Here is a 72,089-nt window from a genome sequence, read left to right as displayed (position 1 = left end):
AAAAGTAAGACTCTTAGTAGTGAATAAATAGCACCAAAATAAAGCTCTGTCTCAAAAATTCATATACAATTCATTTGGGCACAGTGTTGCTTGTCATTCAAAGTGTGACAGTACTAAAATCTGAAAATAGCTTGGACAGGAAGGGGGTGAAACAATCTGGTCTTGAAGTGGTTAACCACAAAATAACATTGAATACTGTATTCTGATGGATATATGCCCTGTGGTATTTGATAGCTAGTGAGACCGTTCCTCTTATCAATGGAGTTAAGCCTACTGCGGAAATTAAAGTTAAACTTTGCTTTTAATGTAGACTATGATATATTTTCAAGGTTTTGACCTATGGAAAGAGCCTTTAGGAGAGGACAGCACAAGCAGGTTTGGCTCACCCCTTACCTACAATTATCTAAATTTGATGTCAGAGGAAGTCTGGTCAAGCAGTAAGCTGTCAGAAAGGATGGGTTGACCAGCAGTAAGGAGAGTCATACCTCAGATGATTGGGTGCCAGGAAAGCCGTTTCCTATGTGCATAGAAAAAAATGTGCTTATCCTGTAAGTTCATTTTATTGTATTATTAATAAAGTGTTATAAACATTTTACACTGTATGTGGTTTATATGTCATTTATTATATTAGTGTAACTATGGAGTGAAGGCAGTCAAGCTGGAATACCAATTGTATCTCCTGTTTATGCAGTTACAAGCATGCCTGACCTAATTGATGTCTATTAGTATAGGTCTAGCCAGGAAGGTGAGTATTTTACCAAGGGGACCATCACTGAGCAGATAATGAGTGTTGTAAGTGTAAGAGCACAGTACACCATGGAATAAGTGGAGGTATTGTGGAAGAATAGATTTGCACAGAGAGATTATATTGTTGGATTTATATTATTTCTTTAAGTATAAGTACATGTGTATCACTAGTTAGTGGTTTTTTTCATTAGTTATATTTTTGTATTATGTTTGAGTCTGTTCAGAAATTGTTAGATTTATTTTAGGTGGAATGCTACCCTTTTTATATAATGAGTGCAAGTAGGTTAATGTGGGATTGTGTGGCATCTGCTAAAAGAAGCTCATTGTTAGAGCCTGGGATTGAACCTGGGCCTTCTGCAGTGAGAGGCAATGTTTCTTCTCACTGAGCCACCTGGAATGCTGGACAGCTCCCTTGACAATTCTTTGGATGATCCTGCCTTGGCCCTGTTTGTCTTGAACCTTGAACTCCTTGCTCCTCCCATGAACTTCCTATAAAAGCCATGTCCATACACTTCCTTCTTGCCAGATTATTGTGCCTTCCCAGCCAATATCCCGCTCATCGTTCCTGCTGCTGTCTACATCTTCGTTACCAACCTTTGGCTTGCTACTGACTAAGATTCTGCCTCATCCTATCTACTACCATTTGTGACCGACCCTTGGCTTGTGACTGACTCCGCTTCTGTTTGATCCCTAATCTGTTTGATCCGCTTTTGGTTTCCAGCTTGTTCATTCCCTGATGGGGTGATCCTGAGATCTGTGACCTGGTATTAGCACGCAGACAAATCCATCTCCACCTTTAGGAGCTCTGAAGAAAACCAATTCATACTTAGACCCCGCACCTTGTGAGCCTCCATCATTCCCAGGGTGATCCGCTGGTCTACCAACCCTGCTGGTTTCAGGTAAGCCTTACACTGCTGTAGCAACTGGTCTCTGAACCTGATCCAGACCATGACACTGATAGAGGGCAATAGAAGGGTTAACCAACTGTGGCTTCTTGTTCTCTATGGTACTTTATAGACCTTAATATAATACCTAATCCAAATCCCTGTACGCAGTACAATGACTATCGGAATAGAGACGCGTTTCTGCTTTACAGCCTTTTAAAATATGGGCATTTCTGAAAAACTGGGAACAATCCTGTTACTCCGATTCAATTACATCACAGAAAATGTATTTTTCTCTTTATATTTGCAATCACATCATTTACCTTAAATATGTGAAAAATGCTCTAGCTGGAAATTGCTTTGCATGTTTCGTTAAATGTGGAAATGAGAGTTCATGGCTCAGTAGTTATTACTTTTCTCGGAGTAGTTGAAAAATGATAGTAATAACACACTCTACATTTTCTCTAGTAGCAGACTTCTTTAAAAATAATTTTAAATAAATTTGAGCATGCACCCATCATTAGATACATAAAATGCTGTATATTAAATTGAGGTTGCATTATCACCAGTCTTTAGGCTTCTGTTCCCTGTGACATAAATATCTACTGCAGCACCTGGTTCAGTGATTGCACAGAGAATATGAGAATTCAGACCCTTAAGTATTGTTAAGCTTGTACAGGAACATGCTTTCTGAAAATGCCAAGAATTAAAAGTTTGCCTTTTATGAAAGAGGCTTTCATTGCTGGCCACATTATCAGAAAATACTTTTGAGGTACAGATCCAGATGCATGCAGCAAATAATATTCCTAGAAAAAGTCAAAACTTTCAAGAAAGCCAGGGAGCTACATTTTTTAGAAAGAAAGGCCTGTAATGGCATGACAGATGACAATCTATCCTAGATAAAGGTCTGTTATGGATTTTAAGGGGGCCTCCATGTCATTTTGTTTTTTATCTTTCATTTCTTCAGGGCATGTGGCCAAGCTTGGTTCTGGAATAGAGGCATGTGCTTGTTGCCCTTCCCCTTTCCTGGCCACTCAGGCTGCATGCCTGGATAAGAGTTTAGTATGGTACAGTATTTTGTGGGGAATTCGATGTAACTAACAAAAATACCCCACCAAAATCCATACCAGGTCCTTATCCTTGATGAGGGACTGGTTCTGGTATGGATTTTTTTTTTTTTATTTACAAACTTTTTATTCATGGTATTCATGAGGCAATACATCAGCAAGTAAAAACTTTTTCCAAACAGATAGCAACCATCCGTAAAAATAGTATAAAACAATATCCAATGAAGCATCTCACAATGTCGTACAGGTAATACATCCATCAAAATATGCATAGATGATTGGAATATGAATGGATATCTATCTGACATACAAAGGCAGACATAAACTTGAAATCGAATAACTAAATGCTCAAAAGAATGAACATTTTGAATCCCAGATGTCCAATTTTTCAGAGAAACCGTAAAGAATCATGTATAGTATGAAAAAATGTTTCATTAATTTAATAGAATCGATGCAACCAGAATTTGGATAAATTGATGTAAGAAGATTTTCAGTTAAGGGCATCGACCACAAAGTGGCAATGCAGAAGGTGTGTATCAATTTCTCAGCATAATAAGAAACATTAGAGATTGGAGAAAACAAAAGACTATTACCTTCTGTTAACTATATGGGTTGCCCCACAATAGTCGATGAAATATGAGTATTTTTTTCACAAATAGGTGTTACCTTATCACAAAGCCAAAAATTATGTATCAAGAAATCAGGACAATTACATTGTCTAAAGCAAGAAGCTGCTACTGATAGAAGCATTATTTGTAAACGAGTTGGAGTATAATACAATTATGTTACTTCTTTAATAGGGGTTTCTCTAATTATGAAAAATGTTGCGCATTTATGAAGATTTTCAAGCAACAAGTCCCAATTCTGGGGTGAAAATTGCATGTTACAATCGGACTCCCATTTCGCCCAGTGGGGTAAGGCCAAGGCATGGGAGACAGACAATATATGGTGATAAATGATAAAAATTTTAAATGGACCACGCATTGGTATTATACATATAATGTAATTCAAAGAATAACCATACCAATAATATACAACATAAATTGCCGTTAGTAAAGTCCCAAATGGCGAAACCAGTGCACGTGCTTGTGCATCAAATTAACTGAAGTACTTATTTTCCTCAATCAATTCAAAGTGCTCCACTGTGCTCAACAAAGGTGCCACACATGGACTAAAACTCACCCTTAGCCAATGACCATCTGTTTCTGGAGTGGTCTATAACGCTTGTGGGGAATTCCCCAATGAAGTAGTTCTCTCCAGATCACTGCAAGTTTAGGAAAGGCATATCACAAAAAAGCAAAAAAAAAGGGAATATCCCATAGTGTAAAACCATAAGGTGGTTATTGAAGAATAAATGTAAAAAGATATCACTCACAAGTATAGTGCCTGTGCTCTATGCGTGTTTTGGACAGCCCCAGCCTAAAGCCTAACTGTGTGACACTCTACATGAGGATCCATGTGTTTGGGGCAAGTGGGATGTTCCACCATTAGGTGTCCAGGCAGCATCTGGCTGGTGGCTGCCTATGTCAATGAGTTTCGCCTACGTGACCAAGAGCTTCATCACGATACTACATGTAGAGCACCAAGCTGTTAGCTTGTCATCCTAAAGCCCCAGCATATCCTGTGAAGGACTGTATACCAGTGTGCATAGCCCAGCAGGAGCTTTACAAGCCTGTTCCCATCAAACCACAATATTTCCTGTGGAGGACTGGACACGATCGAGCACAGCCTGGCAGGAGCACAGATCAACACTTTGAAGTGGTGAGAGCCTTTGAGCATATTACATGCGACTGTTGTCGCCACTTGTGCCACCGTTCCAATTTACTGCTTGATTCCACTGCTTATGGCTCCACCACCGTGTGAGTGGCTTGCTTCATTCATATCCTGCAATAGTTCTTGAGTTATGCTCCGAGCACTCACTGGGGCTGTCCACAGCACGCAGTCTCATACTGATTTACGTTACAAGGGCTGCATATGGACACTCAGTGGTGGATTTACCTTATTGTTTGCACCCCCCTTTTACTAAGTCTATACCATAGGTTTGCTTAGCCTGCCCTGTCTACTTAGCTATTTACTGTGGACTAATCCTATCCCACACAGGCTGGGGCACCAATTCCTATATGATCCGCTGCAACAGATTCTACACATGCAACTTATGTTGTACATGACAACGCAGCATTAAAGGATATTTCCCCATTCTAGGACTTTGGTGTACTTGCTTTATGATACATCTGTCAACCCATTAGGGTCTGGCCATCATTCTCTGGAAGGGGTTATCTCTATAACTCCTAGAGTGGCAGCAGATAGGTCAATCCGATCAGTCCGCTATATGATAATCAGTCCACACTGACTGCCTGCTCCTGAGACTGGTGGCCTGTTATGCTACATGTACCACAAAATCCAGTGTATGAATGACAGCGCGCGAGAGTAGGTGAGTGGAGTGAGTGTAACTTAAGGTGATAATGTTATCTAGCCTTATTTTAATGGGGATTGGAGGATTATTGGTCATTTTACACTAATTTTGATCTTAATAAAGCTGTATGGTTTGGTTATACCACGGTCGGCTCTCCTTTAAAGTCCCTTTTAAGGATGGCCCTCTTGGTCCCTTATATGTTTTTTATCTTCTATTTGGAGCGAGGCCTGACTAAGTTGGTGAGATAAGAGTGAAAATAACTATGGCAAACCTATCCACTAACAGTCTGCTGAATATTTTTAGGTCATTATTAAGGACAAAAATCAGTCTAAAATATTTTCCTGTTAAGGAAGAATTTGTTAAGGAGAATAGTTTACACCATTTTTCTTTATTGCGAGCAGCAGCAAGGCCTATCAATCAGCCTTGTATAACTGGCTTTTGGGCCACCTATAGGGTACTAGTAAGAGTGTCTGGGGTTGAGTTGGTTGGGAAATATTTTGTTATAAAATGAGCGATTTTCTTGGCAAGTGGATGGATCTGACAGCAAAGAATCATTAAGGCACCAAGAATATGGAGTATCTCCCAGGCCTATCATACGAAAAGCACAGGACATAATTCCAATGGTCCAACCAAGCATAGGATATAATATCTGCTCTAGTGAAATTGGCCAAACTGACACGGGCACAACAGATGTAATCAAACCAAGCAAAAGAATTGTGGAGATGAGAAAAAAGTGTAATCCCTGGCTCCCATATTTTCCAGGAATCTTAATTAAAATAAATGTAAACGTCCTTGCAATGATTTGGGGAAAGATTTTGGAAGAAGGGGTGCACTTGCTCCTATTCAGAGAGAAGGTTGTGAGACCAAGTTAAAGTCTCCACCAATACTAAGATGGGGGGTCTGTTAGTGATCAAGAATATCAAAACTAAATTGAAAAAGGTAGAAGGAGCAGAGTTTGAAGCATACACAGAAGTAATGGTACGTTCTACTTATAAGCCCTTGTGTAAATGTTGAATATCAAATACCACAGAACTGTGTAAAAGATTGCCATTTCCATCTGTTTAGCAGTATATGGGGTATAGTAAGATTGAGAAAAGGGTAGCTGGAAGAAGACAAATGTGTTTCCTGGATAATTTATTATATTGTAGGAAGGATTTCCTCATTTTATAGGGGGAGTTTAAACCTTGAACATTATGTGATATAACTTTAAGCACCAGGTAAGCCAAGTATGGACTTTAAGAGAGATTCCATGCAAAAAAGCAAAAAAACAAAAAGGCGTCCTTCCCCAAATGCATACCATATACTTATCCCAGTATGTAGCCTGGCTAGTTAGGAATGGGAGAGGCAGTAAGTATGCTCTCCCTCCTCAAACATACCAGACTTAATTCTCTCAACTAGTGGAGGGTACTTTGCCTGAAAGGGCCTCCTAAAAATGCACCCTGTCCTCCTATTGATGTGTACAAGGACCTCAAACCCCATATCCCTGGCCCAATGGATGTGGGGGTATGAGGGGAGAAACTTATGGTGGTTCTCACATTTCTGACCTCCTTTACTCGTTCACTAAAAAAATGTACACGGTAAATGAACATGCACACTATAAAGTTCTTAACTTAAAAGAAAAATGCCCCACAGTTTAAATCCATCATTAGTCACATCATCCAGAGATGTAAATCCAACTTCATTCATGATGAATGCCATCAAAAACATGGTGACTATCCTGCTTGTAATGGAGTCTAGTTGCAACTGACAGCTCCTGGACTAGAATGCTACCTAATGTCATTGACCAAATATGGTTCCGACCAAATTTAACCAAACATGGTCCTGGCCATATCTGGTCAATGACATCACTTTAGATATCCATTGGCTTGTTCACTATGTGAGAGTAGCCAGCAGACAGATTGGGAAGCCATTCCTTTAGTGGTGGTAGCGATAAAACCACTAAATGAATAATTGTGGCTGCAGTAGAAGCCAAAGGTTTTGTTGAGGGCAAGCAGTCTATCTGACCATTCTGCAAACCTGAAACACCTAGAGTATAGGTGGAACCCTTACAAAGGTACCTCTTACCTTTGTGTCCCAAAATGATCTCAAATGCAGGTTACATTTACTTAACAGTTCATTGGATTTGCTAATCTACACAAGCAATCTTATAAACACCTTATTAAAATAGATCTAAAACCAATCTCTAAAATTTCATAAAACCTTTAAAGACTATCCCCACTTTTAGACCATGATACACACATATTTAAGGGGTAACATAAAACATGGTTGCAAGCAAACCCCTCCCCACCCCTAAACTGCCACATAATTTATTCACAGAAATCTGTGAACAAATGAACTACAAGTCCCATCCACCACAGTAACAGATTAACTGGCGGTTATTAATGGATTACAAGTGAAGTGATTACTGCACTCATCATCCATTGACCTTTTCTCCAGCTCAGTAACTGAGGGACAAAAAGGACATGGAGAAATAATTTGCAGGAACCTATACATTGCACCCACGATACACTGATCACAGTTGCAATGCTTTGCAGGTTTATCTGCAAATTAATAAATTACGTTTTTTGCTGCAAATATGGTTGTATTTAATATTTTTTTTGCAAAAGGTGGATTCAGGCCTTACCTTGTTAAAGCTGAACTCCTAGTATCTCTACAAAAATGAATCTCTAAAAATTCACCATGCAGTGAGGGGTGGGGCCCATTGCACAGTGAATTTTTAGAAATATTTATAGCGTTTTTTGTTACCCTCTGTGCATAGTTTATAGTAGAGCAAACCTTTATATTCCTGTGTTAGAACGTTTCTGTTTGTATTCTAACATGAGGCTTGACGCTATTACATGACCTCTGCCTGTAGTGTAAGAACTGAATTTCCTGTAAATAAATTGGATATCCCACAACCCTTGGGTCTTTCAGTTTAGTGTTCTGTAGGTGAAAGCTGTATGGCAGATCTGAAACAAAAGATATGAAAGATACTCAAGCCAGCAGATAAATGGGAAGAGATCTGTTTTCAACATTTGTAATGAAAAATGGCAGGGCATGGATTGGACACTGCTTGACTTGGAGTTGCCTTTCCCTTTAGTTAACAGCAAGCTAAGTGAATGAATGTACAGTATGGGGGAATCAGCCATGATGCTGTCATAAGCATGTGAGTCCATCATTATGAGAAAAGACAAACAAACTATACAGGGAATATAAATACACTAATACCAAGTTTAAACAGCAAAAACATTTGAATGTGTACAATGCCTTTAACAAAATGTTAAGAACTGTGTGTGTGTATATATATATATATATATTCTTTAAAATTTCATTTAACTAGTACATGAAAGCCACACTATGAAGGTAAGAAGGTCTTTGTTCACACATTTACTTCAATGGGAGGGAAAACTGTCTTCTGGTTCAGCTCCTGCATTGTCACCCTCCCACATGCCGTCTTGGTTTAGACTACAAGCAGCTATGGAAACACATAATACACCAACATGATCCATAAATCCTGGAAGGTGATTGGTCTCTATGCTGAGCTGAAGCAGATTTTTCATGCTCCAATTTTAGTAAATCCTCCCCTTTATCTCTACTAATGTATCTACGATCCGAATTATGTCATCACTTTGCGCCAATCACAAGGAGTGTATAATCATGAGCCCCGTCTACCAACCCCTGCTTTCACAGACTTTTAAAGGTCTGGCAGCAAGGGGTTAATATCCTTATCTTCTGGAAACCCCTATTAGAAAGCTAATAACTACTGCAACCCATATTAATTCAACAACCAGAACTGTCATACTGAAGTATACACTACACAAACTAAATCTTTAATAGCCGATTTAAAGAAAAATACTGCATATTTTTTTAGTGATGCATATGACACAGAACACTCTTATTTACATTACCAAAAGTAGGTATAGTTGTCAACTTAAAGCAGTGATTGTTATAAGGACAGAGGACACATTCTATTCTAAATATATTCATTATTCATTACAGGTACTTATATAGCGCCATCAATTTACACAGCACTTTACATATATATTGTATATTCACATCAGTCCCTAATCCTCAAGGGGTGTACAATCTAAGGTCCCTATCTCACATTCATACATACAAATACTAGGGCCAGTTTAGACAGGATCCAATTAACCTACCAGCATGTCTTTAGAGTGTGGGAAGAAACCCACACAGACACAGGGAGAACAGGCAAAGTCCAGACAGGTGGTGCTGTGGTTGAGAATCAAACCAACGACCCGCGTACTGCCAGGTGTAAGTGCTAAATATTTAGCCACTGTGCTGCCCCTGCGATTTTTGCATTTCCAGGTAGGGGCGTACATGCATGCCAGCAAACCAGTGCTGTCATTGGCTGCCGAAGATGTCAGTTACCGATTCATGATCAGGACTCAGTGGTCGGCAGAGCAGCTGACAGGGGAGAGATCTGAGTGTAAACAACACAGGTCTCTATTGTCAGCAGGGATGTGCTGCACGTCCCCTAGTAAAACACAACAGAGTACACATTCATTTCCCTGCCTAACACACAGTTAACCCCTTGATCACCCCAGATGTTAATTAGTGTCACTGGAGATGTCAGTGACAGTTAGTCAGCTCTCAACCAGTGTCAGTGTCAGAATGCCCACTGCAGTCCCACTATAAGTCACTGATCACGGTCATTACTAGTATATAAAAAAAATCCAGTATATATACTGCCATTTGTAAACTCTTTCATGCAAACCAATTAATATACACTTATTGAGATTTACCAAAGACACGTAGCAGAATATATTTTGGCCTAAATTTATGAAGACCTTTTTCTCTTTATATTTTTTATTGGATATGTTTTATAGCAAAGTAAAAAAAATATACATTTTTTTTTAAGACTTTTGGTCTTTTTTAATTTATAACACAAAAAAATAAAACTCAGTGATGATCAAATACTACCAAAAGAAAGGTCTATTTGTGTGAAACAAATTATATAAAATTAATTTATGTACAGTGTTGCCTGACTGCACAATTGTCAATTAAATTCGCAAAGCGCAGTGTAGCAAAAAATGGGCTGGTCATGAAGGGGGGGTAAATCTTTTGAAGGGCAAGTGATTAAACCCTGCAGTGTTTTGCATAAATAAAATTAATCACCTGTGCCTATACAGGTTTTTAAAAAAAAAAAAATTCCACATATGTATATTTTTTGATCCAACTTGGACCGTTGTAACTATGCATTTACCATACCTATGGGACTCCTCTAGGAGCTGGAATTGCTGCAGTAGATTCCTCTATTACAGTGATCTTCACCAGCTTCTAGGTTACGTAAGTGAATGCAAAGCATTCTCTGATTAGACAAGAGGTGATGTCACACTCTTCACCTCTCTCAATAAAAGAATGCTTTGCATTCATTGCGAAAATTCTCTGAATGGTGCTCCTGAAGAGTGGGCGACTTCCTGTGCTCCCAATGCAGCAGAGCAGTCACTCAGCATGGGGCACAGATGCAAATGGAGATCACTGTTTCTACTACTGTGATTTCCAGATTCTAGAGAGATCCCACAGGTATGGTAAGCACAGCATAGAATGGTTCAAGCTATGTAAAAATATCTACAGTGTACCCAGAAAGTATTCACAGCACTTAACTTTTGCCACATTTTGTTATGTTACAGCCTTATTGAAAAATGGATGAAATTATTTTTTCCCTCAACATTCTACAAACAATACCTCTCAATGACAACGTGAAAGAAGTTCGTTTTGAAATCTTTGCAATTTATTAAAAATACAAAACAGAAAAAAAACACATGTACCTAAGTATTCACAACCTTTGCCATGACACTCAAAATTGAGCTAGAATGTTGAGGAAAAAATGAATTTAATCCATTTTGGAATAAGACTGTAACATAAAAAAATGTGGCAAAAGTTAAGTGCTGTGAATACTTTCTGGATACACTGTTTACCTGGAATTTATCTTTAAGTAAAGTATTCTGTTTTAAATCTGTGTAACTTTTCATTTTACTTGGAGAAATTATATGTGGCAGTTGCAATAAGAAGTTTTAATTTGCACTAATTGGCACTTTACTTATGATTCTTCAGAATAGCCAAGATTTAAAGTGTGACTCTTGTCCAAACCATTCCAGTATTGGATACAGAATGAAGGGTATAACTTCTGTCTGTTTTTTTTCTTCTCTGAGGTATTAATGGGGATGTTTCCCCTCATTTTCTGTCTTCAAGGGAGGTACAGACAGCAACAAAAAGTTGGTGGGAGTTTTACCCTTAGGAAAATAAAAAAAGTGTTTTAATGAATGTGTCCTTGTTAGAGATTTCCCCTCATTGTCATGGTAATAACACTGTCAAGGTGAGAGTATCACTAACAAGTGGTGTCCTGGATATCAGTAAAAACCTAGCTTATTCTGTAATCTTTTTGCACTTTGTTCGAAATTAAAAACTGGGGGGGGGGGGTCATACTCTTAAAATGTTCTATTCTAAAAATGTTACTATTTTAGAAAAATAATAAACTTTGCATTGTTATTTACATTTTAAGTGTATTTTCTTTCACATAACTTTGCATTTTCTGAGGGGGGGGGGATTTTTATGTTGTTGTAAAGTAAGACAACTAGATAAATGAATAAATGTTTTGTATTTATTATTTATGCACATATTTATCCATAAAATGTATATAGTGATGTGTACAATATAAAGAGACTGAAAATATTTGCTTGGAAAGTGTATAGTAAGTCAGTTTGTAGTATTCTTTCTGCCTGGTGTGTTTTGCATCATAATTTTCATACTTCTAGCTTGCTATTGATTTCTATGTATTCTTCAAAATGAAGCTACCATACAAAAATTATTTATTATTGCATGTGTATGTTTATTGAATAATACACATACATGGCTAGAATGTGTTTGTTTAGTGGAAGCGAGCGAAAATGAATGGTTATACAAACCTACATATTTATTTCCTTTTATTTTGCATACAAACATTTTAAGCAGCTTGCTTGCTTCTATAAGCCATTTATTGCTTCAGACACTTCCACCTGCTTTCTTGTAGCGTTACTTTCTGTAGGGTTTGTAATTAATCAATAAGCTACTGTAATAGCTCCATTGAAGAATCAACAAGATACCACTAAAGGGAGGAAAAAGTAGCAGATACAAACATTAATTAGGAAAAGGCCACCTAGTTGAGTCTATTCCAAAGGTATTAATATTCTTTTATCAATGGCTTATTTCTATTGCCTACAAGTATGCATTCCTTGCCTTTTTACTAGTGCATTAATAGAGCACAGATGGAGATCATTAAATGAATAAAATATCATTTGTTGTGATCTCTGAATACTGATGCATCTAACTTCATGGCTCCCACTGACATTAATTATATTAGGAAAACAATATCTACTTTTCCTGTGGTTCACCTCACAGGAATTTGAAATTTGCTCATGAATAGCTATGGAAATTCCAAATAGATTTTTTTCAGAATCTCCCTCAATTAAAGTTGCAAAAAATCTGAATATATATGCAATAAAAGCTGAGCATGTACTCATTATTAACACTATAATAATCTCTGTGGGCCAGCAACTTATTTTTTGTATTTTTGATTGCTTAGAATGTATTATGAGTTATTAAAGTGTTTTGTTTAATATATGTATTTTCAATTTATCAAGAACAGTTTAAACGTATGATTTAAACTAAAGGCTGTTTTAATCAGAACTTTAAAAAATGGATACAACTGAGATAAAAATGATCAAAAAATTGTAATTATGCTTGAATATCTACATACATTGATTCTAAATCAAAGTTACACTATTTTTACAGCATGAGATATAACCAGGTAGATTAGATGGCTTAAATAGCAGTCATTATTTTCTTAATATATACTGGAAAGAAAATACACTTGATTAGACTATCTGCATAATGAATAAAATCATTAAACACACTTCTAAAATGGGCATCACAATCTATTAATATGTGTCAAGTTAGTTATAAATAGCTATGGTAACATATTAAATTTCCCTGATGAAATCACGTGACTGTGACGTAACCCATAGGGTGTGAACAGAAGTGACTTATGTGAAAGTGAGATCCGGCCTTTATAGTGTTTTATGGCGTTTTAAAAGTTATTTTAAATGTAAGTGTATTACTTTTAATAAAAGCGGATTTTATGTTCATACTTCACTATTGGAGGCCTTTCTCTTTCCACCTATTTGGGTGTGATTTACAGAGCCTTATTCACACAAATGGGCCTTAAAGGGACCTTGGCCCACATGCCAGTGAAACACTGGGGACATAGGAGAAGGACCCCTCGTGGGTAACAGGTGCTGGAAGAGTCTTTTGGAGGAGGATTGTGAGGATGTATCATTGGCAGGAACATACACATATCTGTTGAGGTGAGAGTTCTATGAGCACACAGTGTTGGAGGTGGCACTTTATCCATTTCACTACAATTTATATTAAAGCACCACTTGAGATGGAGTTAAGACCAATAACGCATATTATCTCTGTGGGAGAGATGGGAACTATGTAATTTTATTTTGCTATTTTATTTTAACACAGTTTGTATATATACCACCATATCACTCTACCAGAACTATGGTTATCACTGGCAGCACAATATTTTAATATATTGAGTAACATATTAAATTCTGCTGCATAGGCTCAAGGATATTGGTGAGGTAAAAATTAAACTTTACATCTTTCACCTTAGGCTTTATATGGCACTCTCTTCATGCTAAACTCTAGACATTCTGCACCCAATCACCCCTTGATAATAAGTATAATAATAGAAGCAGGTGCCAGATGTTAGTGCTAAGTCAATTTGGTTTGGATCTAGTTCGAACAGGGTTCAGTGAACTTCAAAGAAGTTCATATGCCAAATGGCACTGAACTCAATGGGGAAGAAATCTGTCTAATTAAAAATGACAATTTTTTTGGGCTAATAGGCAGTTAATTTTCAAGAAAATAACATGGGATGAACACTGCTCTGGGAAATGTGTACCAATACAAAAACAATGTTTTTAAATTCCATGCGGCTGAGAGCAGGACTTTTTTTTTAAGCACTGGAATTCACAAAGGAAAAAAAGAGTTTTAAATTGCCAACATATTTCTTGCCTTGTACTCAAATCCCAAAGGTCACTCATAATACATAGCAGACCCCTAAAGGGTCCGTGTGTCTTTTTGTTTTTTGTTTTTTTTTTCAGGAAGCCAGCAGGCTTTATTTGCCGGTATTTTAAACTCTTTTTTTTTTTCTTTGTAACTATCACATTTGCTGTAGCGCATCCTACAGCAAACCCTTTGTGTCTTATATGGCTTTTAAGAATGTACCTCACACAAGAGGAAGAGGTAGGGATTGCGGTATGACCATGTGGTGACATTTAGATAATGATGTAAAAAAGCTTAATTCCCCACCTATTTGCTTACATGACTGGGGATTCTCAGGTGAGCCAGGTGATGTCAGTTGATAGTAAGGATGTGGCAGGTGCAAGCATCCACTTCTTCCTTAGCAACGATTGACACTGAGCTCATCTCTTTTTGATGTGTGCCCCACTGGTGGCTGCTGCTTCTTTCCTGAAAAGTGTTTTTCCATGCAGTCCCTGATGGTGACATGACCGCTGAAGTTCTGATGATGAAACTGACAGTTGGGGATCACAGCAGATCACCAGTTGTGCAGCTCCTCCATTTAGAAAACTGCTTGTATTCTTTTCAAAGAACACAAGATGTTCCATGATTAGACAAGGGCACATCATAACATTCACCCTTGTACAAACATGAAATTCCCCTATATTCTTTGAAAAGAATACAAGGTTATATTTTTGAATGGAGAAGCTGCATAATGAGCAATCTGCTGTGAGCACTGAGCCCCAACCAAAACTCTTGGTTTCACCAGAATTGCAGTGGTGATATCACTGTCAGAGACTGCATGTAAGCAGCATTTTTAAGGAAAGAATAATCAGCTGCCAGTGAGGCACACATCGTTAGAGGTACCTTACTGCTATCTAGCTAATGCGACAAAGTTTTTGCCTACAGTTCAGCTTTAATGGTTAGATGGGTGGAATTTGTTTAGGGTTGTAAAGACTGTTCAAAATAGGTATAACAAACACCAAATACACTATGCACCCCTCTCTTGGGAGGGGTTGTAAAAAATAGCTTCCCCCAACAGGGCATTGCTCTAAATGTGTAGATAAGAGAACCAGAACCTTTGCTAAGTGAAAGAGTGGGTTTGGTAATAATGTTTGCAGTGCTTTCACCCAGGACAGGGACTCTGTTAACAGAGGGGGTTTCTTCTTGGGAAATTAAACAGTAATCTAATCAAAGTGGGGGCATATGGAGAACATGCAAACTCCAAGCAGATTGTGCCATGATTGAGATTCTAACCAACAACCCTAATACTGCCAGGTGGAAATTTTATAGTTTTTAATAAAGATACTTCCAAATGTTGCACCAAAGTTTATTTGTAGGGGTCCCTGAGGATGATTGTGATGTGGTGTCCATCCTAGTGTTGGAGAGCTGAAGACTAGATCAACAGTGTTAGGGAGATTCTTCAGCCAACCTGAAACGCAGCTTCTCACCAGCACAAAACATGGTGTGGCATTGGAACTCAGAGTCAGCCTATCTACTCTTTGAATTAGTCCCAAGTAGCCACAGTAGTAGTAAAGTGGCTGGTCAACACCTGTGCATTTTCCAGTTCCTCTTGAATCAATGTCAATACAAAGAAAATCTATACAGACTAAGTCCATAGGGCCTAAACTCTTTAAGTGTTCAGGCCCTGAACTCTTTAAACTGGCAGGACTTTCCTCTGTGTGCATCTGAGGCAATGTCTATGTAGACTAGTCACATTATCTCTACTTTTGGGCCATTTGAAATGGTCTTGAACTAGGCCATAGGTTTTCCATGTCTCAGATGACCATGGTGATCATGCAAACTTCTGAAAACCATCTTTTGGAAACAATATGGGTGAACCAGTTGTCATCTCCCAGGGTGGTCATAATACCACATGACAGAGCATTCCTTTTGTCTATCTAAACTTGTCCAATATCTTAGGCATATACCACACTTGGTAGATAGAGACTTCTTCAACAACTCTTGGTCTATGTCACTCATGGCCCTATACAGATGTTCAATTAAGGAATCAGCCTTTTGACTCCTGACCATCTTCTGTGGAGCTATGGAGCAGTTCCCCAATTACCCCAATGCTACAGGGTGTAGCACGTATGGCACAGCTTCTGGACTACCATATATTGAGTCTATACACCCAAATTTTAGAAAAGGCTACTTGGTCTTCAACTACTGTAGCCATAGCACCAAGGCTGGGGTCAGGGAGATCTTTTCATTTACTGTTTTTGGTAACAGAAGCTGATCCTGGATATCTAGATAGAGCATCAACCCTAATGATCTTTGGGCCAGGTTTGTACTTCAGCATGAATTATAATTGGATAAGGCAGCCAGCCAGAGATGTCATGTGGCATCCAGTTTGGCAGTGGAGAGGACATAAGTCAGAGGGCTATTATCCATTCTTACTTCAAACATTGCTCCAGAACGGTAATCTTGTAATTTATCAGCATTGGTCCATTTGGGTGCCAGGAACTCCAGCTTGTGGACTGGGTAGTTGTACTCCTTAGTGGTGAGGCTGATGAAGGCTATTGGTTACAGTCCAGCTAGATACTCTTGCTGCAACATTCCAACCAATCAAAGCTAGCATCCACATGGATCATATATGGTTATTGTGCATCAGTATATGCTAAGATTGATGCTTCTGTCAACTTCTTATCAACTGAGTGAAAGCCTCTTCACATAATGAGCTTTGGGCACTTCTGAATACCCTACAAATCTGCAGTAGTAACCACAAAATCTCAAAGAATATAAGCCATTGTTAGCAAGACAGAAAGTGGGGACACATCTATGTACTAGAGCAGGGGTCTAGGACAGTCTTATCACAGGGCACCCCTGGGCACTGCCCAGGGGCCCCAGATGCATGGGGGGCCCCTGCAGTTTCCCCATTCCCCAACAGGATGAATAGCTGGTGGACAAAGCAGGGGATCAGTGAGTGTGTGGCTTTCACTGCAGCATCTGAAAGATGGCATCTCCTCCCTCCCCCTGGCTTTCAGCTGCTGCAGGGTGAGCCACAAGATATCGGTTCCAGCAGTTTCCCCCACCCGCTGCACTAATCACCCCTTCTTGTCCACAGTCAGAATCGCCCCATCTTCAGGATGGAGAGAGGGGGAAGGGACTGGTAAATATGACATTAGAGATAATGGCTGGGTCTGTGTGGGAGATGAAAGCTGTGTGGATATCTTTTCCAGCTATCCCCCCACCCCCATCTTCTTTTCCATTGTAGTGTGGGAGGGGGCTGGTGCTATCTTGAGCCATACAGTCACCCAGTTCCTCTTGGTTTTTCTTGTGGTGATGGGGGTGTTGGAGAGGATCAATTATAACTTGGCGTGGATTATTTGGGTATAGATAGCAAGCTTAAGCCCTGATGGGCACAGATTCATGGCAGCAGAATCATCAATCATTCCTGGTTGGAGCTAAAAAATACACTGAAATTCACATAAGCAAGCACACCAATTCACCCCCACCCACACACACTTCCATAGCTTTACATTTCTTTTCCCTAAATTTGATGAGAGAAGATTAGAGGTTTAGTGAAGAAATCAAAAAACAAGGTGTCGCACTCCACTACCAATGGTGATGATATAAAATATAAACACACATAAATAAAAATTAAATGAAAAAAAAAAATATGAATTCAATTAAATTGAGTGAATAAGTCCAGCATCAATTCAGCAGTGTGATGGTGCAATCATGCTGGTGCTGCATGCATATCTTTGAATAATCCATAATTTTGATGTGTCTTCTAGTGGTGTAATACAAAATAAATAACGTGTAGTCCACCAGTGTTAAATTGTGTGCTCCTCCTTGTGACCTCACTTAATGGTTTGGTCATATACATCAGATGAGAGCACAACTGGTGAAGGAGCACACAATTTAAGATTGGTGGACTACACATTATCTATTTTGTATTACACCAGTAGAAGACACATCAAAATTACGGTTTATTCAAAGACATTCATGCAGCACCAGCATGATTGCACCATCACACTGCTGAATTGATGTTGGACTTATTCACTCAATTTAATTTAATGTAATTTAATTCATATTTTTTTTATGCATGTTTATATTTTATATCATCACCATTGGTAGCGCAGCACGACACCTTGTTTTTTTATTTATTTACAGTGACACATTAGTATGAGTATAGTATAAGCGACCCACTTATTCATATAATATTTCGCACACCAGTCTATTTTATTTTATTTAATATATTTCACCTATATTTATTTAATTTCATTTCCATTTCATATCAAACACTTGGTGTAATTTTTATTAATCAATTGGTTTTTACATATCCACTTAATTTAATAATTTTTATTCACACAGAGTTTATACTATAGTAGCTCACAAGAATCACTTTTATCAAGTTTAGTGAAGAAATTCTCAAGATTCTGCAGTTTCAATTTAAACATCCAAGTCAAGATCCCAATAACTAAATTTGCAGATAATATTGTTTTTACATAAAACCTCAAAATATAAATTCCCTTTCAACACAAATAATTGCATGCAATTTGAATGTGGAGCGATATCTGTTCTCATCATATGCAGTTTCCCACACAGCTCCTGTGTGAATGCAGGCTTGTCATAGTGACGTTGTTCACACAGGAGCAGTGTGGGAAACATCCTTGCATGATGAGTTCCACCAGTGAAGCTCTGGCTCCCGATCCACCTGCAGACATCAGAGGCTGCAGCCTGGGCTACTCCTGCCTCTCCCACAGCTTTGGTCCCCACTTCCAGAGGTGGCTCTCTTCCCCGCATCTCCAGCGGCTCTCTCCCCCCAGCCTCCAGTGGTTCAAGCTATCCACTGGACACCCTTCCCATCTGCCCACTGGTCCTGCTCTACCAAATTGCTGTGATCCCCCACTGTCAGACACCGAAAAACAGCTTCACTGGTCTGGGGATTTGAAACCCCCGTGGATTTCTCTCCTCGCAGTTCTGACAGTATGGCTTCTGATTGGTCAGCAACTTCCATGTGACCGTGCTGACCAATAAGAATCCCTGTAGTCTGTACTGGCTAAGCAATACAGACAGGAGATTAAGCTGTGGTGGTTTCAAATCCCTGGACTGGTGAATGGCTTTTCAATGTCTGACAGTGGGGGATTGCAGCAAAATGCTACAGAGGGACCAGGGTGGATTGTTAGGGGGTTCAGTGGATGACTCGAACCACTGTACTCAGGCTCAAAGTCACTCTGACAAGCCTGGGTTCATAAACCGCATTCCTGTTCAAATAGCATGCAATTCTTTGCAATTAAAGGGGATATGTAGATAACCATAGTATGGGTAGCTCCAACAACTCATCCGACCAGCAATTATATATGAGCACAAAACAACAAATAAAGGAGTGCTCCCAACCGTTTGGAAGTCAATAGAGTCAAAAGCCCAGGAATAGTTAAAATATGTTTAATGTTGGGTTAAAAAGCATGAAATGTAGGAGTACCCAAATTGATAAATCAACAAGCCAATGCAGAGGAGAAACACATATTCCCAGAAGCTGGAGGATGACACATGATCCTGTACTCAACAGTAGGTTGCTCAGCCAAGTAGCCTCAGGACAGTGTGTATGGATGGCAGCCGCTGGGATCACTAAGATGGCATGTCAGCCAAAAGTCACGTGTCTCAGATCTGGTTGCTATGAGATCGCCCAAACAAGGGCTGGTGATGGCAAACTGGAAGCCTAGGGGAGTACTCAAACCATGTCAAACCAAAGAAGAGAAGCCAGTCATCATAATAACAAGTTTCAGGGACTTGTCCCTTCCCTAAATCATGTGATTAGGAGCTGGCAATCAAAATATATATAGGAGATGTCCTTAATAGCCACCCAGAGATATTAACCCCTCTATAGCAAGACACCTCTAAGACTCAATAAATAATGTATTAAAAACAAAGATCATTTTTTTTACTCAATAATAAGTAAAATCATATTTCAAATGAGCTTACTACAAAACCTTTGGATAGGAAAAAAAATGCGGGAAGGCAATAAACACATTCAAACAGTAACAAAGAAAAATAATCATAAGAAAAGGTAATAATACTAATAATGATAGGAGGACACATAAACATTTGGCAGTGCATAAGACAACATATGTCAAATAAAAGGTACATATAAAGAGATTAACCATAATAAGTCACACAATGATATGGAGATCCAGCTTCTCATTCAAATCTTGAGGAGCAAGGTGTGCCCGTTTAGAAACAAATAGGTGTGCGACATAAAAACAAAATGCGTGCAAATTTTAAAACGTTTAAAAAAACACATAGAAACCCATAAATGTGCAACAAATTTAAACATGTAAATGTGCAACATTTGAAAACACATACGTAAATGCATAGTAAAATAAAAAATAAAAAATTAATGTAAGTTAAAAGGTTAACCAAAATAAATCACACAATGGTATGGATATCCAGCTCCTCATTCAAACCTTAAAGAAAAAGTGTGCCTAGTTTCTCTCCTGCATAATAAAAATAATATTTCATTGTCAGTAAGAGACCCCTTGGGGATGTATTCGATAGCCAGTTCAGACAGGGCTTGGGTATTCTCCCATGGCAAGCAGCAAAGTGGAACGGGATACTCCATTTATCTTCACCCTCTTCAATGAGTCTACGGTGCTCACCTAATCTTTTACGCAAAGTGTGTTTTGTCCGTCCCACATAAAGGAGACCACATGAGCACCTCAGGACATAAACCACATACTCAGTGGAGCAAGTGATAAACTGTCTAATTGAAATAACATTATTATTTGCCATCATTAAAAGACGACTGACCATGATTAATAAATTGACAGGCAACCACATTTTTACATTGGAATATGCAAACACGATTGTCAAAAAAGCTTATGATATCTGTGGAATATTTCCTAACAGGTCTTTCGGATTTGTTGGGTGCAATAATATTTTTCAAAGTCTGTCCATCTAAATACAATCTGGGGTACTGGTGGTAAATGGGAGCCCAATTTTGGGTCAGAGTATAAAATATGCCAATGTTTTCTCAAGATATTGGATATGGCTTTATCAGAGCTCAAAATTTCAAGCCCTGAGCTACTAGCCAGGCCTTAAGAGTTACTCTCCACCAGTTGCCCCACCCAAGCCCTACCCTGCCCCACCCTTAATTCCTCCCCTAAACATTACATTATCTCATGAATGACACTGTAAATGCTTTATGCAAAAACAGTTACAAAAATAAATAATAACAACCACTTTAACCACTTTCCAACCACCCGCCCCCAATGTACTGTGACCGGGCGGCAGCTACAGGCAAAGTGACGTACCCGTACATCTCTCTGGCTTTACTAACACAGAGGGACTTCCCACTCAGGACTTATGTGTCCAGCAGATACAGCGGAATAAAGATCCTGGTGAATTGGACCTGGTGATCATGTGATAGTTATGTGATCACATGATCACAATTAGAGATGAGCGAATTATTCAAAAATTCGATTCGACTGATTCGGCGAATTCGTGAAAAAATTTTGATTCGAGTCGAATATATTCGCTGCGAATTTAACTTATAAAAGGGTGTTTCTAGGCTTCAGAGAGCCTTTATATTAGTGCAGAACACTGTACCTTTAATTTAAATGCCCTTGGAGTCTGCTGGGGAAGAGAAATAATACTGTCAGTCAGTATGACATGCAGATGAGTGCCGTTGATCTTAGAATCACCGCACACTTCACTCATTTGGGCAGTCACGGTGCCAAAACCAGAGTGTGGAGCCACAGTGTGGCGGTGGAGGCAGCAGCAATGGGAGGCCATACAGCACCCTATGACAAAAATGGAAACCACCAGCAGTGTGAGGAGACCTGAAAGTGGCACATGGCAGAGTGTGGCGATGGAGACAGCAGCAATGGGAGGCCGTACAGGGACCCATGACACACTCTGGACATGGCAGCAGCATGAGGAGGCGGTACAGGGGCCCATGACAGATTACGGGCCTGGCAGAAGCATGAGGAGTTGGTACGGGGCCCATGGCAGATTACGGGCCTGGCAGCAGCAATGGGAGGCCGTACAGGGACCCATGACACACTCTGGACCTGGCAGCAGCATGAGGAGGCGGTACAGGGGCGCATGACAGATTACGAGCCTGGCAGCAGCAACTTGGACAGGAGGACGTTCAGCTTCTGCACCGTCGGGTGCGTGCTCGCAAACTGTTGTCTCTTGGAAACGGATTCCAAGAAAGACTGCTGACGGAATCCGTGAAGAGGAGTAGCAGGAGAAGGAGCATCTGAACGAGCGGAATATGCCAACGAGCGACAACAGGGGCCCATGACAGATTACGGGCCTGGCAGCAGCATGAGGAGTCGGTACGGGGGCCCATGGCAAATTACGGGCCTGGCAGCAGCAATGGGAGGCCCGTAATCTGCCAGCACCCTATGACAAAAAATGGAACACACCAGCAGTGTGTGAGGAGACCTGAAAGTGGCACATGGCAGAGTGTGGCGATGGAGACAGCAGCAATGGGAGGCCGTACAGGGACCCATGAGAGACTCTGGACCTGGCAGCAGCATGAGGAGGCGGTACAGGGGTCCATGGCAGATTAGGGGCCTGGCAGCAGCTATGTGAGGCCCGTAATCTGCCAGCACCCTATGACAAAAAATGGAACACACCAGCAGTGTGAGGAGACCTGAAAGTGGCACATGGCAGAGTGTGGCGATGGAGACAGCAGCAATGGGAGGCCGTACAGGGACCCATGAGAGACTGTGGACCTGGCAGCAGCATGAGGAGGCGGTACTGGGGCCCATGGCAGATTACGGGCCTGGCAGCAGCAATGGGAGGCCCGTAATCTGCCAGCACCCTATGACAAAAAATGTAACACACCAGCAGTGTGAGGAGACCTGAAAGTGGCACATGGCAGAGTGTGGCGATGGAGACAGCAGCAATGGGAGGACGTACAGGGACCCATGACACACTCTGGACCTGGCAGCAGCATGAAGAGGCGGTACAGGGGCCCATGGCAGATTACGTGCCTGGCAGCAGCAATGGGAGGCCCGTAATCTGCCAGCACCCTATGACAAAAAATGGAACACACCAGCAGTGTGAGGAGACCTGAAAGTGGCACATGTTTGGGGCATGATTCATGGCGGATTTAGTCAGTTGTGTCAGGAACTGGTGGTTTGAAATCCAGACTAATCCACGCCTGATTCATTTTCACAAACGTGAGTCTCTCTACACTTTGGGTGGACAGTCGTGTCCTCCGCGGAGTTACAATACCTCCTGCCGCACTAAACACGCGCTCCGATGCCACGCTACTGGCAGGGCATGACAGCCTTTCAAGGGCAAATTCAGCTAGTTGGGGCCAAAGGTCAAGTTTCATTGCCCAGTAGTCAAGGGGATTGTCTACCTCGGTTGGCAGGGTGCTGTCCAAGTAGGCCTAAGCCTGTTGTTTGAGGTCCTGCTCCAGGTCCACCTGATGCTGCTGCTGCTGCGGCTGGTTAGTAGTTTCCTCACTGCGCTGGTGAAGAAAGCTACTCATCATCGACTGCAGACTGAGGCAGCCGCTGCTGGTGGAGCTGCCACTGCTCCTACCACCCCACCCCTCCCCTGCTGCCATGGCAGCGGAACGCGAGCGCACAGGGCCCACAGTGTCTGAGGATGGACGTTGGCGCAGAAAGGCAGAGACCAGCTGACTACATAGGTGGTTTTTATAGTACGTTATTTTGGCCTCCCTCTCAGCAGGTGTGAAAAATGCCACCATTTTTGAACGGTAGCCAGGGTCCAACAAGGTGGACAGCCAAAAGTCATCCCTCTGTCTGATGGTTATTATTCGGCTGTCGCTACGCAAGCAAGCGAGCATGCTATGGGCCATTTGTGCCAAGGAATGCGAGGGACTCCCTGCCTCCATCTCCACAGCATACTGCCACGGTGCGTTTGGGTCCTCTGTCCCCTCCTCCTCCTCCTCTACCAGATGCTCCTGCTCCTCCACTCCTGTCCGCTGAGTGGAAAAACCACCCATTGCACTCAATAATTCCTGAGCACCAATGTCCTCCTCTACCTCCTCCTCTTCTTCCTGTCCTGCCCCCACAGGGGTCATGTGGCGTTCAGATCTGTGCGCCACGTCTACCGCACCCTGACCAGCCATTGTTAACAGCATTTGTTCCAGGACGTGCAACAGAGGAATGACGTCGTTCATTCCATAGTCCTGCCGACTCACGAATAGCGTGGCCTCCTCAAAGGGCCTGAGCAAGCGCAGGTGTCACGCATGAGCTGCCAATGGCTGACATCTAAGTTACACAGGGAGTACCTTTACCCGCTTGTAACATCAGGAAATCTGTGATGGCCTTTCGCTGTTCGTAAAGGCGGTCTAACATATGTAGGGTTGAATTCCACCTTGTTGCAACGTCACAGCATGAGGAGTCGGTACGGGGGCCCATGGCAGATTACGGGCCTGGCAGCAGCAATGGGAGGCCCGTAATCTGCCAGCACCCTATGACAAAAAATGTAACACACCAGCAGTGTGAGGAGATCTGAAAGTGGCACATGGCAGAGTGTGGCGATGGAGACAGCAGCAATGGGAGGCCGTAAAGGGACCCATGAGAGACTCTGGACCTGGCAGCAGCATGAGGAGGCGGTATAGGGGCCCATGGCAGATTAGGGGCCTGGCAGCAGCTATGGGAGGCCCGTAATCTGCCAGCACCCTATGACAAAAAATGGAACAAACCAGCAGTGTAAGGAGACCTGAAAGTGGCACATGGCAGAGTGTGGCGATGGAGACAGCAGCAATGGGAGGCCGTACAGGGACCCATGAGAGACTCTGCACCTGGCAGCAGCATGAGGAGGCGGTATAGGGGCCCATGGCAGATTAGGGGCCTGGCAGCAGCTATGGGAGGCCAGTAATCTGCCAGCACCCTATGACAAAAAATGGAACACACCAGCACTGTGAGGAGACCTGAAAGTGGCACATGGCATGAGACACTGTGGACCTGGCAGCAGCATGAGGAGGCGGTACAGGGGCCCATGGCAGATTAGGGGCCTGGCAGCAGCTATGGGAGGCCCGTAATCTGCCAGCACCCTATGACAAAAAATGTAACACACCAGCAGTGTGAGGAGACCTGAAAGTGGCACATGGCAGAGTGTGGCGATGGAGACAGCAGCAATGGGAGGCCGTACAGGGACCCATGAGAGACTCTGGACCTGGCAGCAGCATGAGGAGGTGGTATAGGGGCCCATGACAGATTAGGGGCCTGGCAGCAGCTATGGGAGGCCCGTAATCTGCCAGCACCCTATGACAAAAAATGGAACACACCAGCAGTGTGAGGAGACCTGAAAGTGGCACATGGCATGAGACACTGTGGACCTGGCAGCAGCATGAGGAGGCGGTACAGGGGCCCATGGCAGATTAGGGGCCTGGCAGCAGCTATAGGAGGCCCGTAATCTGCCAGCACCCTATGACAAAAAATGGAACACACCAGCAGTGTGAGGAGACCTGAAAGTGGCACATGGCAGAGTGTGGCGATGGAGACAGCAGCAATGGGAGGCCGTACAGGGACCCATGAGAGACTCTGGACCTGGCAGCAGCATGAGGAGGCGGTAAAGGGGCCCATGGCAGATTAGGGGCCTGGCAGCAGCTATGGGAGGCCAGTAATCTGCCAGCACCCTATGACAAAAAATGGAACACACCAGCAGTGTGAGGAGACCTGAAAGTGGCACATGGCAGAGTGTGGCGATGGAGACAGCAGCAATGGGAGGCCGTACAGGGACCCATGAGAGACTCTGGACCTGGCAGCAGCATGAGGAGGCGGTATAGGGGCCCATGGCAGATTAGGGGCCTGGCAGCAGCTATGGGAGGCCCGTAATCTGCCAGCACCCTATGACAAAAAATGTAACACACCAGCAGTGTGAGGAGACCTGAAAGTGGCACATGGCAGAGTGTGGCGATGGAGACAGCAGCAATGGGAGGCCGTACAGGGACCCATGAGAGACTCTGGACTTGGCAGCAGCATGAGGAGGCGGTATAGGGGCCCATGGCAGATTAGGGGCCTGGCAGCAGCTATGGGAGGCCCGTTATCTGCCAGCACCCTATGACAAAAAATGTAACACACCAGCAGTGTGAGGAGACCTGAAAGTGGCACATGGCAGAGTGTGGCGATGGAGACAGCAGCAATGGGAGGCCGTACAGGGACCCATGAGAGACTCTGGACTTGGCAGCAGCATGAGGAGGCGGTATAGGGGCCCATGGCAGATTAGGGGCCTGGCAGCAGCTATAGGAGGCCCGTAATCTGCCAGCACCCTATGACAAAAATTGGAACACACCAGCAGTGTGAGGAGACCTGAAAGTGGCACATGGCAGAGTGTGGCGATGGAGACAGCAGCAATGGGAGGCCGTACAGGGACCCATGAGAGACTCTGGACCTGGCAGCAGCATGAGGAGGCGGTATAGGGGCCCATGGCAGATTAGGGGCCTGGCAGCAGCTATAGGAGGCCCGTAATCTGCCAGCACCCTATGACAAAAAATGGAACTCACCAGCAGTGTGAGGAGACCTGAAAGTGGCACATGGCATGAGACACTGTGGACCTGGCAGCAGCATGAGGAGGCGGTACAGGGGCCCATGGCAGATTAGGGGCCTGGCAGCAGCTATGGGAGGCCCGTAATCTGCCAGCACCCTATGACAAAAAATGTAACACACCAGCAGTGTGAGGAGACCTGAAAGTGGCACATGGCAGAGTGTGGCGATGGAGACAGCAGCAATGGGAGGCCGTACAGGGACCCATGAGAGACTCTGGACCTGGCAGCAGCATGAGGAGGCGGTATAGGGGCCCATGGCAGATTAGGGGCCTGGCAGCAGCTATGGGAGGCCCGTAATCTGCCAGCACCCTATGACAAAAAATGGAACACAACAGCAGTGTGAGGAGACCTGAAAGTGGCACATGGCAGAGCGTGGCAATGGAGACAGCAGCAATGGGAGGCCGTACAGGGACCCATGAGAGACTCTGGACTTGGCAGCAGCATGAGGAGGCGGTATAGGGGCCCATGGCAGATTAGGGGCCTGGCAGCAGCTATAGGAGGCCCGTAATCTGCCAGCACCCTATGACAAAAAATGGAACACACCAGCAGTGTGAGGAGACCTGAAAGTGGCACATGGCAGAGTGTGGCGATGGAGACAGCAGCAATGGGAGGCCGTAAAGGGACCCATGAGAGACTCTGGACCTGGCAGCAGCATGAGGAGGCTGTATAGGGGCCCATGGCAGATTAGGGGCCTGGCAGCAGCTATAGGAGGCCCGTAATCTGCCAGCACCCTATGACAAAAAATAGAACACACCAGCAGTGTGAGGAGACCTGAAAGTGGCACATGGCATGAGACACTGTGGACCTGGCAGCAGCATGAGGAGGCGGTACAGGGGCCCATGGCAGATTAGGGGCCTGGCAGCAGCTATGGGAGGCCCGTAATCTGCCAGCACCCTATGACAAAAAATGGAACACACCAGCAGTGTGAGGAGACCTGAAAGTGGCATATGGCAGAGTGTGGCGATGGATACAGCAGCAATGGGAGGCCGTACAGGGACCCATGAGAGACTCTGGACTTGGCAGCAGCATGAGGAGGCGGTATAGGGGCCCATGGCAGATTAGGGGCCTGGCAGCAGCTATAGGAGGCCCGTAATCTGCCAGCACCCTATGACAAAAAATGGAACACACCAGCACTGTGAGGAGACCTGAAAGTGGCACATGGCATGAGACACTGTGGACCTGGCAGCAGCATGAGGAGGCGGTACAGGGGCCCATGGCAGATTAGGGGCCTGGCAGCAGCTATGGGAGGCCCGTAATCTGCCAGCACCCTATGACAAAAAATGGAACACACCAGCAGTGTGAGGAGACCTGAAAGTGGCACATGGCAGAGTGTGGCGATGGAGACAGCAGCAATGGGAGGCCGTACAGGGACCCATGAGAGACTCTGGACTTGGCAGCAGCATGAGGAGGCGGTATAGGGGCCCATGGCAGATTAGGGGCCTGGCAGCAGCTATAGGAGGCCTGTAATCTGCCAGCACCCTATGACAAAAAATGGAACACACCAGCACTGTGAGGAGACCTGAAAGTGGCACATGGCATGAGACACTGTGGACCTGGCAGCAGCTTGAGGAGGCGGTACAGGGGCCCATGGCAGATTAGGGGCCTGGCAGCAGCTATGGGAGGCCCGTAATCTGCCAGCACCCTATGACAAAAAATGGAACACACCAGCAGTGTGAGGAGACCTGAAAGTGGCACATGGCAGAGTGTGGCGATGGAGACAGCAACAATGGGAGGCCGTACAGGGACCCATGAGAGACTCTGGACTTGGCAGCAGCATGAGGAGGCGGTATAGGGGCCCATGGCAGATTAGGGGCCTGGCAGCAGCTATAGGAGGCCCGTAATCTGCCAGCACCCTATGACAAAAAATGTAACACACCAGCAGTGTGAGGAGACCTGAAAGTGGCACATGGCAGAGTGTGGCAATGGAGACAGCAGCAATGGGAGGCCGTACAGGGACCCATGAGAGACTCTGGACCTGGCAGCAGCATGAGGAGGCGGTATAGGGGCCCATGGCAGATTAGGGGCCTGGCAGCAGCTATGGGAGGCCCGTAATCTGCCAGCACCCTATGACAAAAAATGGAACACACCAGCAGTGTGAGGAGACCTGAAAGTGGCACATGGCAGAGTGTGGCGATGGAGACAGCAGCAATGGGAAGCCGAACAGGGACCCATGAGAGACTCTGGACCTGGCAGCAGCATGAGGAGGCGGTATAGGGGCCCATGGCAGATTAGGGGCCTGGCAGCAGCTATGGGAGGCCCGTAATCTGCCAGCACCCTATGACAAAAAATGGAACACACCAGCAGTGTGAGGAGACCTGAAAGTGGCACATAGCATGAGACACTGTGGACCTGGCAGCAGCATGAGGAGGCGGTACAGGGGCCCATGGCAGATTAGGGGCCTGGCAGCAGCTATGGGAGGCCCGTAATCTGCCAGCACCCTATGACAAAAAATGGAACACACCAGCAGTGTGAGGAGACCTGAAAGTGACACATGGCAGAGTGTGGCAATGGAGACAGCAGCAATAGGAGGCCGTACAGGGACCCATGAGAGACTCTGGACTTGGCAGCAGCATGAGGAGGCGGTATAGGGGCCCATGGCAGATTAGGGGCCTGGCAGCAGCTATGGGAGGCCCGTAATCTGCCAGCACCCTATGACAAAAAATGGAACACACCAGCAGTGTGAGGAGACCTGAAAGTGGCACATGGCAGAGTGTGGCGATGGAGACAGCAGCAATAGGAGGCCGTACAGGGACCCATGAGAGACTCTGGACTTGGCAGCAGCATGAGGAGGAGGTATAGGGGCCCATGGCAGATTAGGGGCCTGGCAGCAGCTATGGGAGGCCCGTAATCTGCCAGCACCCTATGACAAAAAATGGAACACACCAGCAGTGTGAGGAGACCTGAAAGTGGCACATGGCAGAGTGTGGCGATGGAGACAGCAGCAATGGGAGGCCGTACAGGGACCCATGAGAGACTCTGGACTTGGCAGCAGCATGAGGAGGCGGTATAGGGGCCCATGGCAGATTAGGGGCCTGGCAGCAGCTATAGGAGGCCCGTAATCTGCCAGCACCCTATGACAAAAAATGTAACACACCAGCAGTGTGAGGAGACCTGAAAGTGGCACATGGCAGAGTGTGGCGATGGAGACAGCAGCAATGGGAGGCCGTACAGGGACCCATGAGAGACTCTGGACCTGGCAGCAGCATGAGGAGGCGGTATAGGGGCCCATGGCAGATTAGGGGCCTGGCAGCAGCTATAGGAGGCCCGTAATCTGCCAGCACCCTATGACAAAAAATGGAACACACCAGCAGTGTGAGGAGACCTGAAAGTGGCACATGGCATGAGACACTGTGGACCTGGCAGCAGCATGAGGAGGCGGTACAGGGGCCCATGGCAGATTAGGGGCCTGGCAGCAGCTATGGGAGGCCCGTAATCTGCCAGCGCCCTATGACAAAAAATGGAACACACCAGCAGTGTGAGGAGACCTGAAAGTGGCACATGGCAGAGTGTGGCGATGGAGACAGCAGCAATGGGAGGCCGTACAGGGACCCATGAGAGACTCTGGACTTGGCAGCAGCATGAGGAGGCGGTATAGGGGCCCATGGCAGATTAGGGGCCTGGCAGCAGCTATAGGAGGCCCGTAATCTGCCAGCACCCTATGACAAAAAATGGAACACACCAGCAGTGTGAGGAGACCTGAAAGTGGCACATAGCAGAGTGTGGCGATGGAGACAGCAGCAATGGGAGGCCGTACAGGGACCCATGAGAGACTCTGGACCTGGCAGCAGCATGAGGAGGCGGTATAGGGGCCCATGGCAGATTAGGGGCCTGGCAGCAGCTATAGGAGGCCCGTAATCTGCCAGCACCCTATGACAAAAAATGTAACACACCAGCAGTGTGAGGAGACCTGAAAGTGGCACATGGCAGAGTGTGGCGATGGAGACAGCAGCAATGGGAGGCCGTACAGGGACCCATGAGAGACTCTGGACCTGGCAGCAGCATGAGGAGGCGGTATAGGGGCCCATGGCAGATTAGGGGCCTGGCAGCAGCTATAGGAGGCCTGTAATCTGCCAGCACCCTATGACAAAAAATGTAACACACCAGCAGTGTGAGGAGACCTGAAAGTGGCACATGGCAGAGTGTGGCGATGGAGACAGCAGCAATGGGAGGCCGTACAGGGACCCATGAGAGACTCTGGACCTGGCAGCAGCATGAGGAGGCGGTATAGGGGCCCATGGCAGATTAGGGGCCTGGCAGCAGCTATGGGAGGCCCGTATTCTGCCAGCACCCTATGACAAAAAATGGAACACACCAGCAGTGTGAGGAGACCTGAAAGTGGCACATGGCAGAGTGTGGCGATGGAGACAGCAGCAATGGGAGGCCGTACAGGGACCCATGAGAGACTCTGGACTTGGCAGCAGCATGAGGAGGCGGTATAGGGGCCCATGGCAGATTAGGGGCCTGGCAGCAGCTATAGGAGGCCCGTAATCTGCCAGCACCCTATGACAAAAATTGGAACACACCAGCAGTGTGAGGAGACCTGAAAGTGGTACATGGCAGAGTGTGGCGATGGAGACAGCAGCAATGGGAGGCCGTACAGGGACCCATGAGAGACTCTGGACCTGGCAGCAGCATGAGGAGGCGGTATAGGGGCCCATGGCAGATTAGGGGCCTGGCAGCAGCTATAGGAGGCCCGTAATCTGCCAGCACCCTATGACAAAAAATGGAACACACCAGCACTGTGAGGAGACCTGAAAGTGGCACATGGCATGAGACACTGTGGACCTGGCAGCAGCATGAGGAGGCGGTACAGGAGCCCATGGCAGATTAGGGGCCTGGCAGCAGCTATGGGAGGCCCGTAATCTGCCAGCACCCTATGACAAAAAATGGAACACACCAGCAGTGTGAGGAGACCTGAAAGTGGCACATGGCAGAGTGTGGCGATGGAGACAGCAACAATGGGAGGCCGTACAGGGACCCATGAGAGACTCTGGACTTGGCAGCAGCATGAGGAGGCGGTATAGGGGCCCATGGCAGATTAGGGGCCTGGCAGCAGCTATAGGAGGCCCGTAATCTGCCAGCACCCTATGACAAAAAATGTAACACACCAGCAGTGTGAGGAGACCTGAAAGTGGCACATGGCAGAGTGTGGCAATGGAGACAGCAGCAATGGGAGGCCGTACAGGGACCCATGAGAGACTCTGGACCTGGCAGCAGCATGAGGAGGCGGTATAGGGGCCCATGGCAGATTAGGGGCCTGGCAGCAGCTATGGGAGGCCCGTAATCTGCCAGCACCCTATGACAAAAAATGGAACACACCAGCAGTGTGAGGAGACCTGAAAGTGGCACATGGCAGAGTGTGGCGATGGAGACAGCAGCAATGGGAAGCCGAACAGGGACCCATGAGAGACTCTGGACCTGGCAGCAGCATGAGGAGGCGGTATAGGGGCCCATGGCAGATTAGGGGCCTGGCAGCAGCTATGGGAGGCCCGTAATCTGCCAGCACCCTATGACAAAAAATGGAACACACCAGCAGTGTGAGGAGACCTGAAAGTGGCACATAGCATGAGACACTGTGGACCTGGCAGCAGCATGAGGAGGCGGTACAGGGGCCCATGGCAGATTAGGGGCCTGGCAGCAGCTATGGGAGGCCCGTAATCTGCCAGCACCCTATGACAAAAAATGGAACACACCAGCAGTGTGAGGAGACCTGAAAGTGACACATGGCAGAGTGTGGCGATGGAGACAGCAGCAATAGGAGGCCGTACAGGGACCCATGAGAGACTCTGGACTTGGCAGCAGCATGAGGAGGCGGTATAGGGGCCCATGGCAGATTAGGGGCCTGGCAGCAGCTATGGGAGGCCCGTAATCTGCCAGCACCCTATGACAAAAAATGGAACACACCAGCAGTGTGAGGAGACCTGAAAGTGGCACATGGCAGAGTGTGGCGATGGAGACAGCAGCAATAGGAGGCCGTACAGGGACCCATGAGAGACTCTGGACTTGGCAGCAGCATGAGGAGGCGGTATAGGGGCCCATGGCAGATTAGGGGCCTGGCAGCAGCTATGGGAGGCCCGTAATCTGCCAGCACCCTATGACAAAAAATGGAACACACCAGCAGTGTGAGGAGACCTGATAGTGGCACATGGCAGAGTGTGGCGATGGAGACAGCAGCAATGGGAGGTGGTACAGGGACCCATGAGAGACTCTGGACTTGGCAGCAGCATGAGGAGGCGGTATAGGGGCCCATGGCAGATTAGGGGCCTGGCAGCAGCTATAGGAGGCCCGTAATCTGCCAGCACCCTATGACAAAAAATGGAACACACCAGCAGTGTGAGGAGACCTGAAAGTGGCACATGGCAGAGTGTGGCGATGGAGACAGCAGCAATGGGAGGCCGTACAGGGACCCATGAGAGACTCTGGACCTGGCAACAGCATGAGGAGGCGGTATAGGGGCCCATGGCAGATTAGGGGCCTGGCAGCAGCTATAGGAGGCCCGTAATCTGCCAGCACCCTATGACAAAAAATGGAACACACCAGCAGTGTGAGGAGACCTGAAAGTGGCACATGGCATGAGACACTGTGGACCTGGCAGCAGCATGAGGAGGCGGTACAGGGGCCCATGGCAGATTAGGGGCCTGGCAGCAGCTATGGGAGGCCCGTAATCTGCCAGCGCCCTATGACAAAAAATGGAACACACCAGCAGTGTGAGGAGACCTGAAAGTGGCACATGGCAGAGTGTGGCGATGGAGACAGCAGCAATGGGAGGCCGTACAGGGACCCATGAGAGACTCTGGACTTGGCAGCAGCATGAGGAGGCGGTATAGGGGCCCATGGCAGATTAGGGGCCTGGCAGCAGCTATAGGAGGCCCGTAATCTGCCAGCACCCTATGACAAAAAATGTAACACACCAGCAGTGTGAGGAGACCTGAAAGTGGCACATGGCAGAGTGTGGCGATGGAGACAGCAGCAATGGGAGGCCGTACAGGGACCCATGAGAGACTCTGGACCTGGCAGCAGCATGAGGAGGCGGTATAGGGGCCCATGGCAGATTAGGGGCCTGGCAGCAGCTATAGGAGGCCTGTAATCTGCCAGCACCCTATGACAAAAAATGGAACACACCAGCAGTGTGAGGAGACCTGAAAGTGGCACATGGCATGAGACACTGTGGACCTGGCAGCAGCATGAGGAGGCGGTACAGGAGCCCATGGCAGATTAGGGGCCTGGCAGCAGCTATAGGAGGCCCGTAATCTGCCAGCACCCTATGACAAAAAATGTAACACACCAGCAGTGTGAGGAGACCTGAAAGTGGCACATGGCAGAGTGTGGCGATGGAGACAGCAGCAATGGGAGGCCGTACAGGGACCCATGAGAGACTCTGGACCTGGCAGCAGCATGAGGAGGCGGTATAGGGGCCCATGGCAGATTAGGGGCCTGGCAGCAGCTATAGGAGGCCTGTAATCTGCCAGCACCCTATGACAAAAAATGGAACACACCAGCAGTGTGAGGAGACCTGAAAGTGGCACATGGCAGAGTGTGGCGATGGAGACAGCAGCAATGGGAGGCCGTACAGGGACCCATGAGAGACTCTGGACTTGGCAGCAGCATGAGGAGGCGGTATAGGGGCCCATGGCAGATTAGGGGCCTGGCAGCAGCTATAGGAGGCCCGTAATCTGCCAGCACCCTATGACAAAAAATGTAACACACCAGCAGTGTGAGGAGACCTGAAAGTGGCACATGGCAGAGTGTGGCGATGGAGACAGCAGCAATGGGAGGCCGTACAGGGACCCATGAGAGACTCTGGACCTGGCAGCAGCATGAGGAGGCGGTATAGGGGCCCATGGCAGATTAGGGGCCTGGCAGCAGCTATAGGAGGCCTGTAATCTGCCAGCACCCTATGACAAAAAACGGAACACACCAGCAGTGTGAGGAGACCTGAAAGTGGCACATGGCATGAGACACTGTGGACCTGGCAGCAGCATGAGGAGGCGGTACAGGAGCCCATGGCAGATTAGGGGCCTGGCAGCAGCTATAGGAGGCCCGTAATCTGCCAGCACCCTATGACAAAAAATGGAACACACCAGCAGTGTGAGGAGACCTGAAAGTGGCACATGGCAGAGTGTGGCGATGGAGACAGCAGCAATGGGAGGCCGTACAGGGACCCATGAGACACTCTGGACCTGGCAGCAGCATGAGGAGGCGGTATAGGGGCCCATGGCAGATTAGGGGCCTGGCAGCAGCTATGGGAGGCCAGTAATCTGCCAGCACCCTATGACAAAAAATGGAACACACCAGCAGTGTGAGGAGACCTGAAAGTGGCACATGGCAGAGTGTGGCGATGGAGACAGCAGCAATGGGAGGCCGTACAGGGACCCATGAGAGACTCTGGACCTGGCAGCAGCATGAGGAGGCGGTATAGGGGCCCATGGCAGATTAGGGGCCTGGCAGCAGCTATGGGAGGCCCGTAATCTGCCAGCACCCTATGACAAAAAATGTAACACACCAGCAGTGTGAGGAGACCTGAAAGTGGCACATGGCAGAGTGTGGCGATGGAGACAGCAGCAATGGGAGGCCGCACAGGGACCCATGAGAGACTCTGGACTTGGCAGCAGCATGAGGAGGTGGTATAGGGGCCCATGACAGATTAGGGGCCTGGCAGCAGCTATAGGAGGCCTGTAATCTGCCAGCACCCTATGACAAAAAATGTAACACACCAGCAGTGTGAGGAGACCTGAAAGTGGCACATGGCAGAGTATGGCGATGGAGACAGCAGCAATGGGAGGCCGTACAGGGACCCATGAGAGACTCTGGACCTGGCAGCAGCATGAGGAGGCGGTATAGGGGCCCATGGCAGATTAGGGGCCTGGCAGCAGCTATGGGAGGCCCGTATTCTGCCAGCACCCTATGACAAAAAATGGAACACACCAGCAGTGTGAGGAGACCTGAAAGTGGCACATGGCAGAGTGTGGCGATGGAGACAGCAGCAATGGGAGGCCGTACAGGGACCCATGAGAGACTCTGGACTTGGCAGCAGCATGAGGAGGCGGTATAGGGGCCCATGGCAGATTAGGGGCCTGGCAGCAGCTATAGGAGGCCCGTAATCTGCCAGCACCCTATGACAAAAATTGGAACACACCAGCAGTGTGAGGAGACCTGAAAGTGGTACATGGCAGAGTGTGGCGATGGAGACAGCAGCAATGGGAGGCCGTACAGGGACCCATGAGAGACTCTGGACCTGGCAGCAGCATGAGGAGGCGGTATAGGGGCCCATGGCAGATTAGGGGCCTGGCAGCAGCTATAGGAGGCCCGTAATCTGCCAGCACCCTATGACAAAAAAAGGAACACACCAGCAGTGTGAGGAGACCTGAAAGTGTCACATGGCATGAGACACTGTGGACCTGGCAGCAGCATGAGGAGGCGGTACAGGGGCCCATGGCAGATTAGGGGCCTGGCAGCAGCTATGGGAGGCCCGTAATCTGCCAGCACCCTATGACAAAAAATGTAACACACCAGCAGTGTGAGGAGACCTGAAAGTGGCACATGGCAGAGTGTGGCGATGGAGACAGCAGCAATGGGAAGCCGAACAGGGACCCATGAGAGACTCTGGACCTGGCAGCAGCATGAGGAGGCGGTATAGGGGCCCATGGCAGATTAGGGGCCTGGCAGCAGCTATGGGAGGCCCGTAATCTGCCAGCACCCTATGACAAAAAATGGAACACACCAGCAGTGTGAGGAGACCTGAAAGTGGCACATGGCAGAGCGTGGCGATGGAGACAGCAGCAATGGGAGGCCGTACAGGGACCCATGAGAGACTCTGGTCTTGGCAGCAGCATGAGGAGGCGGTATAGGGGCCCATGGCAGATTAGGGGCCTGGCAGCAGCTATAGGAGGCCCGTAATCTGCCAGCACCCTACGACAAAAAATGGAACACACCAGCAGTGTGAGGAGACCTGAAAGTGGCACATGGCAGAGTGTGGCGATGGAGACAGCAGCAATGGGAGGCCGTACAGGGACCCATGAGAGACTCTGGACCTGGCAGCAGCATGAGGAGGCGGTATAGGGGCCCATGGCAGAATAGGGGCTTGGCAGCAGCTATAGGAGGCCCGTAATCTGCCAGCACCCTATGACAAAAAATGGAACACACCAGCAGTGTGAGGAGACCTGAAAGTGGCACATAGCATGAGACACTGTGGACCTGGCAGCAGCATGAGGAGGCGGTACAGGGGCCCATGGCAGATTAGGGGCCTGGCAGCAGCTATGGGAGGCCTGTAATCTGCCAGCACACTATGACAAAAAATGGAACACACCAGCAGTGTGAGGAGACCTGAAAGTGGCACATGGCAGAGTGTGGCGATGGAGACAGCAGCAATGGGAGGCCGTACAGGGACCCATGAGAGACTCTGGACTTGGCAGCAGCATGAGGAGGCGGTATAGGGGCCCATGGCAGATTAGGGGCCTGGCAGCAGCTATAGGAGGCCCGTAATCTGCCAGCACCCTATGACAAAAAATGGAACACACCAGCAGTGTGAGGAGACCTGAAAGTGGCACATGGCAGAGTGTGGCGATGGAGACAGCAGCAATGGGAGGCCGTACAGGGACCCATGAGAGACTCTGGACCTGGCAGCAGCATGAGGAGGCGGTATAGGGGCCCATGGCAGATTAGGGGCCTGGCAGCAGCTATAGGAGGCCCGTAATCTGCCAGCACCCTATGACAAAAAATGTAACACACCAGCAGTGTGAGGAGACCTGAAAGTGGCACATGGCATGAGACACTGTGGACCTGGCAGCAGCATGAGGAGGCGGTACAGGGGCCCATGGCAGATTAGGGGCCTGGCAGCAGCTATGGGAGGCCCGTAATCTGCCAGCACCCTATGACAAAAAATGGAACACACCAGCAGTGTGAGGAGACCTGAAAGTGGCACATGGCGGAGTGTGGCGATGGAGACAGCAGCATTGGGAGGCCGTACAGGGACCCATGAGAGACTCTGGACTTGGCAGCAGCATGAGGAGGCGGTATAGGGGCCCCTGGCAGATTAGGGGCCTGGCAGCAGCTATAGGAGGCCCGTAATCTGCCAGCACCCTATGACAAAAAATGGAACACACCAGCAGTGTGAGGAGACCTGAAAGTGGCACATGGCAGAGTGTGGCGATGGAGACAGCAGCAATGGGAGGCCGTACAGGGACCCATGAGAGACTCTGGACCTGGCAGCAGCATGAGGAGGCGGTATAGTGGCCCATGGCAGATTAGGGGCCTGGCAGCAGCTATAGGAGGCCCGTAATCTGCCAGCACCCTATGACAAAAAATGTAACACACCAGCAGTGTGAGGAGACCTGAAAGTGGCACATGGCAGAGTGTGGCGATGGAGACAGCAGCAATGGAAGGCCGTACAGGGACCCATGAGCAACTCTGGACCTGGCAGCAGCATGAGGAGGCGGTATAGGGGCCCATGGCAGATTAGGGGCCTGGCAGCAGCTATAGGAGGCCTATATTCTGCCAGCACCCTATGACAAAAAATGGAACACACCAGCAGTGTGAGGAGACCTGAAAGTGGCACATAGCATGAGACACTGTGGACCTGGCAGCAGCATGAGGAGGCGGTACAGGGGCCCATGGCAGATTAGGGGCCTGGCAGCAGCTATGGGAGGCCCGTAATCTGCCAGCACCCTATGACAAAAAATGGAACACACCAGCAGTGTGAGGAGACCTGAAAGTGACACATGGCAGAGTGTGGCGATGGAGACAACAGCAATAGGAGCCCGTACAGGGACCCATGAGAGACTCTGCACTTGGCAGCAGCATGAGGAGGCGGTATAGGGGCCCATGGCAGATTAGGGGCCTGGCAGCAGCTATGGGAGGCCCGTAATCTGCCAGCACCCTATGACAAAAAATGGAACACACCAGCAGTGTGAGGAGACCTGAAAGTGGCACATGGCAGAGTGTGGCGATGGAGACAGCAGCAATGGGAGGCCGTACAGGGACCCATGAGAGACTCTGGACTTGGCAGCAGCATGAGGAGGCGGTATAGGGGCCCATGGCAGATTAGGGGCCTGGCAGCAGCTATAGGAGGCCCGTAATCTGCCAGCACCCTATGACAAAAAATGGAACACACCAGCAGTGTGAGGAGACCTGAAAGTGGCACATGGCAGAGTGTGGCGATGGAGACAGCAGCAATGGGAGGCCGTACAGGGACCCATGAGAGACTCTGGACCTGGCAGCAGCATGAGGAGGCGGTATAGGGGCCCATGGCAGATTAGGGGCCTGGCAGCAGCTATAGGAGGCCTGTAATCTGCCAGCACCCTATGACAAATAATGGAACACACCAGCAGTGTTTGGAGACCTTAAAGTGGCACATGGCATGAGACACTGTGGACCTGGCAGCAGCATGAGGAGGCGGTACAGTGGCCCATGGCAGATTAGGGGCCTGGCAGCAGCTATGGGAGGCCCGTAATCTGCCAGCACCCTATGACAAAAAATGGAACACACCAGCAGTGTGAGGAGACCTGAAAGTGGCACATGGCAGAGTGTGGCGATGGAGACAGCAGCAATGGGAGGCCGTACAGGGACCCATGAGAGACTCTGGACTTGGCAGCAGCATGAGGAGGCGGTATAGGGGCCCATGGCAGATTAGGGGCCTGGCAGCAGCTATAGGAGGCCCGTAATCTGCCAGCACCCTATGACAAAAAATGGAACACACCAGCAGTGTGAGGAGACCTGAAAGTGGCACATGGCAGAGTGTGGCGATGGAGACAGCAGCAATGGGAGGCCGTACAGGGACCCATGAGAGACTCTGGACCTGGCAGCAGCATGAGGAGGCGGTATAGGGGCCCATGGCAGATTATGGGCCTGGCAGCAGCTATAGGAGGCCCGTAATCTGCCAGCACCCTATGACAAAAAATGGAACACACCAGCAGTGTGAGGAGACCTGAAAGTGGCACATGGCAGAGTGTGGCGATGGAGACAGCAGCAATGGGAGGCCGTACAGGGACCCATGAGAGACTCTGGACCTGGCAGCAGCATGAGGAGGCGGTATAGGGGCCCATGGCAGATTAGGGGCCTGGCAGCAGCTATAGGAGGCCTGTAATCTGCCAGCACCCTATGACAAAAAATGGAACACACCAGCAGTGTGAGGAGACCTGAAAGTGGCACATAGCATGAGACACTGTGGACCTGGCAGCAGCATGAGGAGGCGGTACAGGGGCCCATAGCAGATTAGGGGCCTGGCAGCAGCTATGGGAGGCCCGTAATCTGCCAGCACCCTATGACAAAAAATGGAACACACCAGCAGTGTGAGGAGACCTGAAAGTGGCACATGGCAGAGAGTGGCGATGGAGACAGCAGCAATAGGAGGCCGTACAGGGACCCATGTGAGACTCTGGACTTGGCAGCAGCATGAGGAGGCGTTATAGGGGCCCATGGCAGATTAGGGGCCTGGCAGCAGCTATAGGAGGCCCGAAATCTGCCAGCACCCTATGTCAAAAAATGTAACACACCAGCAGTGTGAGGAGACCTGAAAGTGGCACATGGCAGAGTGTGGCGATGGAGACAGCAGCAATGGGAGGCCGTACAGGGACCCATGAGAGACTCTGGACCTGGCAGCAGCATGAGGAGGCGGTATAGAGGCCCATGGCAGATTAGGGGCCTGGCAGCAGCTATGGGAGGCCCGTAATCTGCCAGCACCCTATGACAAAAAATGGAACACACCAGCAGTGTGAGGAGACCTGAAAGTGGCACATGGCAGAGTGTGGCGATGGAGACAGCAGCAATGGGAGGCCGTACAGGGACCCATGAGAGACTCTGGACTTGGCAGCAGCATGAGGAGGCGGTATAGGGGCCCATGGCAGATTAGGGGCCTGGCAGCAGCTATAGGAGGCCCGTAATCTGCCAGCACCCTATGACAAAAAATGGAACACACCAGCAGTGTGAGGAGACCAGAAAGTGGCACATGGCAGAGTGTGGCGATGGAGACAGCAGCAATGGGAGGCCGTACAGGGACCCATGAGAGACTCTGGACCTGGCAGCAGCATGAGGAGGCTGTATAGGGGCCCATGGCAGATTAGGGGCCTGGCAGCAGCTATAGGAGTCCCGTAATCTGCCAGCACCCTATGACAAAAAATGGAACACACCAGCATTGTGAGGAGACCTGAAAGTGGCACATGGCATGAGACACTGTGGACCTGGCAGCAGCATGAGGAGGCGGTACAGGGGCCCATGGCAGATTAGGGGCCTGGCAGCAGCTATGGGAGGCCCGTAATCTGCCAGCGCCCTATGACAAAAAATGGAACACACCAGCAGTGTGAGGAGACCTGAAAGTGGCACATGTTTGGGGCATGATTCATGGCGGATTTAGTCAGTTGTGTCAGGAACTGGTGGTTTGAAATCCAGACTAATCCACGCCTGATTCATTTTCACAAACGTGAGTCTCTCCACACTTTGGGTGGACAGTCGTGTCCTCCGCGGAGTTACAATACCTCCTGCCGCACTAAACACGCGCTCCGATGCCACGCTACTGGCCGGGCATGACAGCCTTTCAAGGGCAAATTCAGCTAGTTGGGGCCAAAGGTCAAGTTTCGTTGCCCAGTAGTCAAGGGGATATTCTACCTCGGTTGGCAGGGTGCTGTCCAAGTAGGCCCAAGCCTGTTGTTTGAGGTCCTGCTCCAGGTCCACCTGATGCTGCTGCTGCTGCTGCTGCGGCTGGTTAGTAGTTTCCTCACTGCGCTGGTGAAGAAAGCTACTCATCATCGACTGCAGACTGAGGCAGCCGCTGCTGGTGGAGCTGCCACTGCTCCTACCACCCCACCCCTCCCCTGCTGCCATGGCAGCGGAACACGAGCGCACAGGGCCCACAGTGTCTGAGGATGGACGTTGGCGCACAAAGGCAGAGACCAACTGACTACATAGGTGGTTTTTATAGTACGTTATTTTGGCCTCCCTCTCAGCAGGTGTGAAAAAGGCCACCATTTTTGAACAATAGCGAGCGTGCAACAAGGTGGACAGCCAAAAGTCATCCCTCTGTCTGATGGTTATTATTCGGCTGTCGCTACGCAAGCAACCGAGCATGCTATGGGCCATTTGTGCCAAGGAATGCGAGGGACTCCCTGCCTCCATCTCCACAGCATACTGCCACGGTGCGTCTGGGTCCTCTGTCTCCTCCTCCTCCTCCTCTACCAGATGCTCCTGCTCCTCCACTCCTGTCCGCTGAGTGGAAAAACCACCCATTTCACTCAATAATTCCTGAGCACAAATGTCCTCCTCTACCTCCTCCTCTTCTTCCTGTCCTGCCCCCACAGGGGTCATGTGGCGTTGAGATCTGTGCGCCACGTCTACCGCACCCTGACCAGCCATTGTTAACAGCATTTGTTCCAGGACGTGCAACAGAGGAATGACGTCGTTCATCCCATAGTCCTGCCGACTCACGAATAGCGTGGCCTCCTCAAAGGGCCTGAGCAAGCGGCAGGTGTCACGCATGAGCTGCCAATGGCTGACATCGAAGTTACACAGGGGAGTACCTTTATCCGCTTGTAACATCAGGAAATCGGTGATGGCCTTTCGCTGTTCGTAAAGGCGGTCTAACATGTGTAGGGTTGAATTCCACCTTGTTGCAACGTCGCAGATCAGGCGATGCTGTGGAATTCCGTTCTGCCGCTGCAGCTCAAGGAGGGTGTGCTTTGCGGTGTAGGAATGGCTGAAATGCATGCAAAGTTTACGTGACATTTTAAGGATGTCTTGCAGTGGGATGGTGGATTTTAGGAACCGCTTGACAACCAGATTGAACACGTGAGCCATGCATGGCACAACCTTCCTTGACGCAGAGCAGACACCATGTTCTTTCCGTTGTCGGTCAACATGGTTCCGATTTTCAGTTTGCGCGGAGACAGCCATCTGTCGATTTCTGTGTTCATTACACTGAGAAGTTCCTCCCCTGTGTGACTACGTTCGCCAAGGCATACCAGGTGCAGCACAGCGTGACACCGTTGCACCCTGCACATGTGATATGCCTGTCGGGTAATGGGACTTGGCACGGGGGTGGCGGCTGAGGACACGGCGGAAGAAGAGGTGGTAGAGGCGGACATCTTTGCCGGACCAAGGACGTGCAAACGTGGAGGCAAAAGCGGCGTGACCTGTCCAAGTTGCTGGTGCGGCTGTGACGGCACCACGTTCACCCAGTGGGCCGTAAATGACATGTACTGTCCCTGACCGTAGTTACAGCTCCACACGTCGGCGCTGCCGCGCACTTTGGCAGAGACCGACATGCTCAAAGACTGGCCCACCATCTCTTCTACATGTGAATGCAGGGCTGGCACTGCCTTTTTGGCGAAGAAATGACGGCTTGGCACTCTCCACCGCGGCGCGGCACAAGCCATCATTTCTCGGAAAGGTGCTGAGTCCACCACTTGGAAAGGGAGGGACTGCAGCACCAGCAACTTGGACAGGAGGACGTTCAGCTTTTGCACCGTCGGGTGCGTGCTCGCAAACTGTTGTCTCTTGGAAACGGATTCCAAGAAAGACTGCTGACGGAATCCGTGAAGAGGAGTAGCAGGAGAAGGAGCATCTGAACGAGCGGAAGATGCCAACGAGCGACAACTCCCCTCAGCAGAGGTGTTGGAGCCTTGACTGGCTGATAGAGGGCGATTGACGTCGGGTGACGGAGCAAGTAACGGAGCGGGTGATGGAGCGGGGGCTGGGGCGGGCAGAACCGCCGTATCTTTATCACGGTTTTCCCAGGCCACCAAATGGCGACGCTGCATATGCTGCCGCAACGCTGTAGTCCCAACATGGGCCCCCTGGCCACGCTTGACTTTCTGGCCACATAGTCGACATACGGCTACGTTTACTTCCTCGGTCGGCTTGACAAAAAATTGCCACACCGCCGAGTAGGAAACTTTGCCCCCGATACTCCTCACTGGCTGACTGCTGCTTCCTCCGTGCACACCGGCACCACTACTGGCCGTGGTGGTAGGCTGCAGTGGAGCTGGTGCTGTACTCCGTGGCCGTTTGCCTCCACTGACACTGCTGCGACCCTGCTGCCTCCTGGGCAACCCACCGACTGTTTTGCTCGCTGCCAAGCTGCCACCCTCTTCTCCTGATGATGCGGAAGCAATCGCCTGATGACGACGAGGCTGCCAAGTGCGATCAGCCTCATCATCATCAATTAGGGTCTCCGCCTCACTACTAGCCCCCTCGACTGCGTGTGGGTCAGGAGACAGACCTGTCTCTAGACCGGCTACCGAGCCACTCTCCTCGCCACTACTTCTTCGCCTGGCTGCTGAAGAGGCGGATGTCTCCCCCCGTTCCTGACCGCCCTCTGTTAGCTCTTCCTCACTGTACAGTGGGGCTGAGCCCACAGCATGCGATACTTCGCTTGGTGAGGGAACACCAAAGGACAGGGGCAGGTAGAGGACACGTGATTTCAGTGGGCTTGCTCCCGGGCCATGCCAACTAACGGTTGTGTCTGACATACCCACCGACCGTTGGCTGTAGGTGTCAGAGGTGACCTGGGAAGAGGAAGACGACCGAGCCAACCAATCGATGACGGCAAGGTTGTCGGTGGAGACACGACCGCTGGATGACACCGGGAGCACTGGCCTCTGGCTGCGACTAGTGCTGCCTCGACCCCTTCCTCTGCTGCCACGTCTGCTTGCTCCTAAAACATTGCCTCCTCTGCCACTCCTATGCATGTTGTCTGACATACTCTTTAATTAAACGATTCTGTGTCCCTGAGTAACAATTCTGTGTCTGTCCCTGAGTAACAATTCTGTGTCCCTGAGTAACAATTCTGTGTCCCTCAGTAACAATTCTGTGTCCCTCAGTAACAATTCTGTGTCCCTCAGTAACAATTCTGTGTCCCTGAGTAAGAATTCTGTGTCCCTCAGTAACAATTCTGTGTCCCTCAGTAACAATTCTGTGTCTGTCCCTGAGTAACAATTCTGTGTCTGTCGCTGAGTAACAATTCTGTGTCCCTCAGTAACAATTCTGTGTCCCTCAGTAACAATTCTGTGTCTGTCCCTGAGTAACAATTCTGTGTCTGTCCCTGAGTAACAATTCTGTGTCCCTGAGTAACAATTCTGTGTCCCTCAGTAACAATTTTGTGTCCCTCAGTAACAATTTTGTGTCCCTCAGTAACAATTCTGTGTCCCTCAGTAACAATTCTGTGTCCCTCAGTAACAATTCTGTGTCCCTCAGTAACAATTCTGTGTCTGTCGCGGAGTAACAATTCTGTGTCTGTCGCGGAGTAACAATTCTGTGTCCCTCAGTAACAATTCTGTGTCCCTCAGTAACAATTCTGTGTCTTTCCCTGAGTAACAATTTGGTGTCTGTCCCTGAGTAACAATTCTGTGTCTGTCCCTGAGTAACAATTCTGTGTCTGTCTTTGAGTAACAATTCTGTGTCCCTCAGTAACAATTCTGTGTCCCTCAGTAACAATTCTGTGTCCCTCAGTAACAATTCTGTGTCCCTGAGTAACAATTCTGTGTCCCTCAGTAACAATTCTGTGTCTGTCCCTGAGTAACAATTCTGTGTCTGTCGCTGAGTAATAATTCTGTGTCCCTCAGTAACAATTCTGTGTCCCTCAGTAACAATTCTGTGTCTGTCCCTGAGTAACAATTCTGTGTCTGTCCCTGAGTAACAATTCTGTGTCCCTCAGTAACAATTCTGCGTCCCTCAGTAACAATTCTGTGTCCCTGAGTAACAATTCTGTGTCCCTCAGTAACAATTCTGTGTCCCTCAGTAACAATTCTGTCTGTCCCTAAGTAACAATTCTGTGTCCCTAAGTAACGTTTCTGTGGCCCTAAGTAACGGTTCTGTGGCCCTAAGTAACGATTCTGTGGCCCTAAGTAACGTTTCTGTAGCCCTAAGTAACGTTTCTGTGGCCCTAAGTAACGTTTCTGTGGCCCTAAGTAACGGTTCTGTGTCCCTCAGTAACAATTCTGTATCCCTCAGTAACAATTCTGTGTCTGTCCCTCAGTAACGTTTCTGTGGCCCTAAGTAACGTTTCTGTGGCCCTAAGTAACGATTCTGTGGCCCTAAGTAACGTTTCTGTGACCCTAAGTAACGATTCTGTGGCCCTAAGTAACGTTTCTGTGTCCCTAAGTAACGTTTCTGTGTCCCTAAGTAAAGTTTCTGTGGCCCTAAGTAACGTTTCTATGTCCCTAAGTAACGTTTCTGTGTCCCTAACTCTCTCCCTGAATACAGCCAGGTCTGCCTCTGTTGAATGACTGGAGGCAAATGGAGAATTCTAAAATGGCCGCCATTTATAGCTCGACCATTACACAGTGCTGGCTGGCTGCTGATTGGCTAATGCGATCACATGTCATGAATGAATGCATTATGGGTCAGCGCGCCTTGTCTGCGCACCTTCCCAGACATCCCCGCTCCGTCGCCGCACATGTCGCCGCCATTTTAGGAAAAATTTCGATTCGCGCATCCGAAGTCTGCTTATTTTCGGATTCGGCCTCGGAATCGAAATTTTTCTAATATTCGAAGCGAATTCCACTTCGCCTACTTCGATTCGCTCATCTCTAATCACAATGTAAGCAAAACTGTTATGAATCCATCTCATTCATAACAACCGTTCCGCTTCCTAGTGAGCTGTGATTGACCCACAGCTGTCACATGATGCATGGGGCCAATCACAGCACCCTGCACTACGTGACCAGCTCCAGCAAATCACAGATCACTATCTTGAGCTGTCAAAAACCTAACTCATTCATGACAGTTCATGAATGAGTTAGGTTCATGGCAGCAAGCTTTGCATTGCAGGAGAAATTACCTTTATTTCTCCTGCAAAGCAAAGTGTAAAAAAAAAAAAAAAAAAAAACCCTGATCACCCCCCCACACACACAGTAGTACAATGTTAGAATAGATAAAATGTAAGAATAGATAAAAGTATTTTAAAAATAATAAAAAAAAAGTTTTTAAAAAATACTGTATTGAGAATTTTTTTTTTTTAATTTTAAGGTTTTTTTTTTTTAACTACTTGCCAACCACTTACCCACATTTTGCGGGCGAGAAGCAGCTCTTGGTAAAAGCGACGTAATGTTGCGTCGCTTCCCATGTTGGGGTGTGAACACACTTGGGCCCCCTCTGCCCCGCTGTCGGTCCAGGGAGAGAAGAGATAACATGGCACTGATTAAAAGCACTACAGTTTACATACACATGTTAGATTAGTACATTTAACCCTTTGATCGTCCCATCACCCAGCCAGTGCCATTAGTTCAGTGTCAGTATATAGAATTTTTCACTGATCATTGTATTACTGCCACTAGTGACATCAGATAGTGTCAGGGTCAGTAAGCTCCCCTCCCAGCCAGGGTCAGCTAGCATTAGATTGCTTGCATACTATCGCACTCACACTATAGGTAGCAGATCGCCCCCATTACTAGTATAGTGTTTGTACTGATCAATATATTGATCATGAACAGAACTATACTAGTGCCTGCTTAGTATAGTGTCCCAAAAAATGCAGTGTTAGCAGGATCAACCCATTTTGCTGTCATCACTAGCGTTTAGCCCTTGTGCTCTTTTCACAGAAGATTTGTACCAATTGATTGTGGGCCAAGGCAATTTATACACACAAGAATACATCGCCGAACACCCAAATTCAGCACTTGCCTGAAAATTTGCATTGAAACCTATCACGGTTTCTGAATTTAAAACTTTTTGGGGCCTAACCTTCAACATGGGCATTACAAAAATAGAATGAATTGCAGTCATATTGCTCCACAGAACTGATTCATCATATGCCCATGTTCTCTGCTGTTACATATATGCCCAACATGGACCAGCAATGTACTAGTACGTTGCTGGACTTTGAGTGGTTATACAAGGATGATGCCTGCAGTTACAGGCATCATCCTGGTATCGTTTTTTCCAGCTGGTGCTCAGCTTTCATGTAAAAGCAATACTAGTTGCCAATTAGCTGCTCAATTGTTTTTATGAGCAGCAGGAAGGGACATCACCCCCTCTCATGCTGCCTTCCATAATTTTCTTGGGCTCTCCTGTCCCACAGTTCTGCTGGCTGACCATAGAGCTATTTAGAGACCAGACTGGCTCCAATCATCTCTATAGTCTAATAAATAGGAAGCTACGAGCATTTCAAAATGTCAGTTTCACAGGATATAAACAACACCATTTGTAAATTGGGAAAGCATCTGATCACACCGACCTTGGTGAGATCAGGTGATGTAAGGGCATAGGAGATATCTAGAGTCTAATAGACCCCAGATTTCTCAAAAAAGAAAATCTGTCAATGCCTATTGCAGTCAGAGTAGATATTTACATTCCCTGTGATAGTAATAAAAGTGATTAAAAAAAAGGGACAGTGTAAAAATAATTAAAAAAATCAAAATAACTAAGAAAAAAAAAATCACCCTTGCCACCTGTGCATGCGCACCTGAAAGTGCAAGTGTTCACCCCGTGCCGTTATGTAAACAGCGGTTGCACCATGCATGTGAGGTATTGGTAAATGTCAGATTAAGAGCAGTAATTTTAGCCCTAGACCTCCTGTGTAAATATAAATTGGTACTTTGTTGCCAATGCACGGGCATGCGCAATTTTAAAGCATGTCATGTTTGGTATCTATCTGCTCGGTGTAACATCATCTTTTATATTTTATCAAACAATTGGGCAATATATTGTGTTTTTGTGCATTAAAATTCTAAAAAGTGTATTTGTCCCAAAAAAGATTTGTGTTTGAAAAATCGCTGTGCAAATACTGTGTGATGTAAAAAATTTCAACACCCACCGTTTTATTCTCTAGGGCCTCTGCTTTAAAAAATATATAATGTTTGGGGGTTCAAAGTAATTTTCTAGAAAAAAAAAACAAGTTTTTCATGTGAACAAAAAGTGTCAGAAAAGACTTGGTCTGCAAGAGTGGGTGATGTGTGGCATAAGCTTCTAATGTTGGCCGTGAAATGCCAGGATAGTAGAAGCAACCCCTCCAAATTACCCCTTTTTGGAAAGTAGACACTCCAATGTATTTGCTAAGAGGTATGGTGAGTATTTTGCAGATCTCATTTGTTGCCACATGTTTTTGGAAAACAAAGAAAGAAAACAAAAATGTATTTTTCTTTTCTTTTTTTTCTTTTTCAAAATGCTGTGAAAAAAATGATATCTGTAAAATACTCACCATGCCTCTTATCAAATTCCTTGGTGTGTCTACTTTCCAAAAAGGGGTTACTGATACAAATGCTAAGGTGGTATTCCTACCATTGAAACCAAAGTTAAGGCACTACAACTCCCAATGGAAATCCAGAGAGCCTTGGAATCTCCACCACCTTGCAATAGTCCCACATCATTCCTCCTCCACTGAAGCATGCACACCTCTAGCCTTAACTGAGAATCCAGGGAATCTCAGCGTCTTCATCATCATACATGATGCACGGTTCAGTGGAGGAGGAGTAACGTGGGACTATTGCATGGTGGTGGAGACACCGAGGTCCCTGGATTTTCAGTTAAGGGTGGAGGTGTCAATGCACATCTTCACCCTTCATGGAAATTCAGGCACATCAACATCTCCACGTGGTCATACTTTTTGCTGCTCACCAGATCTCTTGATGTAAGAAGGACAAAGGTCACCCAGGTTGTTGGGGGGCAGTGAGAAAGAGAGGAGTGAGGGGGGTGAGAGAGAGAAAGGGGGTGAAAGAGAGGGAGGGGCTGAAAGAGGGAAGGCGTGAGAAAGAGAGAGAACGGGGGTGTGAGAGAGAGCAGGGTCAGAGAGAGAGGGGATGAGATTAAGAGACCCCTAGCACTGTCCTTGTCCCTGTCCTTGTCCCTCCTGTGCCCCCTTGTCCCAGGACCCGTCTGTGCTACAAGCGGGCAGGGTCCGGCCTCGCATCGGTTGAGGATAGGAGGTGCTTGGTTTCTTCCACTGGATCTGTGTTATGTGAGATGGAGCGGTTCCTGGTTGCCTGTGTCTCTCGCACCTTCTTAGTTCTCCAGGCCCCCAGTCAGTCTGTTCTGGGAGTGGAGATTGAAGATGTAGTCCAGAGAATCCAGGCTCTTGGAGGCACTGGGGATGTTGTGCCCATTGTTGCTGCCCACTCACTCTGTGTAAATGGTAACTGCAGCCAGCTGCTGTCATCCTGCCCGCTCCTCAAAGCTTGTGCTGTCCCCCTCCCTGCACCTGCTGCCATTGGACCGGGACTCCTTCATGCAGTACCCAATTGGTCAGTCTGCCCTTGGGCCTTAAGGTAGCGGCCTGGAGTTGCAGCTCCATGAGCCTGTATTTTAAGTATTTTACCTGCAGAATGCGGCTCCCGCTAGTGCTGTCACTGTCCGTTATCGCCACTCGCCCCAACGTTATTTCCACTTACCAAATGCGAGCAGGCAAGTGGAAATTTTGAGGCCTGGCTTTATAGTTGCCATTAAAGCATGTGATGAATCACATACTATTATCCTGGGAGATATTTGGTTTACTATTGGTGGGAGGATTACCTAAATGAGATTAATGAGCGGGCCTAATCAGATCTTCTGGATATCCTTTTCCTTGCATTTATCTATCAAAACCCTACTTTGTGAGACATATTCCTGGATGTCAGAGCAATTTCTCCTAAACCTATGAAATTGGCCTTTATGAATGTTTTTCTTCCAAGTAGGGTGGTGGCAGCTGGCATAATGTAGATAAGAATTGCCACCTACCCGTTTGAAATAGTTCTTGGTCACAACTGAACTATCCGCATGCCTAAATTATTACTGTTACAATGTGTGACAAAGGACAAAAATGCATCCATACTGCCATCCCAAAGTATGAGAACATCATTGATGTACCTTCCATAAAAAATTAGCTGTCTAGCATAGGGGTTATTGCTCCATATGGCTTTTTCTTCCAAATATCCCATAGTAATATTAGCATAGAACAGCGCAAAACTAGCGCCCATCGCAGTGCCTCTAGTTTGTAAGTAGAATTTGTCAAGTTGGGAGAAATAATTATGTTCTAAACAGAACTGTGTACCTTCTAGTAGGAACTGAGCTTGGTGGGAATTTAACTGGGATGCTCTACAAAAAAAATTATTGAGGGCACTAAGGTCAATTGTCAGGGATACCACAGGCATCTAGCAAGGATGACCAGATCAGTGTGCTTTACCTTAGGAAATCAGGAAACAAGCTGAGTAAGGTTAAATGAAGTTTATTAACATAAATATTATTAACATAAATGTGAAAGTGCAGCAAACTAAACAATAACCTAACTAACTATATACAATGGAGGGAACACACACAAGCAGGGCAAGATCAGGACTAAGACAGGAAGCAAGAGGAGCAGAAGGCAAGGTACTGGAAGAGCAGGATTCAGGGTACAGGTAGCAGGGAGCAGGAATGTGTCTCAGGGCAAGGAACAAGCACAAGGTTCAGGCTCAGGCAGGGACATGGTTTGCAGGCAGAATACTGAAGCACTGAACCTCAGTTATGGGTGGGCTTATATACCACCCAGCAGTCCACATCAGGTGCAGCCTAATTACCGGTACAGTCCAGCTTCTGGGAGATACATGCTGGTGGCCACCAGAACTACACCCTTCAATTCCAGGAACAACAGTGCCACCAGCAGGTGACCCAAGTAATGACACAGGTCTTGACACCTACACTATGTGGAATAGAGTTGTAGAGAGAGCAAACTTCAGGGGATGCCCACAAATACTGGGTCTCCCACTTATAAATCTGAACGATGTCAATAACATGGCCTGAATCTCAAAAGTAGGATAGTAACTGTTGCACAATTTTTTGTAAAAACCAGTCAATATATTGGGATTGGCAACCAATGAAGCTGTTGGCACCCGCCACAATAAGTCTTCCAGGAGATTTGAAAAGCACCTTCAGCAGATGGTAGAAATAAGGGGTGCCACAAAAAGGGGGCAGCAAAAATTGTTTCACTTTAGGGCTCAACACTCCATCTCTGACAGCTTCCTCAACCAATACTTTAAAACTTTGCTGAAAAGCAGGTAGAGGATCTGTACCTAACAACACGTAGGTGTTAGGGTTTGACAATAGTCTGTGAGATTCATCAAGATAATCTTGTTTACTTTAGATTACTAAACTACCACCTTTGTCAGCTTGTCTAATAGAAATATCATGGTTGTTTTCTAAATTACATAAAGCTTTCTGTTCAGATGTAGTCAGGTTAGATTTGGGCTTAATCCCATGAGAGGTGTTAAACAATTCTAGAAGGTCTCTATAAGCCACTGGGTAGTAAGTCTCCAAAAAGGGGCCTTTTAGATTGGGAAAAAAATACAGGTGGGACGGAATGGATTGTGTATATTGGATGGATTATAAAAATCCTCTATTGCTTGACTAATAATGTGACTACATCCTACAGGGCCATTAGGGTTTGCAAAGCATCAACATCAGCTGGAGCAGAGGGCTCAAATTGGGGTTCTAGGAGAAGGGGAGTATTAGAGACCTCTCCTTTGAGAAAATGATGTTTGATTGCAAATACAAAAATTGAAGTTCTTGAACAGATTGAACTGATTTGCAGAGATATAAAGGACAAAGCTGAGACCCTTTCTACACTCACCGACCACTGTATTAGGTACATCTGTTCAATTGCTTGGTAACACAAATTGCTTAATCAGCCAATCATATTGTAGCAGCTCAATGCATTTAGGCATCTAGAAGATGACTTGCTGAAGTTTGAACCGAGTATCAGAATGGGGAAGAAAGGGGATTTAAGTGACTTTGAACATGGCATGGTTGTTGGTGACAGACTGGCTGGTCTGAGTATTTAAAAAATTGCTGATCTACTGGGATTTTCACACACAACCATCTCTAGTGTTTACAGATAATGGTCTGAAAAAGAGAAAATATCCAGGGTGTGAACGAAAATGCCTTGTTGATATCAGAGATCAGTGGAGAATGGGCAGACTGGTTGCTGTGACATTCAGATGGTAGGGTCAGAATTTGGCATAAACTACATGAAAGCATGGATCCATCCTGCCTTGTATCAATGGTTCAGGCTGCTGGTGGTGTAATAGTGTGGGGGATATTTCCATGGCATTAGCAAGGTGTACCTAATAAAGTGGCCTAAGAATGTAAGTTAGGCTAAATCAGATTCACTCAATTCATAGATCATATATTGTATATTTTAATTGTACTATGACTGGGGTCTACAGACTCTCTCTCCTGTCTTTTTTGTTGTTTGTACCTAGCTCTTATCTTCATGCAGTTTTTTTCCTATCCAAATGTTTTGTAGTAAGCTCATTTGATATATGATTTCATTTATTATTGTGTAAAAATTGATCTTTGTTTTAAATTATTATTATATATTATTATTATTATACAGGATTTATATAGCGCCAGCAGTTTGCTCAGTGCTTTACAATATAAAGGGAGACAATACAGCAACAGTACAGTTCAATACAACAGGGTTAGGAGGGCCCTGCTCTTTGGGGATAGGAGCAAACCATCTCCGCCTCCTTTCTGACCACTGGGTCTGGGCGAGTTAGTCCAGTGGAGGCCTCCATAGGAAAGTGCTGCAGGAGAAGCAGAATCTGATGCTTGAAGCCAGGTTTCTGTAATTGCTAGTAGGTTAAGGGAGCGGGAGACAAAAAGGTCATGGACAGAGGTGAGCTTATTACAGACAAATCGGGAATTCCAGAGTGCACATGAAAAAGAGAGGGTGGTTTTTAGGAGCACGGGGATAGAGATTAAATTGAGTGGATTGTGTCTATTCCTGGAGGAAGGAGGGTGCCTGGTGTGGGGGGTGAGATACTGGAGGACCAGGGTTTGGAGAGATATCCCCAGAGGTTAGAAAAAGGAGGGTGAGGAAGTAAGATGGGAGCAGGATGCATATGAGTGCACATGCCTTTCTGTCCTGGTGTTTGGGTCAGCAGGTGAGTTACGCAGGAGGTGATGAGAGCAGTAGCAGGGAGATGGTAGATGTGAGGGTGATATGCTTAAGCTTTTGGGTGGAGCAGAGGGGTAAAGAAATTAGATTTTGAGAACAGAGGATAGTAATATGAAAAGGACGTGTAGAGAGGGCATATAAAAAGGTAGATGGAGTGGGAATCAGACTTGTAGACTTTTTCCCAGGGTGTTTTGCCTGCAGTCCATCCAGAGTGCGTTAGAGTTCTTTGTTGTATCTTCTTGCTGCTTTAGTTATCCTGCTTTAGTTAAACTGCTGTGCTCAACTGCTGATTCACCCTCTAGCAGAAAATGTATTCATGCAGGACAATGCCCCGTCTGTGACTGTACCCCCCATTAGTTTTAGGGGTGTCTCACTACACAGGGGTTATTATCTGTGGGTGGCTATTAAGGATGACTCCTATATATATTTTGATTGCTAGTTCCTAATCACAAGATCTGAGGAAGGGGCAAGTCCCTGAAACATGTTATCATGATGACTGACTTCTCTCCTTGGTTTGACATGGTTTGAGTGCTCCCCTAGGCTTGCTTCACCAGGTGTATGACATAACAACCGGATCTTTGACTTTCGGTGGACACGCCATCTTAGTGATCCCAGCGGCTGCCATCCACACACCTTTTTCAATGTCCTGATGCTCCTGGGCTGAGCAACCTACTGTTGGGTCCAGGATCATGTGTCATCCTCCAGCTTCTGGGAATTTGTGTTTCTCATCTCCACTGACTTGGTGATGTATCAATCTGGACACCCCTACATGTCATGCTTTTTAGCCCCAAATAAAGTGAATTTCAATTTTAACTGTTCCTGTCTTGTGACTTTGATTTCCACAAGGTTGGAAGCGCTCCTTTATTTGTTGTTTTATAATTATTTGCAATGCTATTTGAGCCCATTTATTTTGTATTGGCTCAAATCGCACTGTAAAGCTATCGGAGTTCAGTATCGACAAATACTTGACCAAAAGTATCGGTATTCGTACTCTCTGGTAAAAAAAATGGTATCGGTGAAACCCTACAATATTGTTGCCGATCTTCCAAAAGTTAACAATAGGTAAGATAGTAGTCATTCTAATATAGTTAAAGAGTCCAGTCTTTACTTAAAACCTAAAACAGAAGGTATGGCTTTTGATGCATGATATTCTGAGGTTGTAGCACCAAGATGGAGTTTAGTTTATAAAAAATGATTGCTAGGGCAAGAAGTATTCATTCAAAGATATAATAGGGGCCCAGGTCAGGGCAGCCAACAGCCAAATGATTCATTGAATCCAGAAAACCTGCACAGGATCATAACTAGAATGTCAGAAACAGATGCTACACAAAGGGCCAGGAAGTAGTGTGTAAGCATGCGGTACAGTCAGTGGAAGGTTTTCTCTTGCCCCAGATGTATTCTCTAATGTAGCTGGTATTGCAGGCATATGCAATGTAACAGCTTGTCTAGCCACAGTTGTAGATGACCAGCAAGCAGGGGTGGACTGACCATTTGGAAACTCGAGCACTGCCCGAGGGCCTGGGGTCAGTAGGGGGCCCCATGAGATGCCCCTGGTACCTCTTTCATAGGCTTTTTTGAGTTTGGGCAAGGACACAGGGGCCCCATGATCCCCTATTGCCCGGGGGCCCCATAAGTTGTCAGTCCGCCCCTGCCAGCAAGACAACTGGACATAGAAATAGAAGAATGCCAGATGTTTAAGAGGGGTTAAAATAAACTGATGCTTCATTACACAAACCTGATTTTTATCTGTTCTCCTAAAATAAAATTTAAGAGACTAAATTGTGTATAACATACAACTCTTTTACACTGCTGCTGTTCAGCTATGGATAAACTGAAATACCCCTAAAAACAGGTTTAGATACATCATAGAAAGAGCAATTTGTCTTGCTAAAGGATAAATGAAGTATACAAGACTTTCAGTTTTTATGAAGTGCTATAGTATGGAATAACAGTACTTTTTACTCAGTATCGTCTGCTGCACTAGTTATTATCCGCAGAGTACTTCAGTTTTCCCACTCTAGTTGCAATTGGCAAAGAGAAAGATAGAGCTTGTCTACTATTTTATGAAGTTTCATTTTATATAAAACAACAATAGCAACAACAAAGACATTTCCAGTGCAATTTTCCTTTTAGTTGAAAGACAATGTTTTACAGTCAGACATGGAATTCATTCTTTGAGCTGTAAGGTGTAAGAAATGTGGCTTTATACTGAATAGCCTTCAGATGGTAAAAATGCCCTTAAAATGTCCATAAATCATGAAAAATAAACCAACACTAGGCAACGCTTTTCTAGGGAATATAAAGTACATGGACGTTGAAATTGAGACCTCAAGGCTGAGTTTTTAATTACTTATTTGAACTTTTGGTTCATACGAGTTGTATTATTTTACATGTAAAGAGATATCCTTAATTTAACTGATTAAACAAAGCCAGAAATTGTCAAATATGTTTCTGATCTAGAATGTTGCTCAAACATTTTATTACATGCAGCTGATTTTGTTAATTTGATTTATTTCATATTGTTCTCGCACTCACATCTGTTTTTTAATGTTCAGATTTATTAAATATGATATATTTCTACAAACAAAATCAGGTAAAATGGCAGAGGTACCAAAAAAGTAACACAGCTTTCAGCTAAATTTTTTTTCTATATATACATATATGTATGTAAATTACTCTGGCCTATGAGAAATATTTATAAAGGTGTCTGCAAATAAGGGAACATACTGGACCAGCATTTCCTGCACATGCTATGACTCAATTTGCTTTTTTACAAATTTAGCAAAAGTGCTGTCACTGAATGTTCAACCCAACAAATTTTACATTGCAATAGCTTTTTTTTTTTTTTCTTTAATGCAAAAATTGTAAGGCAATCCAAACCGCTGTCAGAGCTGTACATAGTATACTGGACTTGTTTTATACACAGGGCTCATACGCTGAAAGTTTTTTTTTGTTTTTTTCACCAGCAAATTAATTTATAAAATGCAAGGGGCAGTAATCCTGCCACCTCTTGCCATACTGATGCCAGGCAGTATTGAGATGTATTTTGGATAAATGTTTCTAAAAAAATTTGATTTCTCCCCTAGTACTAGAGACTAATACTGATGGTCATTGAATTGTTTCGCTTTTTCAATACTCAGGTAGAGTTAATAGCATACAGTAGTTTTTGTGCAATTTTCAAATACAAATGTAGGTGTTCTGGTGTGTTTCATTTGTCAGTTATACTATGAGACAGACATATTAAATTCCATTGTCCATAAACATAAAAATATAATGTTTTCTTAATCTTATAATTTTTTATGAAAACCACTTAGATTAAATAAGAGTCATCTTTTTTCATTTATCTTACATGAGTTCTGCACATCATGACAATTCAGTGATGAGTTTGTCAGTGTCTGACATTTCTAAATCATAATTTAAAAAGATTTCAAATGTTGCAAATTATATACTTTATAAAAAAGTTGTTAGATCACATGTAAAAAAGTAGAAAATTGAACATTTTCTACCTAGTTACATATATACAGTGTGTATGTGTGTGTGTGTATGTATGTATATATATGTATATATATATATATATATATGTATATATATATATGTATATATATATATATATATATATATATATATATACACTGCTCAAAAAAATTTAAGGAACATTCTGAAAACAAATCAGATCTCAACAGGGAAAAATATCATGCTGGATAGCTCTATTGATATGGACTGGGTAATGTGTTAGAAACATAAGGATGCCCCATCATTGGATGGAATGAAAATTATCAACCTACAGAGGACTAAATTTAAAGACACCCCAAAAATCAAAGTGAAAAAATTATGTAGCAGGCTAGTCCATTTTGCAGACATTTCATTGCAGCAATTCAAAATGGTACTCAGTAGTTGGTATGGCCCCCACCTGCTTGTATGCATGCCTGACAATGTCAGGGCATGCTCCTAATGGGATGACGGATGTTGTCCTGGGGTATCTCCTCCCAGATCTGGACCAGGGCATCACTGAGCTACTGGACAGTCTGAGGTGCAACCTGGCAGTGTCGATTGGACTGAAACATGATATCACAGAGGTGTTCTATTGGATTTAGGTCAGGCGAGCATGGGGCCATTCAATGGTATCAATTCCTTCATCCTCCTGGAATTGCCTGCATACTCTCGCCGCATGAGGCTAGGCATTGTCGTGCACCAGGAGGAACCCAGGACCCACTGCACCAGCGTAGGTTTTGACAATGGGTCCAAGGATTTCATCTCGATACCTAATGGCAATCAGGGTACAATTGTCTATCCTGTAGAGGTCTGTGCGTCCCTCCATGGATATGCCTCCCCAGACTATCACTAACCCATCACCAAATTGGCATGCTGAACGATGTTACAGGCAGCATAACGTTTTCCGTGGCTTCTCCAGACTCTTTCACATTTGTGTCATGTGTTCAGGGTGAACCTGCTCTCATCTGTGAAAAGCACAGGGCACCAGTGGCAGACCTGCCCATTCTGGTGTTCAATGGTAAATGCCAATTGAGCTCTATGGTGCTGGGCAGTGAGCACAAGGCCCACTAGAGGACATCGGGCCCTCAGGCCACCCTCATGAAGCCTGTTTCTGATTGTTTGGTCAGAGACATTCACACCAGTGGCCTGCTGGAGGGCATTTTGTAGGACTCTGGCAGTGCTCATCCTGTTCCTCCTTTCAGATACCGGTCCTGCTCATGAGTTAAGGACCTTCTACTGCCCTGTCCAGCTCTTCTAAAATAACTGTCTGTCTCCTGGAATCTCCTTCATGCTTTTGAGACTGTGCTGGGAAACACAGCAAACCTTCTGGCAATGGCACGTATTGATATGTGATCCTGGAGAATTTGGACTGCCTGTGCAACCTCTGTAGGGTCCAGGTACTGCCTCATGCTACCAATAGTGACACTGACCTTAGCCAAATGCAATACTAGTGAAAAACAGTCAGAAAAGATGAGTAGGGAAAAAAAATGTCAGTGGGGTTTGCTGTTCACTTTGGAATTTTCACCAGAGCTTAGTAAATGACGTGACACTCTACAGACTTCCATCATCCAATAATGTGCAAACAAAAATGCATTTTTTTCTTGCATGTTATTGGTTATTATTTGCTAAATGAAATTTCACTACCTTCATGAAGCTCTAGGGAAAATTCCCTTACAAAGTGAACTGTCTATTTGCCTTTAGCAGAAAAGCCCTATTATATTCAAATCTGTTCATGACTTATGATATGTTGAAAGAGATAGCTAGAGACAGCAGGGGAAGACAGTGAATAACTGCAGATCTTTTAAGAAATTGTGAATATAAATGTAGTAGAGAGTCAGAGACTGCATATTTGCCACTAAAAATGGTCAGAGACTGTCAATATGCTGCAGAAGATAGCTAGCGGTCATTGTCATCACAGCTTCTTTACAGATCAAAACTCTAATATCAGGGTTGTCAATCACAATCTACCTACCACTTATGGCAATGTGACAGGTAGATTATAACTTCACCATGTCACCTGCTTCTGACTCTCCAGCCACCTCTCATGACTCAGATTAGAATGGCACTGCAGAGCTGAGGGACATTCTAGGCGCCTCCTTGGTTCTGACATGTCACGTGATACAGCTGAGGGGAGACACTGCTGCATCTGAAGTCTGTCAGAACATTTCAGGAATGGAAGAAGGGGAAGATTTGTGTTGGGGGCAATTTTAACTTAGTACTGGAGGCATGGTATTTTTACTTGTGGGGGATATTGTGTTAGATACCCTTGACCTCTGCATTTTGAGTTACAGTACTTACTACTGAATTCTGCACTATGCAATAAAAACTACTGCCCTCTAAACATTGCATTATATACCTCTAGTCCCTGAACTCCAAATTACATACTTCTGATCCCTCAATCTTGTGTTAGTCTTGATCTTTAAACACTGTGTTGCATACTACTGACCCTCACACTTGGAATTACTTACTCCTGGCCCCTGCACTGTGCACTACATATTACTGATTTCTGAGCTCTGCATTACTTACTCCTAACGTCTGTACTCTGCATTACCTACTCCTGACCACTGCACTTTGAGTTATGTACTATCGACATCCCATATGGAAGAAAAATATATTGGAAATATATTTTAAAAATATTCTTCCCAAATATATTGACATATACTTGAAATACTACGATTTTGGCCATAATCAATATATTTCAAAATATATTTATATACATATATATACTATTGAATGTTTATTACAAAATGTATGAAAAATATTTTTTAAAATACATTTCAAATGTACTGTATGTTTTTAAAGGTACGAATCTACATTTTTGGAATGCATTTACAAATATATGTAAACATGTATGTTAAAATTACTTTTTTATATGGTAAAAAAATCTGAAGAATATATTTAAAAATATATATAAATATATATATTGAATATGGCCAAAATTGTAGCATTTCAAATATATGTCAATATATTTGGGGAGAATATTTTTAAGATATATTTCAAATATATTTTTCTTCCATGTGGGTTTGAACTCTGAATTACTCATAAGACTGCACTCTGCACTATAAACTACTTTCCTCTGCACTTGTGTTACTTATTACCAGGGGTGGACTGACAACTCATGGGGCCCCCGGGCAATAGGGGATCATGGGGCCCCTGTGACCTAGCCCACACTCAAAGCACACCCAAAAAAGCCTATAAAAGGTACCAGGGGCATTTCTTGGGGCCCCCTACTGACCCCGGGCCCTCGGGCAGTGCCCAAGTGCTCGAATGGGCACTGCCCTGCTTATTACTGACCTTTGCACTCTGCATTACATACTACTGACCACTGAATTCTGTGTTACCTATCCTGACCCCTGCATACTGCATTATTTACTAATGACCTCTGAACTCTGCATTAAATACTACTGACCTCCAAACTCTGCTTTGCCTACTACTGGCTTCTGAACTCTGCATTAATTACCACTAACACATGAACTCTTTAAACCTTCTTTACTTTCTAATGAAGACCTTGCTAGGTTATTTCTTTAAAAATTAAAGGGTGCTGCACCCTAGTGATCGTTAGTAACTTTCATGTTTTTCAAGTAGATCTCCACCCTTCCAGGGTTGCTCTGCAAATCATTACCCTGACTTTTGAAAATTAAAATAACCAGCATGCAAAGGCAACTTTTATGGGCTTAGAAAATTCAGTTTTTAAATGGATAGAAAATATACCCAGCATAGCTGTGAATGAAAAAAAATGGTCATGGGTAACTTACCTGGCTAAGTTGTTTAAATATTTGATAGATTAAAGTAGCTTGACAGTGACTATTAACATGTGTCCAGAGAAGTAAAGATACACATCTGCCTAGTAATGTTATAGATGTCTATGTACAGTACCTATTTTTGTTTCTTTTTATTCACAACATCACTGAGTTCTGATGCAGCAGCAATGACAGTGCAGCAAATACGATTCAACACTCTTCTTTTTAGGTCATCTGATGTAGGGGCATTTCTAGGATTGTGAAAGACCTTGTGCACACTGAGGGGAGGAATCTGTTATGCCACAGTAAATGATGAATGTGGTAGGATTGCACCTAAAATTGGGAGTGACTTAAAAGGAAATGGTTAGATAAAACTTGAGCCTACTTGCTGTATACACTGTTCACACATGCAACAGTCCTTGTATCCAAAACATACGCCTTACAAGCAGGGGTGGACTGACAACTCATGGGGCCCCCGGGCAATAGGGGATCATGGGGTGCCGTGTCCTTGCCCAAACTCAAAAAAGCCTATGAAAAAGGTACCAGGGGCATCTCATGGGGCCCCCTACTGACCCAAGTTTCCCAATGGTCAGTCTGCCCCTGCTTACAAGTGAGATTCTTACAGATTCACATAAACCTTGGGAAACAGGGTCAGTTTTTAAAATGCAACTGTTTTATCACATATGAAAGAGAGCTAAAATGTTGTTTGACTCTACCTAACCACTTGCCCACCACCCTATAGCAGAAATACTGCTACAATGAGGCAGGGCTGCGCAAAATCATGTATATATATACTGTATATATATATTTGTTGAAATATAATTTGAAATACATTGAATATGGCCAAAACTGTAGTATTTCAAATATATGGCAATATATTTGGTAAGAATATTTAAAAAATATATTTCAAATCCTATTTTTCTTCCATTTGGGTATATGTGAGTGTTTTTACCATTTTAACATTAAAATGATATTAAAATGATATTGGATTTACACTATTGGAGCCTTTCTTTCTTTTTATACATGAAGTGTGTTATGCCTATACACATATATGGGAGATTAATTAATAGGGGAATATCTATCTGGTGGTGATTAATACATTAATGTATTGCATTGGTGATTGGTGGATTGATATACAAACACTGTTGTTGACTTCTCCCACGAGGGTTACAGTATTTCTGGTAAGCCTCTGAGTGGTAGGTGAAACACATGTGGTGGTCTATATTCTGACTACATTGAATCTGTGAAGAGGAACACTTTGTCTGTCACTTTTATACACTCTGTGGAAGTCGTTCACAGAAATTTGGACTTTCATTTATTTATGTCACTTATATTTTTATGTATGGTATTTCATGCATTTTTATGTTTAGCGATGCACAATTTGGTTCAATAATATCTATGCATCTTTGTGCATATGCATACTGAATGAATTATATATATTTAAAGTGCTCTGAAAATGAGAAATGTTATCTAAAAAAGGACAGAGCAAATGAAAGTTTGTAATAAACTATAATTCTCTTCTAGTGAGTAATACAAAATTTCAAATTGGTTTAATAATATGTGAAAGCACTAATAATGAAATATTTAGACGATGGGTACTCATCAGGCATTATACAAAAAATTCTTATTAACAACATATATTTCCTCTGGTACCTAATTAGACATTAATGTATTGCAATAGTTTTTTTAATTAAATAATCACGTTTAAACCTAATTAGTTATGTGGTTTAAAATCTCTGGGGTGCAATATTTATACTGATATAAAACCATCTTTTTAAGACCTCTAGCGTCAGTGAAATTATAGTAGTATGCACATAAATCTGTAGGGAGATATTCTAAGCTGCAGTAAAATCTAGAAAACAATTTATATATTTCACAGATATAAATGTCCTAAAATAAATGTATATTATTAACCCACAGTCATATATTTTCTATATTATATAATAGCTAGTGCATTAACTTTAAAAAAAAAAAACACTGAAAAATTAGAAAATAATCTATTTAATATGTTAGACAAGTGATATTATATTTTATACTATCCCTCCTCCATTTTTAATAGTTAACATAATAAATAGTTACATAAATGACATTGTATAAAACTAGGAGTGTTCATATTTATTAAGTGGTGAAAAGGTAAAAAAGAAAAAAAAATGCTTTTGTTTGTGACCAAAAACAAAAATCACTTAATACTACATTTGTTTTGTGCCTCTTTATTTTCTGTTTTATTATTATTATTATTATTATTATTATACAGGATTTATATAGCACCAACAGTTTGCTCAGCGCTTTACAATATATCGGGAGACAATACAGCAACAATACAGTTCAATACAAGAGGGTTAGGATGGCCCTGCTCCTTGGAGCTTACAATCTATGTTTTTTACATTTCTTTATCTCTACATCACTACTGACCCCATAAAGACCATATGCCTCCAGCATTAGTTCAGTAGTACATTGTCCTGGCCACCCTCTTGATCTCCATTGTAGATGTTTTGCTTCTCTGAAAACACTTTTGCTTCCCCCAACCTCAGTCCAGCACCAGAGAGTTGCTGAAGTGTTGCTGGTGATGTTCCTCTATGCCCATGCTGGCTTAATTCACTTTATACTCAACCATGACTACATAGAAGTGAACTTGTATAGGCTGAGGATGATTTTCTCCCTGCAATACATTAAAATGGCAGCTGCAACTATTTTATTTTTTTACAGTTTTACATATGAGGATGTGCCTAACCTCATTAATCCTGTTGTTTTGATGGTCTAAATTACCCAAAAGTACACGCATGGGGGGAAATTGGTCAATTCCCCTAGCTGTAGAATGCTATACCTCTATAATGTAATTTTATACTGACCAGTTTGTTGGTGGTCATATAGACTCAAATGACAGTTACACCATGAAAGGTAGGCTATGTGGACATAAAAAGTGATCAGAAAAGTAAGAAAAATAGTTGGATGCTTGAATCTTATAAACACAATTCCTAAAAGACATTGAGTAAGACTGTCTGCTGCGAAGTGGGAGTGACCTTAATTAGTAGACCAGCACCTGTGTCAATGTACACAAAATGCTGAATTGAATGCAGTAGGGGTGACCAATGAGCAATATGTGTTAAAAATGGTAATGTGAAGTTTACAGCAGCTGGGAATGCACCTCTTTCATGTAGACAAAATGCTGAGTTGAATGTGGTAGGGCTAACCACTGAAAAAGATGTGTTTATATATAATCTAGCAATGATGCCTGAGGCCATATATGTGTCCCTGGAAACCTCCAAGGAACTTGGTGTGCTGGAGTGAGAGGTCACCCAGGACAACTATGGTGCCACCCTGGTGGGTGAGAGTAAGTCTGCAAGGAGTAATGTTTTAAAGTAGTGTGCCAAAATTAAAAATGAGAGTGGATTAGTCCAGACTGATATCTTTGAAAATGTTCATGTGTTTGATGAAGGGTGACAAGCTCCCAGTGATAACATTTCGGTAATGGAATCTGCTATGTTTAACAAGGTGATATTGCAAAGTGCTTTGTTTAAAAGGAAATGTGCAATCTGTCTATTGTTCAGCCACTCTGTTACTCTGATAGATCAGTGCTGAAGAGTACTATTGAATGGAGCACAAAACAATTACTCAACAGTGGTCTCTGTGTGTCACAGTGGGGAGGGAGACTATTTCTGCTGTACCAGATTGAGCAACTTATAGACAAGGAGGCATGTTCTATGGCAGTAGATAGCCATCATAAGTTGCCAGGGTCAAGGCAGAAAGAAAAAACTGCATACTTTGTGCCCATGACCCAAGAAAGTGTTAAAAACAATGTACTGTTAAGCAAAGAGTATTAGTTAAATTAGCAGATGGCACCAGTGTAAATGAAGAGATTAGGAGCGGACTGACCATTTGGAAACTCGGGCACTGCCCGAGGGCCCGGGGTCAGTAGGGGGCCCCATGAGATGCCCCTGGTACCTTTTTTCATAGGCTTTTTTGAGTTTGGGCAAGGACACAGGGGCCCCATGATCCCCTATTGCCCGGGAGCCCCATGAGTTGTCAGTCCGCCCCTGGAAGAGATTGGGCATCAGTGACCCAAATGTTGATTTATGAAATGAAGGTCATATTTCGGGACAGTCGCTTGCAGATTGTCTTGTGCCAATAAAGTTTGGTACAGTGAGGTTGCTAAGGGAGAAGACCACTCTGCTGTGCATGGTTCATTTGCAGAAACTACCCTGACATATTCTGAAAAAAAGAAGTTCTGACAATAATGTTGATATTTTTAACAAGGATACAAAGTGCAAAGCATTAATGATTTATGATGATTATTTTTCCATGGGTGGCAAACAAAATAGTTGCAGATCTTTTGGTCAGTTTGACATAATTGCTAGTAATGCTGAAACACGTAATAAGATGGGCGATTGCTTAAAAGTCACTACAGAATTAAACAGTACAACAGAAGCATCCCCTTTACAAGTTCAGGAGGGTGGTTTGGGGAAATATTTCAGGAAATTTAGGGTTGAAACAGATATAACAGTGCAGTGAGATTAAATTCCATACAAGTTAAGGTCGACAGTTTGGGGAAAGAATCCCCACAATGAATGAAGCACCAGGGAAGAGAAACTTTGCTAAATACATTATCTACCCAGAAAAAAGACTTAAATAAAGAACTGACAAAAATGTCACGTGACTCAAAGATATCTGAATGGCAGGACAACTGGTCTGTCCTTCAGAAAGAGAATGGGGTGTTGCTGCAATCATTTGAGAATATTAGTGATCAAACCGACAGAATGAAATGTGCAGGGGAAATGATAAAACAAGAGAAGCTTAGATTAGAAGTACATCCAGAAAAGATACATTGGTCTGTTCAGAGTCCTCAACAGTGAAGACTTGGTGAACAGAAAATGTTACCTGTTGAGGCAGGAAGCAAAGTTCCCCTTTAGAGGAAAAGTGACAACAGGTAACCCACACGGTGGATGCAATGCCCATTTATACTGTAGCTAGCACAGAGGTGCCAGGACAAGTGGTCTAGGTCTTTGTTCTGCCTCACGTATCTAAACAGAGAGGGGGATATGTAACAGTACGACATCCTATCATGTTGTGAGAAGGGTTAGGTGACATTTGTGCTTCTCATATATACAGGGTCAGAATGCATGGCTCATAGGGAGGCTGGATTTTTACTTTCCTCTGGGATTAGTTAATTCTCGGTTTGGGTCCTAGAGCTGGAAGACCTGAGAGGTATATGAAGTCTGAGTCCAGCATACTGAGGAGGCTGCTATGAAGTGTTTGTATATAAAGGGTAAGTTCACCTTTAGGAAAAAATAATAAATTCCCATTTTTTTTGCAGGTAAAAAAATGTGTATTTATTATTTTTGTCTGCAGGAGCCTGTAAAGCATTGTACCAGTGATCAGCAGATCGCTGATGCCATGCAGGTCTCCTGTAGATCTGTCAGTATATCTGCTTGCTCGTATGGGATGTACGAGCAAACAAATATACTGACATGAAGAATGAACTAACTACCACGGCGTTTCACAGTGCCCTGGTAGTTCATTGAGAACTACAAGCTGACAGCCGCTAAGGCTATTGGGACTTGCAGCCCCTCATTCCCAGATGACTGTGAATGAGCGATGCGACCATGTGGGTGGAGCCCTGCATGGCCACATTTTTGTTTTTTAAATTTGACAGCCAGCGAGGGGGGAAACGATCCTCCACTAGCTGTCAAAGCGGGGATTGGGGAGGAGCGGCGGACGGTCTGATCATAACTAAAAATGGGTGTAACATGTAACGTGTTACAAACAGTGAACTTATGCTTTAAAGCGGGGGGTCAGTAACCCATAGATCGTGATCTACCAGTAGACCACATAGATCGTGATCTACCAGTAGACCACATAGATCGTGATCTACCAGTAGACCACATAGATCGTGATCTACCAGTAGACCACAGCCAGCTGACTGGCAGATCGTGGTCTGAGCTTGCTTACCCGCCATTCCAGAGCATCAGAGTGCAATGCAGAGGGACTACTTGTAAAGTTGGAGCTGTAGTAGGGAGCAAGAGCCTCCAGAGTGGTGCCAGAAGCAGGAAAGAAGAGATCTTCAGGTCAGTGTGAAGCAATACACTGGGCATAATAGTATAATAGTATAGGGCTGCTTTCACACTGATGTGCTGCAGTTAACCCACACGGTGGATGCAGTGCAGTATACCTGCAGCGTTCCTGCTGGTTCGCTGTGCTTACCCATAGACTTCTATTTTATCCTTCAGGTTTGGTACACTTTCTGAAATCACACCAAAACTCTTAAATACAGGAGCCCAAAAAAAAACAACTAAATGTACTTACGAACAGCTATACTAGCACCTAACTAGGAGGGTGCTACTTTTGCTAATTGACCCGCAGTTTTACTATCCCCCCCCCCAACTTTACATGTGAACAGGAAGGGTGCCACTGCCTAATGCAACTAAGGGCTCAGGCTCATTCACAAGTGCAGCAGACACTGCTGCTCCTCTGACAAGTAATCCAAGTGTGTTTGACAGACGGTCAGATCACCTGATTTAAACCCATGTTTCTGTGCAATGCATGCGATTGTGACACAGTAGTACAGCAATCAGAGGTTTAAATCAGGTGTGAGGAGGCCACACTGGGCCTGGTGATCTTTGACCTCTCCCATGTTGTTCAGGTAGATCTCCACCTCTTTAAGGTTGCCTGTCACTGCTTTAAAGGAATGCTGAAAGCCCCTGCATGAGAAACCCATATATTTTGTGAAGCTTTCTCTTAGGAAAAGTAGGCCGAAAAAAAAGAATTGTGGGTTGAGTTAAGTACTTTGAGATACTACACTTCAGCTAATTTCACTTCCCAAAAAAAAAACGTTAAATATACATGCTGCAGGGTCCCAAATACCACTAGATATATGGATCCAAAAAACAAATGGGATTGAGGGCAAAGCTCTTTTTCTGCTTCGTCCTATTTCAGAATTACATTACACAACAAAGGATGGCCGTTTAAAGTATTGCTGTCCTATTGAAGTTTACAAGTGATTAAGCATAAAGATATAACATGTTTTGTATGCTCATATACAGTATATGAGCAGGGGTGTATTTAACAGAAGGCAAACAAGGCATTTGCCTAGGGCAGCATTTTTTGGGGGGCAGCACTGCTCCTTGGAAGGAGGGATGGAAGAAGGGACACAGGCATGGGGACCTGGTGCGTTCCGAGAGATGCTGTGGGTTTCATGATGGTGCACAGCCCGACTCTTGTTCCTGGGGATGTCCGGAGCTGTGAAGGTGAGTGTGTCTCTCTCTCTCTTGCCATGGAGGATGGTGTGGGGGGCAGTGGTAATGGAAGGTTTGGGTGGAGGGCAGGGGTGCTCTTGGTCAATGTCAGGCTCTTTCTGCAGGGGGGCGCCAATTTTTGTGTTGCCTAGGGCAGCACAGAACCTACATACACCACTGTATATGAGCATGTTGTCTTTATGCATTTTTTCCTAAGATTATAGACCTAAACCAATGCAAAAAGTTGATGCAGATTTCATGAAACCTGTTTTGCAATTCCAGTATTCCAGAGGGGAAGAGCAAGCAGATTACGTAAAAAAGAAATATTAAAAGCTATTTTGTTTTTTCTAAGTTTGAAGACCAAAACATTGCCACAGTTTTGCAGGGCATGTTTAAAAGCTTTATCATGTAGGCTGCAATATTTAGAGGGAGAAAAAGAAATCATATTCCACCTTGAAAATGTAATATTTGTGTTTTCTTTGGAAGGTTAAAAATGAAGCAAGTGACAGTTTTGCAGTACAGTTAACCACTTGTTCTCCAGAGGATTTACATCCCCCCTCCCCTCCTCCTGACCAGGCCATTTGTAAGATATGGCACTGCATTACTTTAACTGACAATTGCGCGGTCATGCAACGCTGCACCCAAATTAAATGTATGTCCTTTTTTCCCACAAATAGACCTTTCTTTTAGTGGTGAACTACAGTGATAGACATTCATATAATATCAGTTATGGGATTTAGTGAGTTTATTTGTTTTGAAATGGGTTTTTGTATAAAGCATATTTGAGCCTTCACACATTTCATCCCATTCAAGATAGCTTCAACCACACATTTAGGGAGACAATTTTGTCAGGATGTGACATACTGGAGATGTAACTTTTTGTATGTTTCAAGAGAAAGTCACAGGAGTGGATAGAGAGTAGAGGTGGGAATAAGGGATAGAGGCAAAAGGAAGCAGAGGGAGACGAGAAGGGGCGAAGAGTTGGAATAAGACTTGGAATAGAGGGTAGATGGTGTTAACCTCCCTGGCGGTATTCCCGAGTGTAGCTCGGGGTAAAATTTCAGTACCAAGAGCGGTAACCCCGAGCAACACTCGGGCTTACCATGCGGCGTTGCTCAGGGAGTCCCTGCAGCACTTACCTTGTCCTTCGCTCCCGCGATGTGTCCCCTGCAGCGTCCCCGGCCATCTCCTCCAGCCGATGTCGGCATCCAGCTTCCGTGTTCCGGTCCCTGTGATGTCGGGACGTATGGGTGCCGGAACCGCAGCAAATTTGAAATTTTTAAAAATTTTATTTTTTTAAAAATGATTATTATATAGTAAAACATTGCTGTTTCAATGCATTTCACATATATTTTGTCCCTACTGCTTTGTCCTGTGCCCTGCCTGCATTTTTACTGTTCTTTCTGCCTGGAAACTTAGAAAAGTCCATGGCGTCCAAAAAGCGTCCCTTTATGTCAAAAGCAGTTTTAGACTGGCTAGAGAACAGCGATAGTAAATCAGAACCACTTGCAGAATTGAGTGATAATGATTCGTGGGGAAATTCGTCATCAGACACTGAAAATGATTTTGCGACTTTGCTCAGCGATGTGTGAATTTGCTTCTGTATTTCAAATTTTAGTGTTTTTGGTTTGATTATATTATTGAACTAAATATATGATTATTATTATTATTATTATAATATTATTTTTTATGATTATTTATTAAATTATAATTTATGATTTCGTGTTTCAAGTTTTATCATACCCGGAATGTTTACTAGACTCTTGTTCGGACAGATTTCAGTGAGTTATTCCTAAAAATTACAGCCTACAATAAAAAACTACATATTTCCATGCAAAAAAATGGTACCGCTTTCAGCACAAAAAATCAGAAATAATCATACCGCCAGGGAGGTTAAAGTGTACAGTGTTAGAGAAGGAAGACAAGTGGTGGATATGGGTGTGGGGAGGAGATGGGTGTTGGTGTATAAAGATAAGGGTTGTGGGATGGGAGGGGGTTATAACCAGACCAACAGCAATATGACTATAAGATTGTTAAGAAAATAGAATACTATTCAAAATAAGGAGGGGAAAGTGGTCTTGGGTGACCTAGGGAAAAGATCAGTAGGTTAGGAGACTGCTCCTGGGTCTGTTGCGCCTTGTGAGTGAAGGCCTATTTGGGGTATGACTAGGCACAATAGGAGACTGGCCTCCACCTGTTGCTTGGTTACTGATATATACTGTACTTTTAACATGCTACACCATTGCAAGGAGATAGAAGATCTAATATATATCAACCAAGAGGAATATTACAGATATGTAACACAACACTGGAATCCAAATAAACATAGAATGTGGAAAATTGTCATAGCAAAATTACAGAGTCCTGATTCAGGAGAAAGTTAATTAACAATGACATACACAGTGCTAACTGATATCATATAAAGTATCCTTTGTGACATTTGCCCTCCTATTATCCTGTCCTCGCCTGGGCATATGAACAGTAAACTCAATTTGTTCTGCTATGAGTCCCAGAATGATCTGCAGTACAGGTTTGTTACCCTAGTTTGGGAAGAGGATGAGAACAGTTGCTGAACATCCCTAGTCCAAACAATGGGGGCGATTTACTAAAACGGTGCACACAGAATTTGGTGCAGTTGTGCATAGTAACCAATCAGGTTCTACCTTCAGGTGTTCGGTTATACATTAACAATAAAACCTAGAAGCTGACTGGTAGCTATGAACAGCTGCACCATATTCTGTGTGCACCAGTTATAGTAAATCTACCCCAATGCACCTTGGGATGGGATAAGCCATGTTCTGGGCAGGGAGGACACAGCATACAGTCCCACCCCTGCATGGAAGCTTTCATCAGAGGGGCAGCATTACCCTCATGCACCACTGCATATCCCCAAAAAAGGGGGTAGAAGTGGGATTGCTTGGCTCAGGAGATTTGGAAACAGGAGTCCAGATTAAGAGTGACACATGGGATTGATAGGACCTCCACAAATACCCAGAAAAAAACCTGAATAGATCTACCTAGCAAAAATGCAGAGGAATGAAATGGATCTTTGTAGCAGACACAATTCCTATGGACTCTTCTGCATGATAGAGCTGGCCGTTAGTTCCCGCCTGGTCAAACCAGGGAAATCCCAAGGGCAGGTAAAAGCACATCATGCCCCAATGTCTAAAATAAACCACAAAGAAAGTGCTATAATGATATGACCACACCACCATAACCCAGACCAAGCACAATCCCATCTTTTTCCTCCTCATCCTCGTTGCACTGGGTAGAAGTCTGTTTAAATAGGTGAAGAGATCCTCATGTCAGGGTAAACCATCTTCACCCTATTCGATTGTGGATACTTCTAGATGTGAAGTATGTTAGGAGGATCTGGGGTCCCAGGTTGTGCTGGGCATCAGATCTATGATCACAGTTTGCAGTCAGAGTCTGTCTGGAACTAGGCAGACATTTGTGTGCCATATCAAGGTAATGCCCCCCTGTAGTGATATTTTAAAGTGCCAGACCATTATACCAGATAGAGAGGGAGTCAGAAGATGGGGTTTATATAAGGTAAATACAGCTAGGTGTGGGGAAGGTGTTCTGAGTAGAAATTAGTTACTTACCTGGGTCCTGTTACGGTGGGTTGCCGATATGTACTAAAGTTTGAGTGCCAAATCCAAACCCCATTGAAGTCAATGAGGAACAAATTTTAAAAATCAGTAATGGCTATTTTATAGACTAATGGGCAAGGGATTGTCAAACAAATGACATGGGGTGATGGGAACCACCCTGGTGAACATGTATCGAAGCAAAAAAAGGTTTAAAGACTCAGTTCACATTTTCATGAATAATTTGGCTTTTCACTATAAATAGAAACCTTTTCTAATGCATTTTTTGCCCAGGCCACCTAGATGTGCTTATCTCTCACTTACCTAGTCCATGGTAACTCTCTGTTCAAAATTTCAATAAATGCACCATGAGCCCTAACTTCCTGTAGCATTATGTGACCATTCAGGAAACCTAATACCCCATCATTCACTGCTTTACTGCATCACAGAATGGGCTGTGTTTTACTTCTCTGGACCACATCTACCTTACTACTATACCACCTAATTTATTTATTTCCACCTACTTTTTTCTTTAACCCTT

The sequence above is a fragment of the Staurois parvus genome, unplaced genomic scaffold (assembly GCF_062004578.1).
Source record: "Staurois parvus isolate SC_StPar_1 unplaced genomic scaffold, SC_StPar_1.0 ptg000153l, whole genome shotgun sequence".
Classification (NCBI taxonomy): Eukaryota; Metazoa; Chordata; class Amphibia; order Anura; family Ranidae; genus Staurois; species Staurois parvus.
The sequence above is the reverse complement of the archived record's forward strand: the minus strand, read 5'-3'. Positions refer to the sequence as shown.